At 38.2% G+C, this 72,089-nt stretch overlaps 1 protein-coding gene, 1 non-coding gene and 1 pseudogene across 2 annotated transcripts; 2 read left to right on the forward strand and 1 right to left on the reverse strand.

Annotated features, from left to right (window-relative positions):
* Positions 1-4,958: 4,958 nt before the first annotated feature.
* On the reverse strand, positions 4,959-46,508 carry LOC137951834 (protein MRG1-like). Its single transcript, XM_068798774.1, has 11 exons — positions 46,309-46,508; positions 44,651-44,704; positions 44,521-44,534; positions 34,639-34,784; positions 34,439-34,474; positions 22,022-22,062; positions 10,476-10,580; positions 9,975-10,054; positions 6,459-6,628; positions 5,681-5,765; positions 4,959-5,445 (listed from the first exon to the last, which is right to left on the reverse strand). The coding sequence occupies exons 1-11, from the start codon at positions 46,438-46,440 to the stop codon at positions 5,355-5,357; spliced, it is 954 nt and encodes a 317-aa protein (XP_068654875.1). The 5' UTR covers positions 46,441-46,508; the 3' UTR covers positions 4,959-5,354.
* Positions 20,388-20,916, forward strand: LOC137952060 (syntaxin-71-like; annotated as a pseudogene).
* Positions 46,509-53,530: 7,022 nt separating the features above from the next.
* LOC137952414 (small nucleolar RNA R71) lies at positions 53,531-53,637 on the forward strand. The gene has a single exon (XR_011112247.1). It is a non-coding gene; the product is annotated as a small nucleolar RNA R71 (small nucleolar RNA).
* The last annotated feature ends 18,452 nt before the right edge of the window (positions 53,638-72,089 follow it).

The following is a 72,089-nucleotide window of genomic DNA, read 5'->3' on the forward strand; positions in this document are numbered from 1 at the left end:
GGTCAACTAAGCCATTATTGATCTGAATGATCAGACAACCATTACTGGTCTGAATCATCAGATTAAGCCATGACAGATTTGGACGGTCAAATTAGTCTATAGATCAATGGGAGATTTTTATTCAGTGAGTAGGAAGCTATATAAATAGAGCTACAATAGAGAGAGAGAGAGAGAGAGAGAGAGACCTAGTATTAAATACTTTAATTGCACTACTAAACCTTCATTATATTCCTTACAAGGACAATTGGGAAACACTATATGACTTATAGTGGGGTAGAAGATATAACTTCAATTTTAAAGTCTGAGGATTTTTCTAAAATTAAAATTAACTTTAACAAAAGGACAAAAATAAATCCTAAAACTTATGATGCAACTTTCATAGGATACAAAGAAAATAGTAACATATATCGGTTCTAAGTAGTACAATCAATACAATTTTTTTTTTTTTGAAAATGTGTTTCTTATAAAATAAAATAAAAAGAGGAAGTTAGAAATAAGAGAAGCTTTTAGATCTCTAAGCGAGGATATCAACGTAGTGAGTCAAACTGAACTTAGGAGGAGCAAGAGACCTTGGATAAAAGAAAACCTGATTTTTACACATTCCTCATAGAGGATGATCTTTTGACTTATACCGAAGCAATGAAATCCATTGATGCATCATTAGGGGAAGAATTAGTTTAAAGTGAAATGCATTCAATCCTTTGATAGATTTAACTCCAGGGTCTTAACCAGTTGGATTTAAATAGATTTTCAAAAGGAAACGTAATCATGATGGGTCCATTGAAAATTACAAAGCTAGATTATTTGTTAAAGGTTTTAGTTAAAAAGAAGAGATTAATTTTTTTATACTTATTCTCCAGTTACAAGGATAACTACATTTCGCATGCTTATTGCACTGACTACATCATATAAACTCAAAATAAGTAGTGGCATGAAAATTTTGATAGGGTGATCCTTTCTTATGGTTTCAATATATATGATTTTGGCAAATGCGTGTATTTGAAACATACGATAAGTCTTTCATTATTATATGTCGTTATGTAGATGATATTTAATATTTGGAAATGAAAATGTCAAAATTCTAGAGGTAAAGAAATATCTTAGTGGTAACTTTGACATGAAAAATTATGATTAACAAATGTAATTTTAGAAATCAAAGTAATAAAAAATAAAAAAATGAGATTATTTTGAGTTAATCTTATTATGTGAAAATAAGAATTGAAATGGTTCGGATGTGAGAACTTTAAACCAATTAGCATGCCATATGACTCTAGCATAAAATTAAAGAATAATGGTGGGGATTGTATTTCTCAATTGAGGTAATCTCAAGTAATTGGAAGTCGAATGTATTTATCAAATTGCACCATACTAGATATTTTCTACATAGTAAGAAAATTGAGTAGGTACACGAGTAACCCCAATAAAACTCAGTGGGATGCTATTAAAAAAACTTATTAAATATTTGAAAGGTATCATTCACTATCAAATACATTATTTTAGATTTCCTATTGTACTAGAAGGGCACAATGATCCTATCTGGATCTCTAATTCTGATTACACAAAAATAACTAGTGGTTTTTGTATTTATTCTATGTATTAGTGTTGTCGCTTAGAAATCTTCCAGGTAGACCTTGATTACTAGATCCACTATGGAGGCTAAAATGGTAGCCTTAGAATTAATAGGGGAAGAGGATGAATGGCTTAGCGGTCTATTATCAAATATTCCCATGATGGATAAGCTAATTTCAACTATCTTTACTAATTATGATAATTAGATGACAAGAATGAAAGTAAAAAGCAAAAATCATAATTCAAAGTCGTCTAAGAATAGTGAGCTTAGATATAAAATTTTGAGAAAGCTCACATCCAGTGAAGTTATACCATTGAGTTATATTCAATCAGTGAACATCTTACCAAGGGCTCAAGAGGACAAGTTCAATATGCTTAGAGGGAGATAGGATTAAATCATATTTCTTGAGTCACCATCTATGGTTGGTAGGAACAGCAAATTAAAGTGAATTTATTTCACGTCGCATCTCTATGAAGTAGGAGTTCAATTGCACTATATATGGGGGTTGTGTAATACCTTAAGGATATTGAGACTATTGCAGCATTTTAATATTTTTAATTATATAAAATAAAAACATCTCTACTTCTTGCTCTTCATTTAATTATCTTAACTAAAATACCGTTTTAATGTATATATTTGATAAATAAAAAAATAGTCTCTCACTCCTTTTTATGATATATATAATCAAAATGACAAAATCCTTATTTAATTATTATTTTATTTTATTTACATTAATAATAAAATAATCCTTTTAAAGTTTTTAAAAATCCATCATAGAAAATTGACATAGATACATGAAAGCAAAGCTGGGAACGTCACCTCTAGAAATTTCTCCACATGGTACGAAATCCTCCGGCCTCCCGGCTACGTAATCCAAGAGCTCCTCCCGGCGGCTAGAAGTAGGTCACGACGGTCATGAAGTTCAGCCCCACGTACTAGAGAGAAACAACCCAAGAGAACCGCCGCCGCTGCCAGGACATGAAATTTGAACTTGAGCAACTTCTCCACAGCCTTCATGGCGACCGGCGCTCACCAAAAGTGGACATCATCGCAAACACAAAGAGAGAGGAAAAGCAGAAAAGGGGAGCTTGAGAGGGAACAGGAGAGGAAGACGTGGTGACTGAAAGAAGAGAAGAGATCGACAGAGAAATCAAGGCGAGAGGAGATTGGGGAGAACCAGCGACAAGAGGATAAGCGGGGGGAGATTCAAGAGGAGCGACGGAACGATCGATTAACCAGAGGGTTACTGGGAAAGGGGGTGATTTCAGAGAGCGAGCGTGTTGGGTAATCCGATTTCTCTTGCCTTAATGGATGTCATTCCATTAGCGTATTGCTTTCAACCCAAACCCAAAACATTAGGAAACGAATACCCCTTCCATAACGATTTGGGTTCAGACATTGCCTAATGATTTGGGTTGTAAATGATTAACAGCCCTACTGGCTTGTTTAGATTTCCCTTGGTTACATTTGAGAGCGATTGGTGGTAGAGTTATTGGTGTTTGTGCAATTTAGGATGACTGCAATTTCATGGCTATTTATTGATTTATCGCAAGGATGAATAATCTGTAGGGTGAAATCATGTTCGCGACAGCAGTTAGATATTTTGCCAAGAAACCAAAGCCGAAACTCAAACCAATAGAGCTCAAAAGTCCACTAGAACAGACTCAAACCATCACCAGAGTTATATTTGATATTGTCAAAGAACATGGTCCTCTCACCATTGCAGAAACTTGGGAACATGCAAAGGTACTGATTGCTACTTCCTCTTCTTATTTAGCTGAATGGTCTCATCTGTGCATTGGGCTCTTTTTATTTGATGAAGTGTCTTTTTGAGATAATATGTTTGGTTGTTTTTGTTCATTGTGATAAGGGATAAACATAATCCCTTCAGTTATTGGATAAGATCCCATTGATTGTATTTATCTTTTCATGTTAAGTTTATTACCCTTACTCAATTGGAAAAGTGTGGTTCAGTTCAACATCTAACACAATGAACCTCATTGTATGCTTAATGTTAGTCACAATGTTGATTCATGGTCATCTCTGAAGAAGAAAAAAAATTGTTGAGCAGTTGTGAACAGCACTTGTCCAAGCTTCGAAATGAAGAAAAAACTCATTTTGGCTGTTGATGTTTATTCATGTCTTATTAACAAGTCCTGGTTTTATGGCACATTAAGATTTAGTGTTAACTTTGTGGTGGCAAATTAGAGCTGCAAATGTGGAAACATTTTAGTCTATAAATTACTTTATGTTACTTTCTTTCTTAGTGTATGTTTCTGCTAGTCTTCATAATAATTAACAATGATTTTTGTACACAGGTTTGAGTAGTGTTTGTTGATAAACTTTGATCATTTTCCTCCAACAAACCACTTAATAATGGTCTCTTATGTTTGCTGCCTCTTGCCTGCCCTGTTTTCTTTTAATAAAATTTCGCCATTTCGAAAAAAATAAATAAAGGGAGAAAGAAAATGAGAGATTATGTGGCATCTTTCTTCAAGCACTGTGAGTAGTTCTTGTGACAACAACCTCCAATTTATCAGGTTGGACATGTTTGGTAACTAACCCAATCCAGCTTTTATGTTTTCAGGATGTTGGTGTGAGAGGATTGACAAGCAAAAGGCACATGAAAATAATCTTGAGGTGGATGCGGGAGAGGCAGAAGCTACGTTTAATGTGCAATCATGTAGGTCCTCATAAACAGTTCCTCTACACAACCTGGTTCACCAATCCAAAAGCCATGCCGCCCAATTCAAATGCAGATTCCTCTCGTCCAAAATAACCACTACATCTGTCAGTTGAAGCTGCTGACTTCCTACTTGATGCACCTTCACTTGTGACCTGCAAGTCCAGAACGATTTTCCCATTATAAGAGGTGATTAAAGCATATCTGTATCAAAAATTTTGAACGCGACAAGATAACCGTGGCAGTGCCATGACTTGAGCTTTATTACCGTGACTTCTCTAATCCTTGGTTTTGTCGGACTGAACACTTTTTCACCCTATGCTGCTAAGCAGATCCCTGTTATTGGCCAGGACATGTTATTTACAGACTGAGTTTTGATCTGTCAGTCTTATGTACTAACAATGGAGCTAGTCTCTTCCGTTACTAAAGAATGTGAACAAGATTCTTTTATATATAGAGATATCTGATTCACCTTCTGTCTGATTAAACGAAAACAGCTAATATTAATATATATATAATATGAAAAATCATTTAGTAAGAAATATACGAAATGTTATCTCAGTCGTCGTCTGATCATGATTAACAGCCATCCAAGGCTGAGATAGCCGTTTGGATAAACTGTATAACAGACCAAATACGCTTACAATGCAAAAAAAAAAAAAAAAAAAAGTAACTTGTGAAGACTGCATAAAAGAACGACACTAGTTGAGTTCAAGGGTGTTTACTGAACTGGAGAGATACAGAAAGTGAAACATAAAGGATAAAGCAACGCTTCTTTTAGCTCACCGGTTGCATATCTGCCTGATCTGTTATTTAACAGATCATCCTCTGGCTTCTATGACAGGCCTCTCAAGTTCCAGTCATGAGTTTTTTGAGAGATTTCCTCAAACACTTTCAATAAGATTTCCTCATTCTCGATGAGTAGAGGTTGATGGAACCCCATTAGTTACACTGATTTGGGCTATAAAAGACGACCACATTAATTTTGCTGGCAAGTTCATTAGACCAGCTGCTTGATTACTCATTGTACAAGCTGCAAGCCTTACTAAATGTACAACAGAGAAACTTCAAGATGAGTCGAAAGCAGCTTGCAAGTGCCCGTCAATCATTCTGATCCTCATCAGTCTCTTCCGTACTCTTGGAGCCATCATAAGTCGAAAGGAAGAAAGCACTCTGGTTTTTCTGGAGATACCTGTACAGGAATTATAGAATTTCGATCATGTTAGACACTGAAGATGTCAAAAACAGCTTGCAAGAAATTATCCATTGGAAAATTGATGCTCACCCTCTATATTCACAGGTAACATGAAATTTTATCTCAAACAATCAGAAAGTTATAAATGTTTATGGGCATATTAGAGCTGACAAGAATATATATACTGAGAAATAAGAAGCAAGATATGTAGAACACAAAATCTCTATCTTACTTGAGAAAGTCGAGTAACTTCTGTTGCAGCCGTTTTGATGCTTCCTCCTCCATGTTGACATATGCTAATAACTCAGGCAGCTTCACTGCATATAGAAAAAAAAAAAACATCACTAGGCATCTATCAATGGAAGTTACAACCATTTTTCTTCTCAAACTGTCAAGCTGTTGACATTGATTGCTATTATGTAGCTTTCAAAGCAGACAATCAGATAGAGGGTCTTTTTTTTTTTTTTTTAAATGAGATAGAGGGTCTTTTAACAAACATGACACAGGAAAATTCCACATTCACAGATTTGACTATTTTACAATCATTGGTGAAATACACTGCAATTTTCTGAACCAAATACATGGTGTGTCATAGGACAAGTTCTGCTAGCTCCTTTCCAGATGCACAAGTGACCATGTAATTTCCACATGAAACACGGATTTGCTTATTAGGTCCAAAATACATTTAAGAAAACGAATATGTACTTTCTTGGCTGGTACAGAGTACAATGGGGAATCAATTCTGAAAATAATTGAGATATTAAGCATGCAAAACTGCCATTAAGAAGCTAATTACTTTGTCACTCAAACGAAAAGTTGAAACACAGTATATGGCTTGGTTATGCTGTGACTGATGCCATATGTGATCTAGTTTCAGTTTTCTGGTGAGAATATAGTTTCTACCACTTCAAACTACCCAAAAAAATATTCATCGTCACCAGCGAAAAGCTTAAATCAATGCAGAAGAAGCAGAAAAAACAAACATAAAAAGTCAGAGATAATTGGCATACCAAACAATCGAAGTAGATGCTCAGCACCATATATAGTTGATGGAGACACATTATCTGCAACTGTTTCATTATACTGTTGACGTTCCTTTTTATATAGAAGCATTGCTGGCAATGCTTTGTCAAAGTAACCTCGAAGTCCTTTCAAAATTTCTCCAACTGATTCAGCAATCCTGAATAACCAACAGCAGAAATAATGATGTTGACACTTGTTAAAGTGTTCTCAAAGCATCTAAATAATTTTATCAAACGATATTTTATTGTTGGACTATTTTCTTTTAATGGCTCTGCTCATAGTTTATCTCAAATACTTGAACAGAAACAGTAATACTTCTAAGATATGATTGAACAAGAACAAAAAATCATCATCAAGAATGTTGTGAAAAGATGAAAAGCCATCACACCAGACAGGCCTCTAGTTATGAACCAGTCAATTGGGCTTAACTGCTAGGCCATTGTTATGACTAAACCATGAAGACATGAATATAATGATGGCAGTTTATACGTCAATGAAGAACAATATTCCAGTTGGTCTGTTGAGTTCATACAAAATATTCATTTTCATGAAGACATGAATATAATGATGGCAGTTTATACGTCAATGAAGAACAATATTCCAGTTGGTCTGTTGAGTTCATACAAAATATTCATTTTCATGTCTTTTTGATTACCTGAATAAACCCCACTATGCCGCATTAATATAGCAGCAGGAGCAGGACTGAAAGTATACGACAGCACAATTGCAAGTATAAACTTTGTCAAAGATAAGACTACATTGTAATAATCTGGTCAACAATCTACTTCGAGAGAGTAGAGTGAGGTAAAGACATCTTCAGGTGTAGTATTATAATGAGATCCACCTGCCTGTGAAATAAAACTCTAGCATCTGTTTCTTTTTTTTTTTCTTTAAAATTAAATTTACCAAAGTTCCAGAAGCAGAAAGTGTTTTTGAAAGAGCAGTGCCTCACCTCCCCCTTGCAAGAAAAGGAAGAGGAAAGAAACATGTACCCTCCCCCCTCCTATCTGCATGAATAGGAGACAAAAAGTAAGAGGGAACAGAGGGGGTGGCACTCCCTCCTCTCAACCATGTGCGTAGAAAGAATGGGCATGAGACGAGTAACGGCTCTCCTTATTTCTGCGCGCATTGAGGGGACCCCTCACCCTCCCCTTCCATTGTGCATTTAACCAACCAGTCCGGTCCAGTTCTGAGAACACTGCTACACAGTGAGATAATGGTTCTTTTTTTCTCTTTTTCAATAACGGAATGATGATTCTTGCCATTTCAACTGTTTGTAACAAACTTTAGTTGACCAGAATCAAATTCGTAGTAAGAATAAAGGAGAACCCAAAAAAAGTACAAGAAAGAGTCACCAACAAGTGAAAAGTAAAATTTGCAACTTCAAAAGGAAATGTTTTTTCTTCTTAATCATTGAATATCACCAATAGGAAACATACCTCTCTCTCAAACAAAATATAACACCGGAACAAGAAATCAATTCAACAACAAGAAACAGAGACAAACAAATGGGAAGGCTTTTAGTTTTCTTCTTAATTATAAATGGTGGAAAGGCTTTAAAGCAAACAACATAGCCAACAAGTAATGTAATTTCAAAATAAAGCTGCATGTGAAGAAAATCGTTGTAACGGGCGCATTGATGATGGAGCGAGAGCGAGAGATCTAAAGTGTAAGCGACAGCAAGAGAAGGACCGACTGAAGGCGAGGAATGCAAGGAGGAAGACAGGATAGGAAGCAAGGGTAAGAGAAAACAGCGATGGAGGTTTGAAGGTTGCTGATTGGCTGACGAGTCGGTGGATTCAGGGTGGCTTTGTTCGGCTGGTACCATCTAGCGAAGCACTGCTGAGAAGGAGGCCAGGGCCCCCCAACCCCACATTCAGCGTGGCATTCTTGAGTACAGACCAAGACGAGAAAACAGCAGCAGTTGGAAGACTGTTCAGAGTAAAACCAATAGATTTAAGAGATATAACGGATTTCATTTCACTTATGAAGATACAACTCTTACTATCACTGACATGGAAGGGCGATTTGGGAATGCATGTGTTACTATTAGTAATGGAGACAAATGTTCCTTTATCTCCATTCCTGGTTGACGTGTTCCTTTTTCATCACTCAACTCGAGCGGGTCACCTCTGGCAAGCATTCTAGCAGAGGCTCGCAAGAGCTTTAGTCTACTAATTTGGTTTACTATTTTTCCATCTTCGAGTACAAAGACACATGGGAGTATAAGATCATTTAGTGTCTGGAAGGGCACTGTTATGGCTTGTCTCTACATCCTTGAACACACACAGTCCCAATTTGGATACGCCTATTTCTGGACTGCCTGTGAAGCTTCTTACCACCAGACCCCCCTTGTCTGACTGGAAAACCTATTGCAAGACCTACTACACAATTCCCCACTCTTCCCAGTGCAAAGGCACATTATGGGATGGATTACTTGCCATGTTGAGCACAAGGCTGTCATTGCATGGAGACTCTCGGCCCCTAACAAAGTAAAATTCTTCCTCTGGAGTGCTTGCTTAGAATAAAATCCTCACAGTGGACAACCTCCATAGGCGAGGCAAACTCAATCTGAGCATCCTTTGCCCGCTCTGCAATTCTAACGATGAAAATGTCAGCCACCTCCTCCTTCATTGCCCATATGCCATCCTTCACCATAGTGGCCTACAACTTTGTCTCCCAAATGATCTCATTGGAACTTGTCGACTGCTCTTGGGAATATCTATTCCCAAATTGGGAAAGTGGCTCCTCTCGGCATACTTGGTGCATATCCATTGGTGCCTTTGGATTGAGAGGAACAATCGAAGATTCGCTTGCAAATTTGGTAGTGTGGAAGATACTGTCAATTGCATATTGCATTGTAGGGCATATTTCTGGACTCCACACAAGGAAGGAATTTGCTAACCTATTGCATGTCCCTCATTGGGTCAATTGACGTGCTTTTGCCCATGTCTGCCCCTTTCAAGCACCCAGCTATGATTGAACGGCAACCTCCTCCATTGGGCATCATCAAACATAACTTTGATGGTAGTGCCCTTGTTAATCCTAGAGTGGTAGGTTTTGATGGTGTATTCAGGATTCTAGCAGAACTCCTCTCATCACATATTCAGGGCCCTTGGGAATATCTGACTCTACCTCGGTGAAGCTATTTACCATTCTCCAAGGACTCATTATTTATCAAGATCACCTCAATGGACCTTTGCTTATTGAGGGAGATTCTAAGGTTGTTATTGACTGGTGCTCTTCCTTTGTTGCACACCCGCCTCTAGCGGGATTGGAACATTTTGTATGAAATTTCAGGTATAATTTCTTGTTTTTTTATCTCATCTTCCAACGTTAGAAAATTCCTTTGTTGACAAGCTTGCCAAGCAAGGGGCCTCCATTCAATCTCTTGTAGTAAAGGGAGGCCCACTAAGTTGTATTATCTTATTTTGCTGAAATAATAGCACATCCATTTCAAGAAGTAACGTAATTTCAAAGAATATATGCCATTAGAAACTCACGTGCTATCCTTCTTCAGCCTGTAATCAAGATACTTCTTCAATATCTCATCCACATTAGGAGAGCGTGGGAGTTTAACAAGCTGCAGGTAGAACAATAAAAATTAGTTCTACTTCCAAAGGACAGAAAAATTAAATACATAAGCAATAATCATAAAAAAAATTGCCATCAGATATGGAGGCAGATATACACACCAAGGATGACAACTGAGTCACATTCGACCTAAGAATATTTAACCATCTATTTTTATTTTATGTATATTAGAACATGTAAAATTGAAAAATGACCATCTGAAAAAGGTTAAATGATTGACTTGCATATAGTAAGTGATGCAAAGTGTTTGCAAAAATTTAACTACAGATGGTTCATAAGTGTGGGTCTCGATATACTCTTATCATTTGCACACATAAATACATATTAAGAGAAAAATGGGCCTGGTCATCAACAATCAATCTTTTAGAATGTGAAGGGAAAGATATAGAAAGATGAGGCAACTGAACTACCTTACCCAGTTGTGTAACATACTCCCAGTCATCAACAAGCTGTTTTTTGAGGGTTGAAGGAAACTGGATTTTCACAAGCTTCTCTGTAGATCCCGTATCCTTCTCCTGCCCATAAAATAACAGAATATAAATTTACTTATCAGAAACTTAACAAAAGAACTTTCCAAGGAAAAGCAACTCGAAGGAACAAATTCCCAAATTTCAAAACATAAACATAAACTAAAATGCCTAAATGTTCAATAAAGAAGAGAGTTTATATGCAAACAACGGTTACTAGCAACAGCATATCCTTACTATAAAAGGAGATATCAACTTTGTTACAATAGTCCCACATAGATTCAAAATTAGAAAAATCATGCCCAGATTACTGGGGAAAGAGACCTCCTAACTTTGACTAGTTATTTTGGAATAAACCTAGACCTAACTTTAACATCGAATTAAAGCAGCCGTAGTACAGGCGTCTAATACCAAAAATAATCCACATGCAAAAGACAGGAAGAAGGCCCACAAACAAGGGAAAGTTTTACAGATCCAATACTTATTACTAGGGAAAGGCCTTCTAACTTCTAGGATGGACTTGGACTCAATTTTAACAACTTTAAAACAATTGTGGACAAGGTTGACAAATTACACCATAACAACAAATACTAAATGAAAGTTTTAAAGGATAAAGCAGGTAATGTGTATGGCAACACTATTTAACAAAATATTTTTTTATGGATATAGTTACGATCTAAAAATAAACAAGGTCTCGAGACTAGTACATGCCCAAAGTTTCTACATGCAGCTGCTTGCCCCAACTTGCCATGTGTTTTAGCTTTTTCTTTCGCATCAATTTAGCTCAATATTGATTGTAAAACTAGGTATTCTATCAAAAACAAAAGGGGCAAGTATTGTACCCTCCACTCTCTCAAAACAATCTTTTTCGTTTTTTTTTTTTGAATAATAAATTTTATTAATGAGTGCAAAAGCTACAAACAAGGGGGCTACAGCAACAAGAAAAACACACCAAAAAAAGTGCTAAAGGGACCCAGTCAAGGGTAATATCTACCTAATAGAGAAGGTTTTTGTTAAAATAAGAACAATAATAATAATGATTATTTCCAAACTTGAATAATTTAATTTGCTCTTTTATGAATTGACACTTTTCACAAGCAAATTTACACTGTTAGAAAAGAACAATCAGTTACATGCTTTATTTGAATTATTAGTCTATATAAAGGTGTTGTAGACACCTATCACTACAGCTCTTGACAATTTTCAAGGTGACTCGGTGATTGACATCTGAAGAATTTTAATACATCCATGCATCTATGTCTTCTCATAGTTGCCTGCCTGCTAACCTTCTTGAATTAGCATTTTAAGTTCACCAAGATTTTGTTTATTTTCCCTCACCATTGCTACGACATTGCAGTGGCTAAACAAGTACTCTGTATGCGCATCTGGAGACTTAGACATTAATGAGACAGAACTGTGGGAGTTCATCACTTCAGTGAAAGTGGCAACGCACTCCCTGAGCTGCTAATGCCAAATCAGATTACTTAGCAAAAGATGGGATTCCACAATGACGTTATAGGTGGGCTCTTATTTTCCCCTTTAGGGTTAGCATGCCTCTCCCTTTCGTTGTAAAATTTACTATTACACTTTTCATTTTCTGGAGCAGGTCTTAACTCTGAGCAAAGGAGGAAGATTGCATCAGATAGGTTAACAGCTGAAGCCTATGTCAAATCTCCACATCATGCTTCAAAATCTCTAGGCAGCACATGATACTTCAAGAATGGAGGAAGAGAAAATATGCCGACAGAACCTATGATGGTCGGGACAAGGCTTTGATAATAGACGGTGATAAATAGTAACATGACTCTGCTCAGATCATTTCTCTTATTTCAATGATATCTCTATCATGACATAACAGCCACATAAATAAAGACCTACACCATGAAAGATTCCAAATGATGGAGACAACCATGCATTAAATGGTAGATTTGACATTTCTCGTAAGTAATCCCATTTCTTACTGCATTAAACTAAAAAAAAAAACTAAGATAATGATGTAAATCAAGATGGGTATAATCTTTTAAACCACTAGTTGCAAGGCTATAAGAGTATAAAATGACTTCTCAGCAAAGTGCATCTGAGCAAATCAGTGATTACCCATTCATAGAGCCACTCTTTTGCAAGAATGAAGTGGAAAGAAATGCAATTTATTTGTTGGCTGGAAGTAAATTATTCAAACCACTAGAAATAAATGAATTAAGTGTCTAAATTCATCAGAAAGCAGTAAGTAGAGCCAAACTTCTGTAAACTTACGTAAATGTAGCCAAATTTAGTCTATATAACACTAGAAGGCTGCAAACTTCTCTTTTTCACTAGATTTAGTCTGAGGTGCATCTCCAATCTCCAATTTCTGAAATCATCTCCAATCTCCTCTTTAATTGCCCCATTGCATTCCATGTCTGAGGAGCACTCTGCTACACTCCACAACGAATCAGGATTAAAAGTAGCTAATTTTTATTCTATAAATTGTCAGCTCTTTTGAACCTTTTATTTATTCAATCAAATACAACTTCTCTTTTAGCACAAGTTTTAGGCAGCTGGCCCCTTAATAAGAGGGTCAGTTATAGGTGGATGGCTCCCCGAAAGCCAGTCAAGTTATCCTTCTTCCTCCCCATCATCCCTTCCTAATCACCCTCCAACAATCCATCTCTCTCCCTCTAGCTGTCTGCTAGCCATCCTCTCGGGTTCGTAACACAATCCTTTGAAAGTTTGGCATCCAGTTTTACTTTCTTTCAATAATCTCCTTGAGAGTCATTGGTGATATTGATTAGCAAGCTTGCCAAAAAATTGTGTTAAAGTTGAATCCATGTGAATCCTAAAATAACTAACCGAAATAAGGAAGATTTTACCAACTACTAATGGCAGATTTTTCCTGATACTAACCAACATCGTATTATTACCACCAACCGTATAGTTGCCTACTGAAGTAGCAAGGAACATGTAGCAGGAAAGGAATTCAAGACCTAATAGTAAGAGCTGAAGGGTTGGTGAGTCAATTGAAAAGACAACGCGCCACATTCCTTTTCAGGCCCATAAATGCCCAACCTTCACTTGCGCAGCTCTGTCGCAATAGACTATCAGCAAGAGGATGCATCTTCCTTGGATGCTAGAACTATGATCTTCTTGAAGTGGACACCTCCCCAAGTTGGTCCATGCATTGATTAGCAAGCTGGCCAAAAAATTGTGTTAAAGTTGAATCCAAGTAAATCCTAAAATAACTAACTGAAATAAGGAAGACTTTACCAACTAATTATGGCAGATTTTTCCAGACACTAACCAACGTGGTATTATTACCACCAACCGTATAGTTACCTACTGAAGTAGCAAGGAACATGTAGCAGTAAAGGAATTCAAGACCTAATAGTAAGAGCCGAAGGGTTGGTGAGTCAATTGAAAAGGCAACTCGCCACATTGCTTTTCAGGCCCGTAAATGCCCAACCTTCACTTGCGCAGCTCAGTCGCAATAGACTATCAGCAAGAGGATGCATCTTCCTTGGATGCTAGAACTATGATCTTCTTGAAGTGGACACCTCCCAAGTTGGTCCATGCATTGATTAGCAAGCTGGCCAAAAAATTGTGTTAAAGTTGAATCCAAGTAAATCCTAAAATAACTAACCAAAATACGGAAGATTTTACCAACTAATTATGGCAGATTTTTCCAGACACTAACCAACGTGGTATTATTACCACCAACCGTATAGTTGCCGACTGAAGTAGCAAGGAACATGTAGCAGGAAAGGGATTCAAGACCTAATAGTAAAAGCCAAAGGGTTGGTGAGTCGATTGAAAAGACAACTTGCCACATTCCTTTTCAGGGCCATAAATGCCCAACCTTCACTTGCACAGCTCTGTTGCAAGAGAGTACCAGCAAGAGGATGCATCTTCCTTGGATGCTAGAACTATGATCTTCTTGAAGTGGACACCTCCCAAGTTGGTCCATGTTATGCTCAACTTTGATAGCAGTTCCAAGGCAACCTAGGTCAGTAGGTGAGGAGGTGTTGTGCTTGACACTTCAGGAAACATTGATCTGGTTTATATTGTCCCTTTGGCCAAAGGCTGAGTTAAGATCCTTACTCCCAGGGCTCATGATGTAGGTGGAAGTGGATTTGGTGGCTAACATGAATTAGACCATATACCATTAGGGTCACATCATACAGATTTTTTACGAGATTAAGGATATCAGTAGTTCCTTATCCATCTTATGGACACACGTCCTTAGAAGCACTAATCGCTTTGCAGATTCATTGGCAAGAAACAGTGACTCCCAACACCACCTTGTTATTCCAATTATTAGTCACAAGTTGTATTTTTCATTGATTTTATTCTTTTTGTTGTTTCTTGATCGACCTTCCTCCTAAATAGATTTCTTGTAATTTATTGTATCCTTCTCTCTTCAACACAATTTGTTTTTAATTATATTCAAGAAAAGGAAAAAAAAAAAGAAAATGACAGAATCTACTCTCACCAATTGTAAATACAGAATCGATGAGAAAGTAATACCATAGATTCGTTTGTAAAACCGAGGCTGGATTGGTGAAAAGTCCAGATTTTAGAAATCCTTTAGAAATCCTTGGACTTTGGTCAGATTTATAGCAGGCAGTGCTTAATGTAGATAGATTTCACCTTGACATGAAAAATACTTGACAGACTATTTGTCCACAAAACCAACCAAAAACAAGAAAAAAATGTCAGACCTCAGGAGGTCTGAAATCAAACAATCCCAACCCTGAACTTCAACCAAAAAAACACTCCATTGTCCATCCTCCACTTGAGAGAGAGATGACTATTAGTTAATAAGTTTAATTATTTAAATTTCAACATAATTTCTGATAATTAAATGTATTAAAATTTCAAACAGTAATTTAAAGTAAAATTTTATTTCAATTGTTTTAAATTAAAAAATAATTAATATATTATATTAACAATTCCAATAGTTATTTTAAATAAAAATATAACCAAATAATTATTTTTTAAAAATAATTATTTTATTTACATAAAATAACATAGTATTAAAATAATTAATTATATATAAAATATATTCACATGAAAACATTATTTCAAAATAACACTAATAATATAAAGGTAATTTAATAATAAACATATAATTTTAACTATTCTAGTTATTTTTATGGAAAAATATAACCAAATACTAGTTATTTCAATTGCATTTAAATATTTTAAATTTATTAATTTTTTTTATAAAACAACGTAATCAAGAACTTTAGCGATACTGTTTAAACACATCTATACCTGAAGTTATTTAATCCACAAAATATTTTAATAATTTAAAATTATTTATTCCTATTGCTAACTATCATGTTTTTTTTAAAATATTATCTTGAGAAGTACATTAATAATTTGTGGATTTTAATCCATGTCTTTTTTTAACGAGAAATCCATGTAATTTAATATTTTAACTATTTATGGATTCAAATTAGTTCCTTATTTCACTTAAGTTTGAAATATATTTGTAATGCTTAAACATATTAATTTTTTCCTAGTTGCAGTTCTAAAATTATTAAGTTTGATGCAGAAGATAGAAATTCAATATATTTTCCTATTTTTATTTTTCTAAACTCTATAAATACAAGTTCATTTTTATCTCAGTAACTCAAGATTTTGAAAATCCTTGGACTTACTTTAGACAATAACCCAGCCCGCCGTCTAAGGGCGGACAATAACGCTGCCAAGACTATCAATCAAGCCACAAAAAGATGATCGCGGGCGATTCTCGGTCTCCTCATCCTACCACCATCTTATGGGATGGTGTCGGCCGCCCGCCCCCCACCTGGCTGTTTTTGTTTGGCGCCTCTCGGCCCCACCCAAGGTGAAGTTTTTTCTCTGGAGTGTATGCCGCAATAAGATCCTCACTGCAGACAACCTTATTAGGCACGATAACACCACTCCCGATCCTCTCTGCCTCTTCTGCGGGATATTTTTTATCCGGGTGGCACTGCCAAACTCTCTCACTCTGGCCCTCTCGGAATTGCTGACTCGACCACTACTAAGCTCTCTGATCTCCTTCACGACTTGCATATCTTTCAGGACCGCTTCAATGGTCCCCTTATTGTGGAGGGAGATTTTAAGGTCATCATCGAATGGTGCTCCACCTCATCCTTTTGCCCATGGCGTCACTGGCAGACTTTTCTTGATATTTTGGATATTGTTTCCACCATTTCTTGTACTTAGATCAGCCAATTCGGTTGTTGATTTGTGTGTTAAGCTTACCCCCCCCCCCCCCCCCCCCCTTTTCAAATTCTTGTTGTTAGGGGAGGTCTTCCTTAATGTATCTTCTGGTTCTTTGAAATAAAATTATCAACATTTAAAAAAAAAAAAAACTTTAGACAATAACAAGTAATTTTTAAAATCCATAAAACTTTAAAATTCAACCCTTGAGTGAAAAAAAATGATACCAATAGTTGTAGCAATTGTATGTTCTATGTGAAGATCAACATAAAATATGATGTCATGCCAAGAAAAGGTGTTAGCTGCAACAAGTTCGGAAATGAATCATCCACAACAAACTAGTTCAACAAACACTAACCATGACCTTATAGAAAGCTACACATAATGCCTTCATTCACCAAAAGAAACAACTGTGAATTTCTTTACATAGTAAAGAAAATAAGTAATAATCAGAAGTCTAGAAGCAAAAAGTTAAAAGTTTTAAATTACATACAAGGGGACTCCATGGTTTAAGTCATGGAGAAAAATACATTGAAAGAAATCAGAGGAATAAAAGGTTATGGACTTGATCCAAACCCACCCCCATAAGGTATATTTATAGATATCATAACTACCAATATTACAAGTATACCTTTCACCCTAAAAAGAGTGAAGAAGAGACAGAAACCGTAAACTAATTACATCATATGGATTCAAATTAGTTCCTTATTTCACTTAAGTTTGAAATATATTTGTAATGCTTAAACATATTAATTTTTTCCTAGTTGCAGTTCTAAAATTATTAAGTTTGATGCAGAAGATAGAAATTCAATATATTTTCCTATTTTTATTTTTCTAAACTCTATAAATACAAGTTCATTTTTATCTCAGTAACTCAAGATTTTGAAAATCCTTGGACTTACTTTAGACAATAACCCAGCCCGCCGTCTAAGGGCGGACAATAACGCTGCCAAGACTATCAATCAAGCCACAAAAAGATGATCGCGGGCGATTCTCGGTCTCCTCATCCTACCACCATCTTATGGGATGGTGTCGGCCGCCCGCCCCCCACCTGGCTGTTTTTGTTTGGCGCCTCTCGGCCCCGCCCAAGGTGAAGTTTTTTCTCTGGAGTGTATGCCGCAATAAGATCCTCACTGCAGACAACCTTATTAGGCACGATAACACCACTCCCGATCCTCTCTGCCTCTTCTGCGGGATATTTTTTATCCGGGTGGCACTGCCAAACTCTCTCACTCTGGCCCTCTCGGAATTGCTGACTCGACCACTACTAAGCTCTCTGATCTCCTTCACGACTTGCATATCTTTCAGGACCGCTTCAATGGTCCCCTTATTGTGGAGGGAGATTTTAAGGTTATCATCGAATGGTGCTCCACCTCATCCTTTTGCCCATGGCGTCACTGGCAGACTTTTCTTGATATTTTAGATATTGTTTCCACCATTTCTTGTACTTAGATCAGCCAATTCGGTTGTTGATTTGTGTGTTAAGCTTACCCCCCCCCCCCCCCCCCTTTTCAAATTCTTGTTGTTAGGGGAGGTCTTCCTTAATGTATCTTCTGGTTCTTTGAAATAAAATTATCAACATTTAAAAAAAAAAAAAACTTTAGACAATAACAAGTAATTTTTAAAATCCATAAAACTTTAAAATTCAACCCTTGAGTGAAAAAAAATGATACCAATAGTTGTAGCAATTGTATGTTCTATGTGAAGATCAACATAAAATATGATGTCATGCCAAGAAAAGGTGTTAGCTGCAACAAGTTCGGAAATGAATCATCCACAACAAACTAGTTCAACAAACACTAACCATGACCTTATAGAAAGCTACACATAATGCCTTCATTCACCAAAAGAAACAACTGTGAATTTCTTTACATAGTAAAGAAAATAAGTAATAATCAGAAGTCTAGAAGCAAAAAGTTAAAAGTTTTAAATTACATACAAGGGGACTCCATGGTTTAAGTCATGGAGAAAAATACATTGAAAGAAATCAGAGGAATAAAAGGTTATGGACTTGATCCAAACCCACCCCCATAAGGTATATTTATAGATATCATAACTACCAATATTACAAGTATACCTTTCACCCTAAAAAGAGTGAAGAAGAGACAGAAACCGTAAACTAATTACATCATATATTCCAACACCCCCCCCCCCCCCCTCAAGCTAGGAGGTAATGGCAGTGATCCTAGCTTGAACCAAATAACATAAATGTAATAATAATCTCCTCCATCACGGTGTCCCAAGGATAAGTAGGAAACTGGACACAAACTCTCAAAAGGTAAAAATGGGTGATAAAACATAAGTCGAAACCAAACTCGAAGGATTTCAAACGAATATAGTGACAATAATCACTAAAGTGGGTAATGCTTGTCATTCACAAGACGGCGATAAAAGACCCACGGGTACCAATAAAAAGTCTCAATGGACTTAAAACACCCATATGGATAAAGAGACAACCAAAGCAATGCGGGTTGGCCAATAAGGGTAAGTAAGAGTCAAATAAAGGATGGTAGGAGAAGGCTGCCAAAGGGTAATGGGTAATGGGTAAAGAGAAAATATGATGCTAAGGCCACCATGTGATTTATTTTTCTAAGAAATTCAAAATATGCATCAAACAAACCAATGCCAACAACAGTCAGGAAATAATGAACCCAAGGCCAGCAACCGAGGAGTTCTTCAGAAATAATGTCTCAATCAAATAGACACAATAGCAACAACGGAAATGGGCCAATGCCCAGATAACATGCACCATATGTGTAGTAGTAGAGTAGCGGATAACCGGTAAGTAATATAATGTCTCAATCAAAAGACATAATAGCCGCAGCGGAAATGGGTCGATGCCAAAATAACATGCACCATATGTGCAATTTTATAGGAGCGGATAATTGATTAATAATAGAGGTCCTTAAGAATAATAAGGACACATGAAATAGTCTGCACCGAGTCCATCAGTAAAGAAGGAAGTTGCACCAAATCCGAGTAGAAATCAAAGATAATAATTCAGCCAGAGACCAAGAACCGAGTTGAACCGAGCCAAATAATAGACCAATATATCCAAGTCATGGCAGAAATATGTATAAGCTTTGGTCCAAACATGTATACCGAGGCAGAAAACATAAGTGGCCATGACTTAGTCGACTCACTGACTTGACCCAAACCGGGTTGACTCGGTTCGAGTTGGTCCGAGTTGACTCGGTCAGGAACAAAACCAGTAACTGCCCTCGGGTTGCTGGGTTTTCTCGCCCGGTCAGGGTTGCGTCAGGCGCAGAACGGGCGCCAAATTAAATTTTTCCTAACTTAGGAAAAATGTATGAACAATGGCTTCGTCTTCCTCTTCTTGGCGCCGAACACAGCGGCTTCGGATTCTAACAAACGGAATGCAGTGATCTATAGATAAGTGTGCAGGTCTGGAATCATCAATAAGTTCCTTAATGATAGGAGAATTTCTCGATATCATCGGCAACAACAAAATCGGCAAAATCGGAAAGCGTCTCCTTTCTCCCCCACAGCGCCGAACAGCTCGAAAGGTGATTCTTCTCCCACTTGCCGACACTGGAAAGGACTCGCCGGAAACATTCGCGGCTGCAGAACCGAGGACTGGCAATCAGGTTTCCGGTTTCTTCTACTACTTTTGGAGGTGTAGTGCTATTAGTGTTTTAACACGTCAAGATGAGTGTGATCGATATTCTCACTTGCGTCGACACGATCTGGCAGAAGTACGAGAAGTATGATGTCAACAAGCAGAGACAACTTAACATTGCAGGCGACGATGCATTTGCTCGTTTTAATGCATCGTCTCTATGCTTCTGTGGAAGCGGACATTGAAGCAGCTCTCCAGAAAGCAGAGACTGCTGCAGTGGAGAAAAATTGGGCGTCTGCCATAGCTATTAATGCTGAGATTCGACGTACGAAGGCTCGATTGTTGGAGGAGGTTCCGAAATTGCAGAGATTGGCGGTTAAAAAGGTTAAAGGGATTTTTGGAGATGAACTAGCTGCTCGTAATGATTTGGTTCTTGCTTTGCTTGAGAGGATTCAGTCCATACCAGATGGCACTGCCACTGGAACCAAGAAAACTGGTGGCTGGGGTGCTTCTGGTTCTCGCATAGGAATAAAGTTTGACTCAAATTCAGATGGAAGGTTTGATGACAAATTCTATCAACAAACGGAAGAGTCAAACAAATTCAGACGGAGTAAATAATCCAATGAACAGAAACATGACTTGGCAGTCTCATAACAGAGTCATCTTCTCCGGTTCCGAACAGAGCGGAAAACCAGAATAGAAACCGGACAACGCAGCAGAAGCTTTAATTTATGACTTTCCACAATAATATCCAGAATAACAACAGCGTGTTCCTGATTTATAGCAACGTGAAATATTGCCAGCAGAAAGCCGTGCAGATTCAGCCGATATACTGATCGATCAAGCCACCATATTCTGCCAACCAAGACCAGATATGCTTCGGAAAAAATATGCCAGCAAACAGACGAGCATTAGAAGATAATAAGCAGCAGCAAATTCCCATCTCATCAACGCAAATATTCCCTCAAATAACTCCCGAAATTAACAGAAACAGGAAACAAGAGAAGATGAAGAAACCGAGATGAAACCAGCAACTTCCCATCTGCCAAATTATCAACCGTAATACCACGGAGAAGCAAGTAAAACTAGCAGTGATATCCCGGAAAAGCAGCAACGAAATAACAACAAAGGAAACTTTCTGATCAATGATAAACTCCCGTCAGCGGAAGAACAACAATGCCAAATGATCAGAACAAAAATATTTTATTGAATTTCTGGCAGATGTTACCAGAAATACGCATTAGCAGAAATGTAGTTCCAGTAACAATGAAAAAAAAAGTAATACGAGCAAAGAAGGAAAAAATAAAAATGGTTTTTTTTTTTCTAGAACACCATAGATGTGAGTCTTGAAAATCAAAGCTCTGATACCATGTTGATTTTCAGGACTCCATGGTTTAGGTCATGGAGAAAAAGACATTGAAAGAAAATAGAGGAATAAAAGGTTATGGACTCGATCCAAACCCTCCCCCATAAGGTATATTTATAGATATCATAACTACCAATATTACAAGTATACTCTTCACCCTGATAAGAGTGAAGAAGAGACAGAAACCGAAAACTAATTATATCAGTGCCACCCTAATTACATCATATATTCCAACAAGAAACAACAGTTATTTTCTTTACATAGTAAAGAAAATAAGTAATAATCAGAGGTCTAGAAGCAAAAAGTTAAAAGTTTTAAATTACATACAAGGTCAATGTCTCATAATTTATAACATACCTCCACCCCTGATTCACTCCTTCTCTTCTTGCCTCTGCCTCCTGCAAGCCATAAATAAAAGCATGAAGCATGCCAGTAAGGTCCATCTTACTTTGAACTTGAAACCTAGCAAAACTACAAGAAAACTCAAGGAGCAGCATACACGCATTACTGATTATTCCTAACAATGAAATTCAGTAAAATACTAACTAAAGACCCAAATCTTACACAACTAGATCTCAACAATTCACTAAGTAAGCAAATTGGTATATAGCTAAAGAGAATTAAAAATTTATCAAAGTCTTTTCACTAAGAAACTCCTTTTGAAAAGATCTAAATTTTGTACACAAGAAGACACTCCAGTTATCGGCATTCCTCCCCTTCACCAAATACCCCATAGTTTCATTTGATCACTACGCTACTATAAGATGCTTCAGTAATGGTAACCTGCTAACAAAGCCATCCCTAAGCACAAATAAGTAGACTCAAACAACATTGGATAGAAGATGGCATACTTATAATTAGCTCCTCTTCATTCTCAATAAAAACTTTTTCGACATGTTCAAAGAGGAACAGATGTTTTTGCATTTGGTGAGCAGTTACATTAAAACAGAAACAAACAAAAAAAACATGTTTTTTATCTTTTGGGCATGGGACATATGTTAAGCTTAGAATATTAGCAAATACACATGCACAGCCCTAAGACACCTCAAACACCTTTGAGGGTTGAGACCTCAAAATCTATAAACGCCCAAAGTTCAAGGTAATAGGTAGCCTGTCAAACAGTTGTTATCTATAAACCACTAAAATTCAAGGTAAAAGGTAGCCTGTTGACCAGTTCTTAATTACCTAAGAACGTGAAGACTTCCTCTTCCATAGAAAAATAAATAAATAAATAAATTAAAAAATAATAATTATAATAATAAAGAGTTCAAACCCAGTAACCCAGGCCAAGTCGACTCAAAGGAGTTCAAACCCAGTAATAGTTTCATTTCTACTTGCAGTTCCTGCATTAAAAATGACAATTCCAAATTATACAGGAAATCTCCTATTGTACTAATATTTTTTATAAAAAAAATTCTATGGACAAATGGATAGAATGGGATGAAACTGATGGAAATTGATGGGATGATGGAAAATTCTAGGGATGACGGATGCATGAATGCACCAAAGTGATTCACTTTAGGCTGAAATCACATCTTCAATGGCTTTTCGGATGGAACCCAACCTCCTCATGAAGAATGCTTTATAAAGCAAGGCTGGAAAGGCTTATTGCTCAACCATATAAACCAATAACACTTCTTAACACTATTAAGATTGAGTCCGATTCCACCCCAAAATAACTAGCCACTGGTGGGGCCACCAGTATGCCCATCGGGCCCCAATGGACCCACCATTTATGGTTGAAATTATTTTTATTTTTATCTTTCCTGATTTTATTGGATTTGATCAGATAGTTATCTTATCAATTTTGAATTTAAATTTTCAATTTTAACTTTAGTTTATCTTTTCTGATTTTATTAGATTTTGGCTGCCAAGAATATCACCCTGCCATGGATGACTTTAATAATTTTATTGATAATTGTGGGCTCCAAGAGATTCCCCTTAGAGGATGTGCAATTACCTACTAATGATAAAATTCTACCAATTTTGTGAAGTTGGACAGATTTCTTGCTTCTATAGATTGGCTTCTTAGCTTCCCAAAAGTGTCGGACTCCTCACACCCAAGACCCACCTCAAACCATCTGTTGATTATATTAAACTTCTACCCCCGAAAGGTAGGGCCCTCGCCCCTTTCAATTCAATAGCTATTGGCTCCAAGTTGACAGCTTTGTCCAAAAACTTGAGGATTGCTGGGCCAATCTCTTGGTGGAGGGAAATCAAGGCTTCAAAATCTCTAGGAAATTGAAACTCTTGAAGGAGCTCATTACGTAGTGAGTGAAGGTCCATCTTGGCAAACCCTCTTCCATATCCATGAACTGGATTAAATTGCTAAAGCCCATGATCTTAGCTCTGATGAGGTCATCTCTCTAAACTCTTTTAGAACCCAACTTTAATCTCTTTCTTTTCATGAATGTTTTTGAACTATATGTAAAGGGTATTTTAGTCATTTTACCTTCCTTGTATTATCCCTCAAGAGTAGGAAAAAATTAGCTTTGCATGGAAATTATATGGTTCAATTTTCAGTTTTTTTATGTTCAATTTTCAGTTTTTTATGTCATGTAATCGGGGAGATAAAGAGTTGACTTAGGGGGTATTTCTATCCATGTATCTTATTTTACACTTAAGTGATATTTAATACAGGAGGTTGATGTGACCTCTCTACAAGTGACAGAACTGCCACATTCTCTTCCTCTCTCTCTCTCGTGCCTTTCTTTTCTCTTCTTTCTCTTTCTTCTTAACTATACATTTTTACAAGTGTATTTATTGAAAGTAGCGAGCCCTTTTTAAAAGGCTCAAGGAGGGGATTAACAACACAAAATTTTTCCATGCCAACACCTGTTCTCACTGGTGGTCTAATAAAATCGCTTCCCTCACAATAAACTGAAAAGTGAATCTAGATAAGAACACCATTGCTAACGAGTTTGTGAGGTTTTTCACAGGTCTTTATAAACAAGATGTCATTATTCAGTCATCCCCTAGATCCTTGTCTTTCCAAAGATTGTCTCAAACGGATAGTGTTAATCTAAAAGTCCTTTTCCCTTGAGGAAACCGAGAAGTGATCACTTCCCTTTCCTTGGATAAAGCCCTAGGACCCAACAGATTTAATGTGGTATTCTTAAAGACTGGGTGACACTTCCTCAAGAGTGATTCAGAGGCACATTTCTTGGAATTCTATGATAAGGGCATACCACAGGTAAAGCAATTGGAGCTTCCTTTCATTGTTCTTGTTCCAAAAACATGTCGAGCGTAAACCTCGTCAAATGTCAAGCCAACTAGTCTCCTTACAATGCATGCAAAGGTTCCAGCTGACCGACTAAGTTGTGTTCACCGTTATTAACCCCAGCCAATGCACTTTCATTAAGGGGCAGCAAATCTTGAATGTGCCTCTTGTGGCTCATGACATGGTGAATTTCTTTCATAAGCACAAACTTCAAAGAGTGCTCATAATGATTGCTCTAGAGAAAAAGTTTGATTGCATGAGCTGGAATTTCATGGATTTCATTATGTTAAGGATGGGTTTTGGGAGAAGATGAATGACATGCATACGAACTGCATTTCGTTAGCAATGTTCTCGATCCTCATAAATGAGGTGGCAAATGGATACTTCAAAGGTTCGAGGGACATTTTGAGAATGCTATTCAACTTAGTGAATGAAGCACTTTCAAGACTAATAATTGCTTCTAGGGATTTCAATTGGCTGAACAAGATCCATGACAACCCGGAACTTGATATTCCCATCCTCCCATTCGCCAATGATACGCTTAGTTTTAGTTAGTGTTAAGTTGTGGAGCCTAATCAATGTCTTACGCTGAGTCGGTACATAGGTCGACATTCGTGGTAAGCTTGTCGTGGGGGTTGGAAGGGGGGCGGGGAGCCCCCATCCCCGAGGGTGTGGGGGCTCTGCCCCCGCCAAATCCACGATATATTGATTATTGTTTCATTAAGGGTAGTTTGGGGATTTCACACTTGTAATCCGGTTGCCCTAATTTTCTCTTTATATTTGGGGGCATCATTGTTAGGGTTTTATCAACCAAAGTATTATCATCGGAGCATCACCAGTTGCGGCCGAGAGAGGTTAGAGAAAAAAGTGTGTGCAATTTCTCTTGTAAATCGTTTCATCTTCATAGTGGATTACTGCAACGGCAAAAAACAAGACGTAGTCTCACCTTGAGGCGAACCTATATAAATCTTGTTTGTTCTCGTGTTTGTTTTTTATTTCTTCCGCGTTTATTATTATTGCTCTCATTAGTTTGGAATTAGGGCGTCTAATTCCTAACATTCGAAACCTCAAAGCCATTCTTTCCATATACAAAATCATGACGGGTATTAGAATGAATCGGCCATTTATGGGATCCATGTTCCTCATGAAGAGTTTAAGATGATGTTGACCTGCTAGGCTGCCAAGTATCTCAATTACTGGCCTAGTACCTTGGTCTCCCTCTCTCTTTCAAGCAACCAGCCTTTGGGCCCCTATCCTTGAGAAGCTTGACCTCGCCTCTCCACTTGGAAAGGAAGGCACCTTCCGAAGGCTGGCTGTCTCACATTAATCAAGTCACCCAAACCAGACTTATCCTACACTATCCCTCTCTCTCCTTAAGTTTCCAAACAGCATTGTTAAAGAAAATTGAAGCAGTTAAGAGACGTTTCTTATGGAGAGGATCTGCAAATGCTTTTAAATATGACCTGACAAAGTGGGATGATGTGTGCATGCCAAGATCAAGGGTGGGTTTAGTGATAAGAAGGTAAAAAACATGAATGAGGCTATTCTTGCAAAGTGGCTATGGAGGTATTGCACAGAGAAGAATGCAATTGGGACAAATCCTATGGTGGCAACATACAGGTATGAGAGATCTGGTTGGTTTCTTTCACTCACTTCCATTCAGTGAACCTCCCCTATTGGAAAAAAATTCTGAAGTTGTTGGCAAACTTCCAAGTGGGTATTAGATTCAGAGCTAGAACTGACAATCTGGTAAGTTAGGGTGGGGGAAGCTCCTTTGGCTGAAACTTACCCTACGCTCTTTGCTTTGGCCAGAAACAAGCAGTTGAAGGTGGGCTCGGTTTGCATGGGAGCAGATTGGGAACTTGCTTTGTGTAGGAATCTTCGGAATTAAGAAGCTATGACTTGCTGAGCACTCTAAAGGGCAATACATCAGAGGTTGTGAGGAGCATCTCGTCGTTCAGAAATGAGAGAAGACTGATTTCTTTTTTTTTTTATATGGAAAAAAAATTGTTTGCTAAAAAATAAAATAAATAAAAAAGGAGAAGAATGATTTCTTATCAGTGGCATCTTGCCTCAGCAACAGATGGTACTCTTGCTCTCAACCAAATAATTCTGCTTGATTGGCTTGGCAGCTACTGGGAGCGCCCAAAGTGACCTTTCTAGCTTGAAGTGCACTTAAGAATCTTACAACAACCTACACAAGTCAACACTCTTTGTGGGTTTGTGGAGGGTTGGAGGAAACTGTCAACCACCTTTTGTTGCAGTGTTTTTTCATTTGCACCGGTGTGAAAGTTAGCTGCTGCAATTCTTTAATATGAGTACATGTTTTCCAGGTTCCTTTAGTGATTTCATCTGGCAGAATGTCCACCTTCCTCCTCCCAAATATGGTAAAACTATATGGAAGACCAATCTGGCGGACCCCCCCCCCCCCCCCTGCCCCACAAAGTCATGGAAAAACATTACACGTCTCACCCTCTCATGGGAGGATTTTGGGCAGTTTACCAGTACTTTCTGTCAAAATAATGAAATAAAGAAAATTATGAGAGAGGAAGAAAGGGGGCAGCAGCAAGAGAGCAAAGACTCTCGTGATTCGGGTTCTAGTTGACCCCTAATCCATACTTATAGCTTAAATATAGGTAAAGACTATAATACCCTAACGTACTTAAACTCACTAGAACCCTTGTAACTCCTACATTACACCTCATAATTACATGAAACTTGAGTTATATAAACTCTCGAACATACTGAATAAGATAAGACTATACTTAGGAGGTGTAGACATTGAAAAATTACCGAACTACCCTTTACAATTTTTCTAACACTCCCCCTCAAGCTGGAGCAAAAATATCCATAAGCTACAACTCATTACACAAGCTCCCAAACTCATGTTTTCCCAATGCCTTGGTAAACATATCAACAATCTAGTCACCGGATCGAATATAGGGAGTGCTCACATCCTTATTCATAACTGCATCTCTAACAAAATGACAATCCACGTCTATATGCTTGGTTCTTTTGTGAAAAATTGGATTTCCAGCAACGAAAATAGTTGTTTGATTGTCACAGTACATAGTCATGGGTCCATTCCTCTATGGATTCAACTCTTGTATAACTAATCTCACCCACATCAATTCACAAACTATATGTGTTATAGCTCTATGATCAACTTCAGCAGTAGAACAGGCCACCACATTTTGTTTCTTACTTCTCCAACTTATTAAGTTTCCACACAAGAACACACAGTAGCCAGTAGTTGACTTCCTATACAGTCTAGACCCTACATAGTATGTACACCTCTATCTTAAAGGTGATCATGAGGTTTAAAGAATAGCCTCATTCCACGAGAGCCCATTAGATATCTTAATATTCTCTAAGCAGCTTCAAGATGTATTTTCAGTAGACGATCCATGAATTGGTTGACCACACAGACTGAGAATGAGATGTGAAGATGGGTAACTGTAGCATAGATCAATCTCCAACTAACCAGCGATACACAATCTTATCCATGAGTTCATCATTGTTCTCCCTATGAAGATCATGACCAACTTCCATATGTGTATCTACTGGTTTCACTTCTAATATACCATACTCCAGTAACATATCAGTGATATATTTTCTCTGAGTGAACACGAGTCATGCCTTGCTTTGGGCTACTTTTATGCCAAGAAAGTACTTCTCCTTTCTATCTCTTCTAGACAGAATGATATCATCCACATACACTAGCAAGACAACAACACCAAATGATCTCTTCCTTGTAAATAGAGAATGGTCACAGTGAATCCATAAAACATAACCACTTGGCTGAAATTTTCATACCGTGTCCTCGGACTCTAAGTCTATAGATTGCATGTTTGAGTCGGCATGCTTTTTGAATCTCCCTCTAAGCAGCATACCTAGGAGGTTGCTCCATATACACCTCTTCATTGATATCACCATCCAAAAAAGCATTTTTTATCTCAAACTGAAACAATGGTCAATCTTGGTTAACAATAATGGAAACAAGAATGTGTACCGAAGATCAACGAGCCACAAGTGAAAAAGTCTCTGTTAAATTGGGTCGAAGGCCTTATCCTAAAATGACTAGCCACTTAGGAAACCTCTTCTATCAACTAATAAATGCACGATCTTTATACTCACTAATGTATGTGGGACTACCCTTAACACTCCCCCTCACGTGGTGGCACGTGGATAATTTGGGTAGAGGCCCTCACGTGGTGGCACGTGGATAATTTGGGTAGAGGCCCTCACGTGGTGGCATGTGGATAATTTGGGTGGATGCCCACATATGAAAACCTTGCTCTGATACCATGTTAAATTGGGTTGTAAGCCTTATCCTAAAATGACTGGCCACTTAGGAAACCTCTTCTGTCAACTAATAAATGCACGATCTTTATACTCACTAATGTATGTGGGACTATCCTTAACAGTCTCAAATACATCCATGCCATATGTTTGTGTATACCCTTTCGCTACCAGTAGGTCCTTATATCGTTCAATTGAACCACTTGCCCAGTATTTGATGGTGTATACCCAGCGTCAACCAACAAAAATAGCTTCAGAGGGTCATTCATATAACACCCATGTTCCTCTATCACATAATGCATTCATTTCAGAATTCATAGCTTCTTTCCACTGAGGGGATAACAGGGCCTCCAACACAAAAGAAGGAACAATGCACGAAGACAAGGACAAGGCAAATTTTTTGTATTGGTAAGGCAAGAGTCAAATGAGACAAATGGGTGTCCAGTAGACTTATATACACCTTTTCGAAGAGTTATAGGAAGGTCCAAGTCACTTACCTCAAGATCAACAAAAGAGGAAGATTTTGGATTCAGCGAGAGAGAGAAAGCTAGTGTCGGGCGCGTGAGAGTGTATCTTCTACGATACACCTGTAGTGGTTTTTCAACAGTACCAACTAGTGAGTGGGTAGGACTATCCTCTATAGGAGCAACAACTTCCAAATGTGGAGAAGGAGAAGTAACTCTGACATCAGTAGGAAAGAAGGAAAGATTTCAAAGAAAGTCACATCAACGGATACAAACTTGTTCCTAGTGGAAGGACAAAAACGCTTGTATCCCTTCTATGTACGAGATTATCCTACGAAAACACACTTCATAACATCGGGAGACAACTTATCAGTGGTCGAACCAAACACATGCAAAACATACACACCCAAACACTAGTGGAGTCAAGGCATATAGAGAAACTTAGGGCATGAGCAGTTAGATGGAAATTTTTCCACCAAAGACCAAAGATGGCATTCTGTTAATAAGAAAACATGCAGTCAGGACTGCATCACCCCAATACCGTTTGGGAAGATTCATACTAAGAAGCATAGTGCAAACAACTTCCAACAAGTGATGATTTTTACATTCAGCTATCACATTCTTTTGAGTGAACACACAAGAAGACTAATGAATAATTCCATGATTTTGGCAAAACATATCAAACTTGTGATCCATGTACTCTAAGCCATATGAATGTGTGAATGACACGAAAAGATGCATTACACTAAGTCTTTATTTTATTGTAAAAAATTTGAAATACAGTAAATACTTCAGATCTCTCCATAGGAAATATACTAAAGTACATCTACTGAAATCATCAATAAAGGAAAGAAAATACTTATGACCAAAGACACTTGACACGGGACATGGTCCTTATACATCTAATTAAACAATATCAAATAAACTTGTGCTTCTTGTTTTGCTCAAGGGGAACATAGTTCAGTGACGCTTGCCCAATTAACATGAGTCACACTGAAAGATAAACTAGAAGGAAAATCAAGAAATAGCCAAATCAACTATGTTGGAGATGGATATTCTAACTATAGGTGCAACTAGAGTAGGGATATTGCAGTATGTAGAGCATGTAACAGAAGTTGTAAGTGGATAAAAAGTTATTGAGCAGTTCATGGACTTAGTAATCTGACATACTGACAACAAGTTACATGGAAGTTTAGGGACAAGTAACACTCTATGGTGACATAAAAGGGGTAGGGACTAGTGTACCCATTCCCTAAACTAATTACATTGACCCATCAGCTAATGTAATAAACTTGACATCCGGAGACTCTTTAAATTAGAAAACAAGGAAGGCATACCTAACACGAGTTGTGGCTCCTGAATCCAGAACCCAAGTAGAAAAGGGACGCACATGTAGAGTAGACGTACTTGAACTGGCTAAAGTGGCAATGGGAAGTGAAGGAGGAGCTACGGATGCTATAACAGAAGGAGCAACAACCAATTGTACCATGTGCTAAGCTAGCTGCTGCATCTCATCAGGTGCACCCAGCACAATATTCAAAATGGGTCTAGTATATGGTTCTATATGTTCATGGACAAGAGATTTTTCACAGGTCAGCTTCCCAAACTTAATCCAACACTTGTCAAAGAAGTGATTCGACCGATCACAATGGACACACTTCCTATCAGGTCTGGTATCACCTCGACCTCTTCCAGTGCCTGAATTGTCTCTACCTTTGCCCATAATAAATGCACCATGTCCTCTAGCAGGTTATAAGTTGCCCACAATATTAAGGGCTGATATGTCAACATGCTTAATCTCCTTGTGTCCTTTGGATATAACTGTGTTTTCAGCTCTCATGACCTTGTTAAACGCAGTAGACAAGGACAAAATTTCATCCGAGGCCAGCAGTTGTGCTTTAATGCATCTAATTCTGGTCCCAAAGCATCCAGAAATTTAGCTACATGCAGTTGTCCCTGTTGTTTCCTCGTCTCCGTTTCATATATAGAAAATGGGTGGAAAACACGTATCTACTGTAGGACCAAGCAACTCACAATAATACTTTGCAACTGAACAATCACCCATTTGAGACTAAACAATCTAATATACAGCTCATGCACACGAGATAAATTGCTCTCATGAACGTACAATGCTTCTAGAGATACCCACATTTCCTTTAGCTATTTCACAATTCATAATTTGATTTCGTAATTTTGAATCATATTGTTGATTAGCCAGGTCATGACCTAACTATCATTTGCTTCCCAATCATCATCAATTGGGACTAGTGGATCATCCCTAATGAATTTTGACTTCCAATTGGCCTTGATGTAAATTGCAATGAACTTGACCAACTTAGATAGTTCTTTCCATTCAACCTTTCATAAGTAATCAAGATTGAATTCTTTCCCTCTGAAGTTAAATGATCCCTAGAGGGGATGATAATTTCACCAGAATCAACCATATAAGACTAATTATCAACTATAAACAAGCACAAATCAGCACAAAAGCCTGTGTAGATACTGTGGCCCCACTTCTCAGAAGAATTACGGTTTCCTCAATTGAAATACCAATCTGCCCTAAAATCCTAAACCCCTCACAGCTGAAGGTAAGTTTAGGGCTGACATCAGCCAACCCAGTGATGACGTAAGCAAGCTGAGCCCAGCAATGGTCTGCACAGCAGGTAGATGGGAGAAAATCCCAAGAAACAACCCCTTAAGGGCACTAACCAATCATTGGGCAGCTCAAAGGGCAGCAAAAACTAATAACCCCAGAGTTATGGCAGGGAAAGAGAGCAAAAAATTTGATTTTTAACAACCAGTAGCAATCTAACCTTGCTTCTCCCTTGTGAGAGGTGGTTGGCTTCAATGGAGTAGAGAGGAAAGCTTCACGTGTTTGTAACCAGGCCTTACTGCTCTAATACCATGTCAAAATAATGAAATAAAACAGATTGAGAAAGAGGAAGGGAGAAAGAAGAGAGAGGAAGAAAGGCGGCCGCAGCAGAAGGAGAGCAAAGACTCTCGTGATTCGGATTCTGGTCGACCCTTAATCCATACTTATAGCTTAAAGATGGGTACAAAGACTATAATACCCTCACTCCCTTAAACACACTTGAACCATTATAACTCCTACGTTACACCTCCTAATTATATGAAACTTGAGCTACATAAACTCTCAAACATACTGAATAAGAGAAGACTACACCTAGGAGGTCTAAACAGTGTAAAATTACCGAACTACCCTTTACAATGTTTTCTAACACTTTCATTACAAAGAAAGGTCAAAAGTGGCCGCCTTGCGGCTTTCATAGCCTCCCACCTTCAATCCATGAAGCACTTCCTCCCAGTTCAGATTAAACTTAGTTGTGGTTGCAGCAGTAAGGGAAACCTGGGCCTACCGGATTTAGGGGAGTGTATCAGGACCCTGAAGGGAAAATTTTGCTCTCCCTATACTAGCCCCACGCGCATGGCAGATTTTGTTAGCTGCAGAAATCCATGGCCTCCTCATCAGAATCTGTATTGCCCAGGATTGCGGTCTCAGCACCTTGGCTGTGGAAGGAGAATCGCAGGTTGTTATCACATGGATTAGGAACAAGGTTAACTCATCACAGAGATTCTTTGATCAGATGGAAGAGATCCTTGATGCTGTTGATTCTCCTGACATTACCTGGGCCCATACCCCTTGGAGTGTCAATGTGACAGTTGACTGCTTGGCCAATGAGGGGCTTCCTTCCCAGATCTAGCCATCAAAGACTAACATTTCTGGCTTAGGTTGAGTTTATGTATTCTAATTGTATTTTCATTCTGCTTTTGGTTATCTGTTGCTGAGTTTCTTATTTTTTAAGCTGATGTATAGAGTCATGCCTGCACCGTCAGGATGTAAGAGTGGCAGCTGCTGTACTCCCTTTCTTGCAAAGAAATTCTCTAATTGCTCTATCATCAAGAAAAAAACATTAACTGAGCAGCGTCATAGAGATCACAAGGCTGTGGTCATAGATATGACCTTTTGGTGATTCTATTCCATCTAGTTGCATTTTTCCTCAAGTTTTAGGAAAGGCAAAATGTGATATCCCCATATAATAGTCTTGCTACTTTTTAACTGTTGAATTCAGGTCATAATAGTATAATGTTTTCATTCATTTTACTATGATCAGTGTGCTTTTAACCAAAAGTCACATTAAACAAATGTGGGACATCAAGCACCAATTACACAAAATTATATTACAATTACAAAAGTGCATGAGATAACTCATGATGACTGAAACCAATCTGACCCATAGTAATCCTTGAAGCTATTTAGACACAAGATTAAAAATTTAACATAACCAACATTCCTTTGTATCTAGCCTGCTCATTTGTCCATTTCTCTTTTAATAAAACACCAATATTCAAAAAGAAAACGAAAAAGAAAAAAAAACTATGAAACTAACAGTTCATTCTCTTGGATCTTCTTAAGCTACTTTTTATATTGACCAATTCATCTTTGACAGTTAAGGTCAATTGACTAGGCTCAGCCCTTTTTACAGTGGTATTAGTACAAGATTCCTGCTCAAATGACACTAAATGCTATCTATAAAGCACCTTATTCCTCTATATAAAACCAATTTGCAATCCCTACCAAATTCCAAAAAAAAACCACCTTGTTGTAGTACTCATAATTTAAAAAACCATCCAACTGGCAACCGACATTATACATCCGTCATTTAGAAACAACGCAATTTCTGAAAAATGCAGATAATTTCAACCACAAGACCTAGGTTTCTCCCCCAGGGGGAGGAAAACTCAAAAGAAAAGAAAGATAGCACTCACCGTGATTCTTAAGGTCTTCTTTATCTGCTTTTGTATCTGTAAATGTCCAAGAAAAATCAAACTAAATTGACTTTCACTGGTTTACATAAAAAGTAAACAAACATATAGATTAATCACTTTTAAAACAGTAATAGTAATATATATAGATAGAGAAGAAGGTAAGTTCTAACAATACAAAGGATAGTTGAGAGAAATCAAACCATTAGAGCTTTTTGGCTTAATAAGTGCTGAGCGCCCTGACTTGGCAGTCTTGTCGAGACTCTGATTTTTCATTAGAGCCTGCTGCTTCTTTACATTCTCCTCCGTGTATTTTAACAACCGATCCATAGGAACCCATTCATCCCAGCTGTTAATTGCAAAAAATTTATAGAATGTAAGAAACCTTCCTGATGTTCTTTACATGCATTTAAGCCAGAAAAGAGGAAAGACTACTCCATTGCACATTATATGTGTTGAAGAGCAAATATGGAAGAGTCATAAATGACTCTTTCAATAAGAAGTCTTACAGAGCCAAAATTATTATGCAAGCAGGTCTCACAGAAGAGTTTCAGTTTAAAGGTGTTTTAGTTATGTTAGTCATGTATCTCAGATGAATTGGCCAAGTCTTGGGTCTCCCAACAGTGAGGATTGTGAGATGAGCGAAACCATGACCCCCCCCCTTTGGGACCCCTCCGAAATCCACCCCCACCCACAAACCCCCATTCTGGCCCATCTCTTCAAGTAGAGAGGAGCTCAGAGCGTTGGAGCGAACCGATCCACTGCAGCAGCAGCAGCAGAAACAGTCTGCACCGACAGCAAAGGTCCCCCCACTCGAAGACCATAGAAAACGAGTCAAGATGGCAAACGGTCGCCAGCCGAACTTCAAGAAGAAGGATCAGAATGGAGAATCAGGAGGAGATGCAATTCAAAAATGGCAAAGGATGTATCTCCATCCAAACATAAACAAATAGAAACGGATCTTTTCTCCGCATCACATCTAGTTCGGGATCAAAAAAGTCTTTCATCTCCATACCCAACAAGCGGTGGAAGCTTTCGGAATATTACTAGAAAGCGTATGTAGCAGCAAGATGGGAAGAAGCCATGGAAGATCTCTCTTCACTAGAGAGATGGAATTCCAGATGCACACACAATATCATGGAGGAAAGCTGGAATGTTCCATCACACAAAGAAGGGGAAATACAATCATGGGGATGATCTTCCTCCCCCAAAACCCCCAATCTGGTATGGGTTGGAAGAACTTCCGGAGCTTGATTTTTCAACTCTCTCAGAAAACGGAAACAATCAAACTCTCCGCTCTCCCTCAACAACAAAAATCCGATACCACACCCATTGATATCACCCTCCAGGAAAAGGCGCTCCTCAAAAAAATTCCCACTGCCACAAACCCCTCCGCACCGTCCTCGAAAAACACAGTTCCCATCCCAACCAACTGTTCCCCACAGGAAAACGCATTGCCGAATCCCCAACCACGAAAATCTCTAAATAGCCCAAGAACAAACAAAATACTTCCGCCCCTCCCAACCTCAAAATTTAATCAACACAAGAACCACATCTCTCTATTTCTTCCCGGTCAAACCCTAAAAGATGGAAAGAAGCACCTATCACGGCGGAAATCATCACAGCCCACCCAGATTTCAACACTGCAAATCAGATTGAGGACTGGATTAGAGAAAAACTCCGGAGGCCTTTGGACATCATGCACATTCAAGCCAAACTTTGGTTGTTGGTTCCCAAAACGCAAGAAGACAAAGATGCGTTGTTCTGTTTAAAAAATGAGACTGAATCCCCAATTTTGCGTATGACTCGTTGGACTACTGGCCTCACCATGGTCGGACAATGGGTTATTGCTCGAGGCATTCCACCGGAGCTCTAATGTCGACATACTCTGGACAGCCTGGCTAACATCTATGGAGAGCTCGCCTGGGCTGAAGAAAAATCTACAGAACAGCTTGTGGAAAAAAATTTCATTAAGCCAAAAATTCATGTAAGTGGTTCACATCTCATTGAACTCCATTCCAGAGAACTATCTGCTTGGGTCATTCTGGAGTTCGGGGAGATGCCCTATCTTCCCTCCAAGAACCATGACTCACAAGCTTCTGAGTTGAACCCAACTCAGCATTTTGAATCGCCGAATACTAAGTCAAATCGGTTTCGAGATTGCCCCGAGTCACGCCCAATGGAAACCAGGCCAACTCAGGGCAAAACCTTGAAAATAACCCAAGGAACCCTCCCGAAGAAAAATCTTTTTTCTCGAAAATCCAGAAATCTCGGAAATCCAAAATGTTAACTTACACGTCACCTCATCGCCCCAAAAACCCTCATTACCTTCCCTCGACATTCCCACCACTCCGCCTCGTGCAAATCCAGAAATTCTGGAAACCCAAAATGCTAATCCACATGTCACCTCACCGCCCCTCAAAATCTCATCACCGTCTCTCGATATTCCCACCCTCTCGCCCTTTCAAAATCTAGAAATCCCAGAAATCCAAAATGTCAACCAAGACGTGACCTCCCCGCCCCACAAAATCTCATCACCGTCCCTCGACATTCCCTCCCCTCCGCTAGGTCAAAATTCAGAAATCCCAAAAAACCAAAATGATAATACAAACGTCACCTCACCATCCCTCGACATTTCAACCTTTTCTCCTTTCTGTTTCAAAAATTCCTGGACCTTTCTAGAGGTTTTCAACTCTTCCCTTCCGGTCTGGTGGCAAGAACTAGAGCATCATCCCAACCCGGGCTGGGAGCTTCCCCTTACATTAAAAGCCCTGAAGGCGAAGATTCGCTTATCGTCCATCACTCATCGTGCTGCTGCTTCTCAGAAGGACTCGGTTCGTCGTCGTATCTCGGAGCACGACCTACTCGAAGAACAAAGGTCAATCTCTTCCTCTTATTTACTTCTTAGAGGTCATTTAAATTCAGACCTTTCAAATCTACTTCGTTGTGAAATTGTCCGTTGGAAACAACGGGCTAGATTTCATTAGATGGCCAAGGGGAATGGAAATACGAAGTTTTTCCATGTTATTGCCTCTGCTAGGAGGAGGTTAACATATCACTTCCCTCTGTCACGAAGACCAAGTGATCATGGATAGCCCCACCATCTCTAATATTCTTGTGAAGTTTTTCTCTGAGATGTATTCAGAAGAGCGCTTTAATCGGCCAAATTGCCTCGGCACGACTATTTGCGAGTCTCTTCGTTAGAGACGTTTGATCTAGAAAAGCCTTTCAGCACAGAAGAAATCGATTTGGCAGCCTGGGGGCTTCCAAAAGACAAAGCTCCTGGGCCGGATGGTTTTAATGGTGAGTTTTACTGCAAATTTTGGGATACCATCAAATCAGATGTATATGCGTTTGTCCAAAATTTCTACCAAGTCAACATCACCCATAAAGCTGTAGGGGCTTCTTTCATTGCTCTAATCCCAAAAAAATCCTCCTCTTACCTTCCCCCAAGACTTTAGACAATCAGTCTCACCACTAGTTACTATAAAATCATTGCCCATCTGCTTGCAAACGTCTTAGGATCCACCTCTCCAAAATCACAAGTTCTTGTCAAAGTGCTTTTATCCGTGATAGGAATATTTTGGACTCCTCCATGGCTGCCCATGAACTCCTAGACTCCTTCAAAAAATCAAATCGGCCCAGATTCGTCCTAAAAATAGACTTTGAAGAGGCTTTTGACAGAGCAAACTAGAAATTAATTGATTACCTTTTCGATAGAATGGGTTTTGGGACTCGGTGGAAATTTTGGATGAGAAGTTGTATCTCGATTGCATCATATTCTGTTCTGGTAAATGAAAAGCCTTGAGGTTACTTCAAAGCTACAAGAGGAATCAAACAAGGTGACCCTCTGTCCCCTTTCCTCTTCACTCTCATCGGGGAACATCTTGCCTCTATGGTCCGGTTTGCTAAAAGAACGGGTTGGCTTAATCCTGTCTTTGACGACCCTAACCAAGATACTCCGCTATTGCAGTACGCTAATGATATTATTCTCTTCAGAGAAGGTACTTTGAGTCAGATCTCCCACTTGAAAGCTCTACTCAACCTTTTTGAGCTGTCTTCTGGACAAAAGGTAAGCTGGGACAAATCATCTAGTTTTGGCTTCAATATTGATTCTTCGGTTCTTTGCCTCCCCTCCGGGCACATATTTGGGACCTCCTCTTTCCCCTGTTTTACCTTCAAAATCTTCTTGGCACCCAGTCATTGAGCATGTTGAAGGTAGACTTGCCTCCTGGAGGGGAAATTTTTTGTCCAAAGCTTGTAAACTTATTCTTATTAAGTCTTGTCTCCATGGTATACCGTCTTATTTTCTATCTTTGTACCGATGCCCTGCTTCTGTCGGAAATAGAATTGAGTTCTTAAAAAGAAGATTTTTATGGGGTGGGCAAAATGGGAAAAGAAAATACTGCCTAGTGAAATGGGCTGATGTTTGTAAACCTCTTGTTAAGGGTTGTCTTGGGATTCGGGACACTGCAACAACAAATTCCGCTTTGCTTATGAAGTGGATCCGGAAATTTAATATGAACTTGTCATTGATTTGGCGGAACATTGTGGCGGCCAAAGCAAAAAAGTTTTCTAGATGGTGGACAGAAGGAGGAAGGTATAACAAATTATCTCCTGTGTCTGCCTGCTTTCAAAAACGCCGTCAAGCGTTACAATGGATCCGATAGCCAGACAAAATTCTGGACAAACTGGTGGGTGGGTCCAAGTAGTTTCAATACCAGCCATGGTCAAATCTTCTCTCTAGCCAAAAACAAAGAGGCGGCTATATCTACGGTTGAGCAGAATTCTGGTGAGTGGAATTCAAACCTCTGAAGGGCGCTGACGGATGATGAAGCCCTTGAAGTTGCTGATCTCGTCAAGAGTTTATCGACTGTTTGTATTAGAAATGCTCCAAACATACTAATCTGGAATCCATGTCCCAAAGGTGTGTTTTCTACTTCAATTGCCTATAATTCTCTTCTCTCTCCCCCCTCTACTCAATCATGTCATCCATCTGCCATTGTGTGGTCTTTACTCGTGCCTCTGAGAGCAAAGTTTTTCATCTAGACAGCATGTCATAACAAAATCCTGACATCTAATTCGTTAATGCGTCGGGGAACGCATGTTCTAGATCCCCTGTGCCCGTTTTGCCAGACCTCCCCTAAAACTGCAGACCATATTTTGTTGCATTGTGATAATGATCATTATGTTTGGATTAGATGTTAAGCACCTAGCCAATACTACCCAAAAGACCGGCTAGTCAGAAGCTAAAGACATAGGTACTTAACCCAGGACCATAACATCACACCCACCGTCGCGAGGCTGACGCCCACGGCGGCCTACACTGGAGACGGCCCACTTCTGACGACAGCCCACTCTAGCGACGGCCCTAAGGTGCGGGAACACACTCAGGTCGCCCCTTCCGCTTATAGCGATGGCCCATGGTGCGGGAACACACTCTGGTCGTCCCTTCCGCTAGGTCACCCCCTCCGCCCAAGGCTACACACTCCACACGCCGCTTACAGCACACGGGAATCGAACCCACGACGTAGCCCTAGCTCTGATACCAAATGTTAAGCACCTAGCCAATACTACCCAAAAAATCGGCCTGTCAGGAGCGAAAGACATAGGTACTTAACCCAGGACCATAACACCAGACTCATCAGCAAAATTGGTCTACAATATTGTCCCTCTCAAAATCTCACATCTACTATACACCCGGTCACAAACACCCACCTCCCAAAGCTCGGAAAGTTATTAATCTCATGCTGCGTTGGTCACATCGTTTGGGCTCTATGGAATGAAAGGAATAACAGGAAGTTCACTAGAAAATCTCTTCCAAATAATATTCTAAGCAACAGAATTGTTGGGCAAGTTACCTTCTGGATTCTTATGCGAAAATAATTTAAAAATCTCAAAGGAGTAAACTTACGAGGAAATTGGCAACTTGTAGCAGCAATGTCTCACCTTCCCCGCCCTCCGCCATGAAAACTTGGTCTCCTCCTCCGGTAGGCCATTTCAAATTAAATTTTAATGGAAGCGCTTTAGGTTGTCCTGGCCCTACAGGATATGGAGGGATTATCCATGACAATAAAGGAAACCTTCTCTTTTCTTTTCCCAGGCCAATTGGTGAAACAGACTCGACAATTGCCAAGTATCTGGTTTATTTAATGGATTAAATCTTTTCTATCAACGGCTGGTAGGTCCTCCTTACGTCGAAGGCCATTCGAAAGTTGTCATCAATTGGTGTAAGAAGTCTTGCAAACCTCCTTGACGACACTGGGATCTTTTTGAGGATATATGTAATTTAATTTCTCGATTACAATGTAGTTAGAATTATATTCCTAGATCTGCTAATCACTTAGCAAATAATCAGGCTAAATTAGGTGTTTTCCTTCAACATCTTGTTGAGGAGGAAAGCTTTGTACAGTAAGGTACATATATTTATTTTTTCAGTAATACATTCACACCATTCTCTCAAAAAAAAAAAAAAAAAAAAGTTATGTGAGTCTTCTATTTATGTTGAGTTATTTAATTATGCTAGGACTTATCTTTAAGTGTAAGGGTTTGGGTATAATTGAGACAAGGGTAGTTTAATTGTAATTGGACTCTACTACTTTCCTCTATTATAAATAGGGGTTCATGTACTCTAATTACAACAAGTCAATGAAGTTTTTCTCTTTTTCATAAATTCAACATGGTATTAGAGTAGGTTTATGAGTTGACTCAGTCAACCTACAGAAATGATGTGATCATTTTTATCTATTATCTCTAGCATTTTAGGTTCGAATCTATTTTTTTTCTCTCTTTTCAGTCCCTATACTTGTTGTTTGCTTTGTGTTTTCACCTCTATACTAAGTTTTTCATATTGCATATTATATATTAACGGAAAGATATTCTAGTCTACTTTCCAACTCAAAATGAATTTTGGTAATCAGAGTTTTCTACAAAAAGAAATCGATATTTTTTATACGGAGATATTGATCTTGGAAGAGTCGATGATTATGCTAGCAAAAGGAGAAAGAGTACGTAATTCGGCCAGATTACATAGACCGAAATCTATCAGATTATTTATCTCAAAAGAAGTATATTTTATGAAGACAAGTTATACTTTCTTTGGTTTGGTCTTAAGAATGTTGGTTTTAAGAATGAGTGATTGCCCTTCTTCGACCTTACTACCCAACCGGAGAGCAGACAGCTAATGCGTTCCACTTATTGAACAAGTTCTATGGTTGGTCTGTGACCCCTGGATGCCGAAGGCGTCCTTGGGGTGATCTCGTAGTTCCTACAGGGTGGAGACAATGGGGTCGGTCCATGGGTTTTCGATGAAAGGTATTTAAGTCTAGTTTCATAAGGAGAACAATTCATGTCAATTTGATCTATATTTAAGGATATATTCGCATTGGAAGAATCAAAGATCATGTTGGTATCCTGTTGCCTTCAAAAATCCGAATTTAAGACAAATTTTTTGTGTCACTTTTTTGAGTTGTTGTCATTGATCAATAATATCAGGAAAATATCTCACTTACCCCTTTTGTAGGTTACCTTTCTCCTACCATCCCTTTGGGCCAATCTCTTATGTGTTCCTTCGACTGGTTTACCTTTTTATATATATGGTTGTTTTTAAGTCCATTGAGACTTTTTATTGGTACCCTTGGGTTTTTTATCATTGTCTTGTGAATAATAAGCATTACCCACATTAGTGATTATTGTCACTATTTTTGTTTGAAATCCTTTGACGTTGGTTTCGACTTATGTTTTATCACCCATTTTTACCTTTTAAAAGTTTGTGTCCAGTTTTGTACTTATCCTTAGGATACCGTAATGGAAGAGATTATTACTGCATCTACGTTATTTGTTTCAAGCTGACATCACTACCATTACCTCCCAGCTTGAGGGGGAGAAATATAAGAAGAAATACAAGAAAGAGGTATTTTATTCCATATGTTGTGGTAATTTTTATGTGACCAAAATATTCAAGAAAGGGGGAGCACAAAATATGTTGTATTTGTGAAGATTATTGTTCGGCAAAAGAAAATTGAAGACTAAGAATCCTTTTCATTGCAAGTTGAAGTTATAAACTTCAGCTTGAGGGGGAGTGTTGAAGAGTAAATACAAAAGAGTCTTACATGACTCTCACAATAAGAAGTCTTACAAAGCCAAAATTATTATGCAAACAGACCTCACAAAAGAGTTTCTTTTTTTTTTTTTAAATGATGTTGTTGTTGTTAAGACAAAAGCTCAAAAGAGCAATTTACAAAGGAGGGAAGCCTTCCCAAATAATGAGAGATTGTTGGGAAGTTCCAAATTTTTCCAATTTATCAGCCAAAGAGTTGGCTGATTTAGGAATGAGATTCCAATTACAATGAGTAGAAGATACAATGTCAGCAATACTATCAGTGATGGACCAGTGGTGCCAAGGGGAGGAGCTATCTTTGGAATACCAACTAATAACAGTCTTTGAGTCACCTTCCATGATTAACTTGCCATGGAGACGATCCCTGAAGATTTGGAAGCCGAACAGCAGAGCACTAACTTCAGTAGTATTAGAATCGACAATGCCCACCGAACCAGCATAAGAAAGAATAGGGTCTCCATTGTGACCTCTGAACACATTGCCTGCTCCAACCGGCCCAGGACAACCAATAGCATTACCATCAAAATTCAGATTACTGCAGTCGCAAGGGGGAGGATTCCAGGTGGCCATACTCGGAGTTCTGCAAGGGCTAAACATATGAGTGATCAAATTCCAATTTTCCCGAAGTGGAACACCCGATAGAGTGGCAAAATCATTCCTTGTATGAAGCCAGCTCGAGATGAGCCCAACGGCATGAAAAGTCGTGTTGTTCAGGGTACTAGCTTTGGAGTTGAATCTCCGATTGTTCCTCTCAAGCCAAATGCACCATTGAATATATGCAAGACAGGCCAAAAGTATTAACTTGCCCAGTCGAGGAAGGTGAATCCCTCGAACCATCTAAAAGGTGCCAGAGAGGTCCTGATGTAGCCCCACTTGGAGCCCAATCTTCTGAAAAATCTTCATCCAGACTTGCCACGGAAATCCACAGTGTAAGAGGACATGGACTATCTCATCGCACTCACAACAAAGGGGACAAGAAAGATCAGGGGCGGTGAAGCCTCTTCTATGAAGGGTGTCCAAAGTAAGAGAAGAGTTTCATTTTAAAGGTGTTTTAGTTAGGTTAGTCTTCTATTTATGTTGAGTTATTTAATTATGCTAGGACTTATCTTTAAGTGTTAAAAGTTTAGGTGTAATTGGGACAAGGGTAGCTTAATTATAATTGGACTCTACTACCTTCCTCTATTATAAATAAGGATTCATGAACTTTGATTACATCAAGTCAATGAAGTTTTTCTCTTTTCCATAAATTCAACAATATGATTGTAATGTGACAACCAAAGCCATTGCATTTATGCCCCACAATTGTGCCGCATTTATTGAGAGTTCTTTTTTTTTTGGAAAAGGGTGATAGCTTTATAGCAATTTGTTGAAAAAATATATGAGCTATAATTTACAAGCACAAGAATTGAGAAAATCACAGTGGCAGGGATCTACCAAGAGCAAGGTGCTCACAGGAGACCCCTTCTTTAGATAAAAGTCTGAGAGGCTATTGGTGAATCTTGGAACATGCTTCCAATCTATTGTCTTAGCCGAAGAGGAGTCAGATATTTCATCAAAAAAGTATCTTAGTCTCCAGGGTATCTTAAACCTGAAGTAAAGATCTACTAGATAGCGGTACAAACTACCTACTTCAACTTAAGTGGTTGTAACGGTCATCCTCAAAATTTTCAAATTCAGATTAATGCATGTGTTTCACATGACACATCTAAGAGGCAAATAGATTAACTAAGCTATAAAACAATGCAACTTTCAGCTTCTTCTTTTAATAGTGAATAATTTTCAAGGAATTTTTTGAAAAATGTAAGGTCAAATGAACCCCTTGAGGGAAAACAAAAACCAAGTTTAGCATCACTCTACTTGTTGGTATGCCTTCCCACAAATAATCCTAAACAAGAAGAGCTGATTAAGTGTCAAGTACGAAGCAAAGAATTCCTCCCCAAGAAATTAACTTGCAAGAGGTACTCACTTTTTGTTCCAACCCTGTGAAGAAGAAAAGCAAAGATCACTAACATAGGAGACAACCTAAGATGAGACACAGAAGGGGAGTTTAATACTTTTTTTTTTGATAAAAGTGATCAGGGAAGTTTAATACTTACAAGATAATGAACGAAGAATCTCCATTCCTTCTTCCTGGAGTCAACTTTCTGAATCTTTATAAAGAAGCAGTAAAATAAGTCAGAGTCAGCAAAGAGAATTTTGTAAATGGAAGTTTCAGAAAATAATCTAATACCATACAGACAAATCCAAGAAGCATGTCATATCAAGTAATAAAAACAATGGAAGTATCAGAAAATAATCTAGTATCATCCAGATGAAGCCCAGAAGCATGCTATATTAAGCAATGCCAAACAAATCCATCTTAGTTAATCAGATAGAAAACAAACTTTACAGGCTATAGTTAAAAAAGAAAATTGTCAAGCAAGTATGTGAAATGCACGAAGACAGTCAGCAGAAGCCAATGCTGCAATTAGCTAATCTTGGCAACCTAACAAGTAAAATTTGATCCATGTCATTATTCTGTCTGATGCTTGGCTACATATTTCATGACCTCGACCATCTGCCAAGTCTATCATCAAAGGGACAATTAAATGTCAGTGGCCTTCCTCTTGTATTCAGGAATAGAACCCTTCTTGCTCCTTTCAATTTTTGCATCTCCTCAGAGGACAATCACATACTCTACTTCTTTGGCTTAAAACATACATTGATCACTTCTCTGAACCCCTATTGTTGAGGGCAATTCAACAGTTGTCATCAACTAAGTTTGGAAAAAGAAATTTCCTCTTTGGCTCCTCTTTCAAATTTATGATGAGATTGAGGATATGGATTGAGCCTATGGCTCGATGGCCACACCAGGTTTTCAACTGAGTTTTTGGGTTTTAATCTCACCAGGAGAAAGGGGTCTAGTATATATATAATCAACATCCTCTTATTACAAAGGCAAACTACCATGATGATTCCTGGCTAACTGTACTGGTTTTGATCAACCTCTTATTGTGGACCCAGCTTCTAATTAATTTGCCCTTTTGGCTTTTTTTCTTTGTTGATGCAGTTCCATGTTTTCTTGGCCGAGTTCAGAAAAAAATTTGACCAGTTTAGACCATGAAATCCTCTTCCGTACTTTTACTTCTAAGAGAAATATCTTTCTCATTGTGCTCAAAGGAAAGAAAATCTGATAGGTGCCAAGATTAATGCAACTTTGGCAATTCTGATAGGTGCCAAAATCAATTCAACTTCAGCAAAAAAAAAAAAAAAAAATCACGAAAAAATTACAATATAGTTAGGGTAAAGTGAAAGTAGACACTAGAAATGGTGATATCTTCACTTTTTTACTGGAGTGAGAGTGGCAAGTGCGTAACCTCATGCCTTTTAAAAGTCAGTTCCATTTCACTCGCAAGTGTTTCTTCCTTAGTCTCGCTTCTCATCATGCCCATGTCCAAATACGACTCATACTTCACATGATCCGCTTGATCTCACTCTAAAATTGAGATGTGCAGTTTTTTCTCCACGTAGTTTGGTATCGTTAGCATATAGGGCATTTCTTAACGATCACTTGTTTACGATCTGACAAACCTGCTTCCAGTATTAGTTTAGTGAGAATCGTTTACAGAACTAGGATTGATTTCCTCACATACTACCGACTGGCATTTCCCCCAGGTTTCAGCCCCGACCAATCGAGACATCTATCCCATAATATGACATATATGAAAAAGGGAAAAAGAAGAAAATTTAGGCACATAATGTGACAGATAGAAACCTTGGCTTCGTAGATAAGAGGACCGTGGTAAGCGAGCACCCTATCGCCTTCAGAGAAGGAGCAACGATCGGGAGAAGCCGAGTTCCGGGCATTCGTATCAGCCCCATCGTCATCTTTGTTGGAATTCCCCATTTCCTCCTCTCCTTAATCGTTTTTGTCTCTCTCCGCTTTCAAACCAAGGGACTGCCGCTTTAATTCCTTCCTCGCTCACCGAAAAGTTATCCTCTTGTTTATTCCTAGGCACTTCCGGTCTTCGAAATTACCAAGACAGTAACCTAGCCTTGATCGCACGGGAAGATAGACGTCTTAGAAAATGTTTTTGGTCAGGACCGTTTGCTCCATGATGGAAAACAACCAGACAAAGAAATTCTTAATTATTTCTATTATATTTTAATTAAAAATTAACCATTTTTTCTTATATTTATGACCTTAATTGGAAGCAATAGAAAATTAATTGTAGCATCTGTATTCACCAAGATGGCTCTTAGAAAAGTTTTTAGTTAGGACCGTTTGCTCCATGTTGGAAAATAAATGTATAAAAAAAATCTTAATTATTTTTATTAGAATTTTAATTAAAAATAATCAATTTTTCATATTTATGCTCCTAATAGGAAAAAATAAAAAATTAATTATACATTTATATTTACCAAGAGAGTAACCCAGCCTTTGATTAGTTGTAAAGCAATATTCACAATTGATCAACCAAGAACCCACATGTCAAGAGCCTGATAAGATGTGTGCATGATAGTTTCTCATCATCACTCAAGATGGCACTTAGAAAATCCTTTAATTCGGGATTATTTGCACCATTATGGAAAATAAAATGATAAATTTTATTTTAATATATTCTATTAAAACTTTGATTTAAAATTAATCAATTTTTATTATGTTTATGTCTTTAATAGGAATAAGAAAAAATTAACTATGATATTTTTGTTTATACTAGAAACGAAAAATAATTTATAAAAAAAATATTATTAGACCAATGAGTCAAATCATATTGGTCTTCGTTATTTTGATGATAACAAAATGAATAGTTTGAAATAATGCTACTAAGAGTGTCATCAGTGTATGTTAGACACACACTGTCTAACACAAATTTATGTGGTCTACAACAAAAACTCAATACAACATTAAACAATCAAGTGGCAAAGTCAAGATGTAAACAAAAAGTTATTGAAGAAATATTGTTTTAAAGAAGAACTTGCATGAAGGGTAAGTTTATAAAGTTGTAACTCATAGCATTTCAGATGCAATTCTTTTAAATGACTCGATTACAAGGTCTATAAGGAAAACCCAACAAATCCGACACAAGTAGTGGTGTAAACGTCATACAAACAAAATGAAATAAGTTATTTTGTATATCGTTCTGACTATTATGTTGATATTCAATATCTATTTTGTTTAATTATTATTTTAAATTATTTTGTTTCCGTTTAGTTACTCTTTACCCTGTTACTGGCAAAGTAAATGGATAAATCAGTAAATAAAAAAAATTAAAAACATAACACTATGTTTATAATACCTAAAATAAAAGGTCATATTTACATGCATAATAAGGTCCTTCATACATAAAAATTTACTAGCACATCTACTTCATCACTCAATGCTAATATGGCTCATGCTTTCTTTGTTGAAACTCAAATTCTATTTTGGCCTCCGTAGTAAAGCACTCTTCATAGGAAAAAAAGTGCATGTTTATTTGCAAAAAACAAAAAAACATTATTGGTTAGACAAATCATTGTTGCAATACTGTTTAATACAAAAATAACTTGATGCACTTATTCAAGACACTTCTGAATAACTACCAAATATATATTTGGAATCTCCTTCCAATGAAATAGTCAAATAAATAAGTACATTTTCATCCCATACTTATCCATTAGACATCACATGTACTTGTTATCCTCGTAGTTATGGACTAGAGGACATAACATTCACCTCAATATATGCAACAAAAGATGTTACATACATAAATTTAAGTGAAAACATATCATAGTACTGCTAGAAAAATTAATTAAGAATTTGCAAAGAAAAAAGTTAAAACATAAAATGTCCACATACCCAACCAACTTGCAAAAGCCAAATCCTGCAACCTCTATGCTTCCATTTTAATAAACGTCATTTTCCATACAAATACAATAAAAGGAGTAAAAAATATATGAAATGGAAATTTTGAAACTAACAAAACCATACCTAGTAATGAAGTATTTTTCTTCTCTAGAAATTCAACAAGGTATCCGAGCGGGTTCTATGAGTTAACTCAATCAACCCACAAAGATAATGTGATCCTTTTCAGATTTATCATGTCTCGTAGTTAAAGTTCGTTTCTATCTTTTTTCTTTCTTTCTTCTCCTAATGTTTGTTGGTTTATAGGCGTTTGCATTGCCATAATGAAAATTTCATATTTTAAATTATTTTTTATGGAAATATCTTCAAGTTTACTTTCCAACGCAAAAATTGGAGTTTTTTATAGGGAAAAATCTATATTTGAATTAACAAATATCAGACTACAAGAGAGGTTCAAGTAGTAGTAAAAAACTTCACTTTTCAACCTGTTTATAAAAAAACAACACTTTATATGGAGAATTATATGTTAAAATAAATATCTTTAAGTTTATTTTCTACCATACCAAACCAATTCTCAATCCGAGTTTTATAGAGGGAGATATCAATTTTGCAAGGGTCAATGGTCATGTTGGCCAAAGAAAAAAGAGTACTCAGTTCGGTGAGATTAGAGAGTCAAAAATCTATCAGATTATTTATCTCAAAATAAATATATTTTATAAAAAATAGTTATATTTGGATGAAATTTATCAAAGTAGTTTTAGAAGAAGAAAATTTCATGTCTATTTGATCTATATTTAAGGAGATATTCGCATTGGAGTCGGGAAGGTTCAAGTTACATAAAGAAGTAAATCATGAGGTCATAAATAATTCAAGAGCGAAACTTTTTTTGGAAGATGACCCCAAGCCCACACGACCAAGAAATACCCGTACATCCAAGAGATATGGAAGATGGGTCCAAGACCCACAAACCAAGGAGAAGGCCCACATGCCCATACAGTGATGGTAGGATGGTAAATAAAGAGTCATCTCATAAATATGGCATAGACATAATTAGTTTAAGTTCTAGGGGTATTATTGTAATATTATAATTTTATCAATCTATAAATTGAGCTTCAGGGGGAGGGTTAGGACACAAGTCCATAACCTCTTTCTTCCTCTTGGTTTCTCCCAATGAGTCCCTCTTTTTTTTTTTCTCCATAAGCTAAATCCATGGAGTCCTAAAAATCAACAGCTTTTTAAATCAAATTAAGCATCAATTTAAATCTCTTTGAGTCTAGTCTTTTGAGCAACAAACTGTTTGTGATTGTGAGCTATATTTTTGGAGATATTCATATTAGACATGCCAAAGGTTAGTTGTACTAAAAATCTCTCTATTTTTCCTATTTTTTTCCTATTATCTCTCCATGCATCAGCGTGAATTGAATTTCCTTTTCTCATAGAATCCTATTTTTTAGCCAAATTTCTCTTCTAATAAATTTTTTTTGGTCAGAATTAATCACTCCATGATGTGCTCATTCAAGGTATGCAAAAATTTCTTGCTTCGATGTTGTTTTCAACTTTTGATTTTTTGCTACTTGGTCGTGTATCTTACTAATAGTCAACTCCAAAAAACTTTGGTCACCCAAAAAAAGTAATACTTGGTCAAATTTATTAATTTCTACCGTTATAGTCTCCCCTAGTTTTCAAAGAAAAAATTTGCTTTGGAAATATGAGTATTGCATAGTCGCATCTTCCGGTTGAAGTTTTTTTCCTCTAGTATTTCTTCAGTTTATCATCTTATATTTTTATAAGTTCAAAGCAATGCCTAGACCCACTACCTAAAAAGTATAAGATTGTGTCCAACATCCAATTTGAGTCAAGTCTTTTGTTCTTTACCCAAGAGGTGATTTGTGTTTGAGCTACCCTTAAAAAGTTAGTAGTCTCTTTGTTAAACCGTATAGTTGGGTAGTTTTTCCTCCTTTAAAATTGAATGGAGTGTGTTTTAGACTATGACCATTTTGACTGGTGTATGGAGTTTTGTCATATGGCTACAAGTGAGTATCTTCTCTCGCATTGTGTTTTGTCCAAGTTTGGTCTATATGTCCTTTTTATCCCAAGCTTGAGGGGGAGAAACAAAAGAAGAAGTACAAGAAAGAGGTATTTTATTCTATATGTTGTGGTAATTTTTATGTGACCAAAATATTCAAGAAAGGGGGAGCACAAAAGATGAAGTTTTTATATCTATGAAGAAAATTTTTCAGTAAAAAAAAATTGAAGACCAAGAATCCTTTTCATTGCAAGATGAAGTTATAAACTTTAGCTTGAGGGGGAGTGTTGAAGTGCAGATCTAGAAGAGTCTTACATGACACTCACATAGCCAGAATTAATATGGTGGAGTCTAAGAAGGATATCATGATTGGAGATCTCACAGATGAGTCTCAATTAAAGGTGTTTTAGTTATGTTAGTCTTCTATTTATGTTTAGCTATTTTATTGTTCTAAGACTTATCTTTAAGTGTTTAACGTCGCATGTAACTCGGATAAGGCAGTTTAATTGCAATTGAACTTTACTTGTTTCCTCTATTATAATTAGAGGCTCATGTACACAAATTACAATAAGTCAATAAAGTATTTCTCTTTTCCAAAAATTCAACAAGTCCAATTCAAAGTAGATTGAGTAGTCTGCATGGGTTGTTCAATAGCCAATGAAACCCGACCCCCACGGTTAGTAGTGATTGAGAAGTCATATGAGACTCTACCAAGGGTATTTGGTGAATTTGGACTTAGGTGTTTGTTGAATTTATGGAAAAGAGAAAAACTTCATTGACTTATTATAATTAGAATACATGAACCTCTATTTATAATAGAGGAAAGTAGTAGAGTCTGACTATAATTAAACTACCTTTGTCCAAATTACACCCAAACTCTAACACTTAAATATACGTCCTAGCATAATTAAATGACCTAATATAAATAAAAGAATAACATGACTAAAACACCTTTAAATTGAAACTCCTCTATGAGACCTCCTTCCATAATAATTGTGGCTCTGTAAGACTTCTTATTGAGTAAGACTCATAAGGCCACCTCATTGTGGGTCCCACCAGCTCGTGTGATCATGGTAGGTCCATATCTTATGGGCATGGGCCCATCTCCCAACACACTTGGATATGTGAGTCTTCCTTGATCTTGTGGGGTTGGGCCCATCTTCCAACACTACCCCTCAAGTTGGGGGTACGAGAACATCATAAACTCCCAACTTGCTGTAAATGATATATATGATCTTCTCGTATAAAATGACACTCCTCCATATCTTCCAACACTCCCCCTCACGTTGGTCCCCTCTTTCATTAGGCCCAACTGGCATAAGATAAGTGAGAGTAAAATCACTCCAAGCCATCTAACATCGCTCTATACTCCAGTCATAACCAGTGCTAGATGTAGGACACACTCCTATCATTCGCAGGTAGTGGCACTCCTGTCTTTCGCAGGTAGCGGGTCTACACGCAATGCTCAAAAGTGTAGTAAAACTCCTTCATCATCGTGTCCCTCCACAAGACAACGACTCTCAAGTGGTATGAGTAATAAATGCCAATTAAGGGGGGGGGGGGGGGGGGGGGGGGGGGGGGGGGGTAACATATATATAGTAATGAGCTCCTCCATCATGGTGTCCCAACCCGGGCACCGACTCTCACAGGTAGAAACGGGTGATAAATGTTTGTCACTCACAAGACGACGTGATACATGATAAATGCATGTCATTCACAAGACGACAATAAAAGTCATCATAAGTGGGTATTGTCTGTCATTCACAAGACGACGATAAAAGACCTATATATATATTTAAGTCTCAAAGGACTTTACCACCCAACCATGATGGACTTATACTCCCAAGTGAAGCAACACACAAGAGGTTGGCCACAAGAATTATGTGAGAGTCAAATAAATGATTGTAGGAGTATGGTTGTCAAATAATCAATAGGTAATGGGTAAAGAGGAAGATAAGATGCTGAGGCTATGACTTCTTCAATAATAATGTCACATCCAAAGAGACACAATAAATGTAGTTGAAATAGGCCTGGGCCCATATAACACGAACCAAAATAATAAAATCCTTGTAAAATGACCCATAAAATAATCCGATGCGAGTAACTGCACCAAATAATATATTGACCAAGGAATACGTTGCAAATACCTCAAAATAATAATCCAACTAGAGAAATAGAATCGAGTCGAGCCCAGTCAGATATCATCAATAATTACCACAATTATTACTGCGAGTTAGGATTCTTGATCTTTAATTTTCTTTGCTGCAAAAATTTCTTCTTAGATGCACAAAATTGATCTTTTTTGTTCCCCTTTTCTTGAATATTTTGGTCACATAAAACTTAGCACAACATATGGAATAAAATACCTCTTTCTTGTACTTTTCTACTTCTCCCCCTCAAACTGGGAGGTAATGGCAGTGTTCCCAGCTTGAACCAAATAACACAGATGTAGTAATCAAAAAAGGGGTAAGTGAGATATTTTCTTGATATAGTTGATCAATAACAACAACTCAAAAAGTGATGCAAAGAAATCAACTTAAAATCAGATTTTTCAATGCAATAGGATATCAGTATGACCTTTGATTCTTCCAATGAGAATATATCCTTAAATATAGATCAGATTGACATGAAATTTTCTCCTTATGAAACTATAATTAAATAAATTTCATCCTAAGTATAAATTATCTTCATAAAATATACTTCTATTGAGATATATGATTTGATAAATTTTGGTCTCTACCGAACTAAGTACTCTTTCCCCTTTTTCCAGCATGACCATTGACTCTTCCAAGACCAATATCTCCATATAAAAAAACTCAGACAGAGAATTGGTTGAATAGGTAAGAAAATAGACTTACATATATTTCTTTTGATATATAATTATATGTATAAAGTCTCATTCTTGATAGCATAAAATAGTTTGAAAGTTGAAGCTTTCTGTTGTAGCACGAAGCTCTTTTGCAATCTGACCCCCATTGTTGAGATTGATCACTCAAAGTTTCAAAGAAGTCCCATGCCTCACTAGCACTCTTACCCATCAAAATCCCACCACTCGTTGCATCTACCATGGATCTAACCTAGGGTGTAAGACCTTGATAAAAGTATTGCACTAAATGCCATTTCTCAAACCCATGATGCGGACACCTACGGATCAAATCCTTCCATTTCTCCCAAGCCTCATAAAAGTGTTCATCCTCGTATTGCATAAAGTTGGATGTTTCTCTCCTGAGGGTTGTAGTTCTCTGAATGGGAAAGTACTTGGACAAAAATTTTGTGACTAATGTGTCCCATGAAGTAATGCTGCCCACCTCTAAGGAATTAAGCCAAGACTTGGCCTATCCTTAAGTGAAAGTGGAAAAAGTCTTAACCGGATAGAGTCATCTGAGAAATTCTGGAACTTGAAAGTCGCACAGATATCTAAGAATTCATTGATGTGGTAATAAGGGTCCTTCTTCTACAACCCATAGAATGTAGAGAGGAGTTGGATCACACCCGGTTTCAACTCATAACTGGCAGCAGCAGTGGGTGGCAATATAATGCAAGAAGGTGATGTGAAGTTGGATGGGATAGAATAATCCCTCAAGGCTCTACGATCACCTACTGCAGGTAACTGTAATGGTTCACCCTGATTGGCCATGGTAGCTCCTAACTTGACTTATGGTGTTTTCCTACAAATATGTTCTACCTCTTCAACAAAGGGAGCTAATGGTTCACCTAGGGAGCGGCGCCCGTGCATAAAAACACAAAAAGAAACAAAACTAACTATTAAATTATGCTAACAAAATAACTACTGAAAATACGAACTAACTAGAAGAAATAAAAATAACTCCATACAAAATCATCAAGATAAAACAAAAACATAAAATTATGAAAGCAGAAAAATAAATCTAACCTATGACCATGGAGAACAAAGAAATACACTTAATACGTGCCTCCCCGACAACAACGCCAAAAACTTGATGTGAAATTTAATTACATCGGCTTTTATACCTCTCAAGCATACGAATCATTCATGAAATCTAGCAGGGAGGACTGAATTTTGTGTACTCTTCAGACAACTAGCCTAACCAAATATGATGAATTAATCTGAACTAAACACTGATTATATCCTAAATTATCTAGCAATAATCTAATTAACTACTTGCACAACAGGAAACGTCGACTCTGGATTTTACAGTGATTCGTGCCTCTCTCGAGTGCCACGTAACCACTAATCCAGATTCTCAATCCTTGCATCTAACCCCTCTCGGGCGCCTAGAGTTAAGGACAAAGATCGGATTATAATACCAGAATCCAACCTAAAATATAAACCTTCCCTAAATTTCTAATTACTCAAAAAATTCAAAAAAAAAAATTCAATAAACATAAATTCTCAAATCAAATTTAATAAACATTCAAACCGAAGTTCAAACTATAGGAAACTAATTAAATTACAAAATGATAGATTACTCCGGTTAAGATATAATCCTTCCTCTCGCTCAGCAGGAATTCTGTTCTCACGGTTGCTGCAATTTCCAGAAATTAAGGGCTTCGGGTTGCAGGAGCGAGCATCGAAAGTGGAGGAGACGCCGGCGAAGAGGAATCAAAATCGGCACCGATGGAGGTGGTGGGGCGGAAGACGGGATGGAAGCGAAATCCTCTGACCGGCTCTCTCGAGTCTCGATTGGAGTTGGAGTAGGCTCGGGAAGTGGTTGGAAATGCGTAATCGATGCTGGAGGATGGTCGGAATGCGGAATCGGCACCGGAGGAGCCCTCTCTGGTCACCTCTCGGCCTGGTGAGTAGAAAATGGCAGTGTCAAGCTCGCCACGATGGAGACTCTCTCGAGCTCTCCTCAGGTCTATTCTCGGTTGCTGAACGGCGGTGGACGACGGTGGCACACGGCAAACGACGGCTGGAGGGAGCCCTCTCGGTCTTTATTCTTTCGATCGGTGGCTGCTTTCTCACTCTCCCGAGCTCTCTTCCCCCCTCCTTTCCTCAAAACGATTTTGCGCTAAAAATATCTCTCCCTTTCACTAATGGCATTTTTGTAAATATCTCTTTCTTCACCAAAATTCTCCTGAAATTCCATAATTGAATCCATAAAAATATTTCAGGAAGAAATAAACCCTAAAAGCAAGGAAATATAATTCAGGAGATAAAAATATGCAATATAAGCATTGATTAATGCCAAATTCAATAAATGCACGTTTCATTTGTAAACGGATAAATAACCACCTATAACACAATTATAAGGGCTATTCTATTATAATTAACCTAGTTCTCATGTCAGAATCTGGCATCTATCAGTATGCATGAGTATGAAACCCACGGGGGTGGCTGAAGAGCAAATTAAGTTACGAGCCTTTCCATTTTCTTTGAAGGATTCGGCTAAGGATTGGCTCTATTATCTACCCTCTGGGAGTATTACCACAGGGGGCGAGATAAAGAGATTATTTTTGAAGAAATATTTCCCAGCTTGAAGAGCGGCCGACATTCGGAAAGAAATTTGTGGTGTAAGGCAGCATAACAGAGAGTCCCTACACGAATGTTGGGAACATTTCAAGAAATTATGTGTAAGCTGCCCCCATCATCAGATTAGCGTGCAACTTCTTATCCAGTATTTCTATGATGGCCTTCTACCCGCTGATAGGAGCATGATTGATGCAGCTAGTGGAGGAGCTTTGGTGGATAAAACTCCCAAGGCCGCGAGAAACTTGAGTGCAAATATGCTGGCCAATTCTCAACAATTTGGCACTAAGCTTGACTTTCCATCTAAGAATGTTAATGAGGTAAATATTTCCTCCCTTGAATAAAAAATTGTGACTATAACTTCTCTTGTTCGTCAAATGGTTGTAGGTAATACACAAACAACGAAGGCTTGTGGGATTTTTGCAGTAGTAGGGCATCCAACCGATATGTGTCGAACTTTTCAAGAGCCCACTAAGCAAGTGAATGTGGCGGGTGGTTTATTTGGACAACCACAAAGGAAGTATGATCCCTATTCAAACATGTATAACATCGGATGGAGGGATCATCCCAACCTTAGCTATAGGAATCCACAATTTAATCAGTCCGCAACTCAAAATAACCCAAGTTACTAGCAATATTGGCAGCCATATCCCCTTAGCCAACAACCTGGCCAAACTTCCAATTTTGGTATGTCTTTAGAAGATATTGTTTAATCTCTTGCCACTAATAATTTGAAATTTCAACAGGAGACAAGGGCCAATATTCAAAGTTTGGACAATCAGATGGGTCAGATGGCAACCGCAATTAGTCGGCTAGAGGCACAAAGTCCAGGGAAATTACCCTCTCAAACGGTAGTAAATCCAAGAGAAAATGCAAGTGCAATGTTTTTGAGAAGTGGTAAAGAGGTTGAGATTCTGATAAAGGCAACCCCTACATCGTCGGAGCAAGAAAAGGAGAAAAACGTTGTTGCAGACAGGAACGTTCCCAATGATGATAAAATACCTAAGTGTAAGTTTCCACCTCTTTCTGATTATATACATGTTCCTCCTTTTCCTCAAGCTTTGGCAGATTCTAGAAAATATAAGCTAAATAAATATTTATATGAAACTTTCCATAGATGTGAGGTAAATATTCCATTTTTAGATGCTATTAAACTAGTGCATCATTATGCTAAATTCATGTAAGAACTGTGCACAATTAAAAGGAAATATAAACTTAAAGGATGTGAGAAGGTAAGAGTATGGGAGAATGTTTCTACAATTATTCAAAGAAAAATCCATGTGAAGTGCAAAGATCTAGGTATGTTTACTATCCCTTGTACGTTAGGTAACACCAGATTTGAGAAGGCCACGATAGATTTAGGAACTTCAACTAATGTCATGCCATATTCTATATATGCTTCTTTGGAACTTGGACCTTTGAATAAAACTGGTGTTGTGATTCAATTGGTTGATAGATCTAATGCCTATCCTAAGGGTGTAGTTGAGGATGTTCTTGTGTAAGTTAATGATTCGATTTTCCCTGCTGATTTTTATGTGTTTGATATGGAAAATGGTGACCAAATGACTCCTATTTTGTTAGGAAGACCATTCTTACAGACATCTAAGACTAAGATAGATTTTCATAGTGGCACACTTACCATGGAATTTGATGGTGAAATTGTTAAGTTTAACATTTATGATGCCATGAAATATCCTGGTGATGATAATCCTGTTTATTCTATTGATGTGATTGATTCTTTCACACATGAAGTTTTTGAACTTGATGGAAAAGATGAACTAGAAGTTGCCATTAGTAAGCATCTTGAGAAAGAGAATGAGGAGTTAGCCTTGACTTCTTATTTTCAAGAAACTGTTGCAGCATTGAATGATATTCCATATTTACAACAGTCAGGTAACGTTCTTTATACTGCGTTACCAGTTTCTAATGAGAGGCCTTTACCCTCTATTTTGTAGACTCCCACTCCATATTTGAAGCCTCTCCATAATCACCTCAAGTACGTGTTGCTTGGAGATGGAGGAACGTTACCAGTGATCATCTTCAATTAACTTAGTGCACTTCACGGAGAAAAACATGTACAAGATGAACTTCATTTGCAGGAAATGTTCGCTGATGAGCAATTGCTCGCCGCGAGTGTGACATTACCTTGGTATGTGAATATTGTAAATTATTTGGTTATTAATATGTTACCTTCTGGTTTGTCTAGGGCTCAAAGAGATAAGGTCAAAAGTGATGCCAAAATACTATGTGTGGGATTGTTAAGGACTCCATAACATCACAAGTTATCAACAAGCATAGGAATTAAATTATGTCAATTTCCTTTTAATGTAATTCCATTTGGTTTGGTTTGGTTTAGTTGTAATATGGCATGAATTAATTGACCTATGGGTCTAATTTGTATTTCCGTCCTCTACCCTATTTATGGGGACGTCAAGGTGAAGGAAAGTAAGTATTGAGAAAATTAGAATTAAGCAGGTCGGATTTTCCCTCAGAGGTCTAGGTCAGATTATCCCTCTGAGGTCCAGGTCGAGCTTCCTTCAAAGCTCAATCATTCCATTCTGAATTCCACCATTCCACGTTCCAGAAACAAGAATCCTCTTCCAGCATCAAGATTCAATATGGAGGGAAGAAAGGAAAGAAGGGTGACTCGATCCACGGCCCGGGAAGATCCTAACATCTTGGTATCAGAGAAGTCCACCCTTGGGGATTCCTCTTCCCCTAAGGATTTGCGACAATTAGTTGAGGACAATCGTCAGAGGACAAATGTTCAGGCTCAATCCCTGGAAGAAGTGCGTCAGACCACATATGACCTACGTGAGGCAATCAAATCCATGGATGCAATAATCCAAGCCATCCTCCGGCGACAAGACAACATTGGTCTTCGAGCGCCGCATCTCCACGGGCTGACCACCATCACTACCAGCCACCACCACCTCCTCCACCACCACTGTGCCATAACAATCCCCATCTGGGGCCTGCTGTATAGGGACCAAATACGGTTCTCAGGTATTTCAAACTCGATTTTCCTACATATGATGGGTCTAAAGACCCCTTGATTTGGTTAACCAAGTGTCACCAATTCTTTTATCATAAAAAAACACCGATGGATGAGAAGGTTTATTTGGCCACATACCACATGCTCGATGAATCGCTCCTATGGTACCACCACTTCCGAAATGACCAATTGGTTCAGGATTGGGCAACCTTTAGACAATCATGCATGATGAGGTTTGGTCCGCCAGCGAGTAGCAATCCATTGGGAGAATTAATCAAATACAAACAGAATGGATCACTAGAGGTATACCAAAAGACTTTCTAGGAACGTTTGGCCCGCGCTAGTGAGTTTGTGAGTCACTCCTAGTATGTTCACATCTTTACTGCTGGTTTGACAGAAGCTCTGCGACTGGAAGTTGAATTACATGGTCCTACAAAATTGGACCACGCTATGAATTTAGCCAGGTCAATTGGGCATAAGCAGTGAATTTTGAAGGATTCACTGGTCAGAAAACCAGTTTGGCCAGGATGGCACAATGCCTCTGCGCCAACACCATATTCTAGGCCTCCACATTCTGGAGCCAGTGCAACACTGCGACTAGAAAGTTCTAACTCTATGCCACCAGCCCCTTACTTCAAAAAATTGAATAGACAGGAGATGGAACAGAGAAAAGCCAAGGGCCTTTGTTTTAACTGTGATGACCTGTATGTCCAGGGTCACATATGCAAAAGATTATTCAGTGTGTGTCTGTGGGAGGATTGTGAGGACATACTACCAGAGGAAGAGATTGTGGAGACAGACCAAGAGGGTCCAGAGATTTCACTTCATGCCATGACTGGCCTGCACAGTTCTAACACCATGCAAGTTAAAGCCCAGTTACATCATCTACAATTACTTGTTTTAGTTGACTTTGGCATCACACATAATTTCATCGGTCAGCCAGCGGCCAAAAAACTTGGGTTAGTCATCCAACAGCAGACATGCCTCTCTGTCTCAGTAACCAATGGGGCTAAAATTACCAGTGCGGGCATATCTCCAGCTACCCACTTTGATATTGAGGGACACGCCTTTATTGCAGATTTCCATGTGTTTTCACTGTCAGGATTTGATTTGGTACTTGGGGTTAAATGACTCCTAATGTTGGGGCCTATTTTATGGGATTTTCAGGCTCTGACCATGACGTTCACAGAGGACCAACGTCAGATCACATTGGATGGCACCCAGGCACCAGTGCCCTGCACACTTCAGGCTGTTCAGGTCCATAGCACCGACAACTGTAAGTTATCTCAATTACTTACAAACTTTGAGGATATAGTTCATGAATCTATTGCTCTTCTGCATATTTGGCACTCTAATCACCGCATCCAATTGAAAACGGGCATTGAACCTGTAGTGGTGCGGCCTTACCATTACCCCCATCTATCGAAGGATGAAATTGAAAGGCAATGCCAAAATATGCTCGCCCAGGGAATTATTCAACCAAGCAGCTCTCCTTTCTCCTCCCTGGTATTACTGGTCCACAAGCATGATAAGTCGTGGAGGTTTTGTGTAGATTACAGGCAACTCAACGCTCACACCATTAAAAACAAATTTCCCATCCCAATGGTGGATGAGTTGCTAGATGAGTTACACGGTGCTACTATATTTACCAAGCTGGATTTGATGTTTGGCTATCATCAGATCCGCGTTCATCCATCAGATGTGGAGAAAACAGCGTTCCGCATGCACCACGGTCATTTCGAGTTCCTCGTGATGCCATTTGGTCTCTCCAATGCGCCTTTTACATTCCAGGCCCTCATGAATGAGGTAATTTCCTCTCTTGAGGAAATATGTTTTGGTATTTTTTGATGATATTTTGGTGTATAGCAACGATTGGGAAGAGCATCTTTAGCACCTTCACCAGGTATTTACTCTTCTCCGCTCACATCATTTGGTTTTAAATCAGTCCAAATGTTCTATGGGTACCTCATAAGTGGCATACTTGGGCCACGTTATTTCAGCTGTAGGGGTGAAGGTTGACCAGAGTAAGATTCAGGCTGTCACTGATTGGCCTCCTCCCACCTCCATTACAGTGTTAAGGGGATTTTTGGACCTCGCTGGGTATTACAGGAAATTTATCCACAGCTATGGCCAGATTACAACACCGCTCAACAACCTACTCAAGAAAAATGCCTTTACCTAGTCCGAGACAGCGGCTCATTCCGTTCAGCAGTTGAAAGAGACATTATCATCTGCACCGGTTTTGCAGCTATCGGACTTTGATGAGTCCTTTGTGGTGGAATGTGATGCTTTGGGGGGCGGTATTGGTGCAGTATTACACCAAGGACACCCGATTGCTTATTTTAGCCACCAGCTTGGCCGACATCACCACAAGTTAACAACTTATGAGAGGGAACTGATCAGTTTAGCTAAAGCAATATAGCATTGGCAGCATTATCTCTGGGGGTGCCCATTTTTGATTCGCACCGATCATTGCAGCCTCAAGTATCTTCTTGAGCAGTGCCTCACTACCTCACCTCAACAATACTGGTTAAGTAAACTGATGAGGTTTGACTTTACCGTGGAGTATAAACCTAGGAGTTTGAATGTGGGGACTGATAATTTATCTCGCCGGGACATTTCAGAGCCGCAATTACATGCCTTATCAGTTAACCCAGAGCTCTCTTGTTGGATTTTATTCAGGAGGAAACACAACAGTATCCGGAACTTTATTGCATTATATCATGAGATTCAGTAGGGGAGATCGGTGAAACATTGGACGGTTCAGGATCGTCTTGTCCTCTTCAAAAACTGGATTTTTCTACACCACACGTCACCACTTATTGACAACATTCTAGCCTCGTACCATGACAGTACACTTGAGGGCCGAAAAAAACCATATTTCCGGATCAGTTGGGATTTTTATTGGAGAGGTATGAAGCGCAATATAGAAGATTATGTGGCAGCTTGTCAGAATTGTCAATAGAATAAAGCCAAATCATTAAGTCCAGCAGGTTTGCTCCAACCACTTCAGCTGCCGTCACAAGTCTGGTCAGATATTTCCATAGACTTCATAGATGGCCTTCCCTCGTCGTCCGAAAAATTCGTTATATTTTTAGTGGTTGATCATTTCTCAAAGTATGGCCATTTCTTCCCTCTGGCACATCTGTACACTGCAATATGGATAATATTGTCTAGTTACATGGGATGCCTACCTCTATTACCAGTGACAGAGATGCCATCTTTACCAGTACATTTTGGAAAGAACTATTCAAGCTGCAAGGCACAACGTTAGCGTTCTCTTCTGCCTACCATCTGCAGACTGATGGTTAGGCTGAGGTCGTCAACCAGACGATTGAGATGTATCTTCGTTGTTTCGTGGGGGACTCACCTAAACAGTGGGTTAAATGACTCGCTTGGGCTGAATTCTATTACAACACCTCCTACCACAGCGCACTTAGAACTATTCCATTCAAGGAAGTATATGGCAGAGACCCACCTCAACTTTTATCGTATGAACTAGGTGCCTCCAAGGTAGCCACTTTGGATCAAGCGTTAGCAGAAAGAGACTCCATGCTCACTGAGGTGCGCACTCATCTCCAGGAGGCCCAGAATACTATGAAATTATATTATGACAAGAAGCATTGAGAAGTCTTCTTTTCTCCAAGATATTATGTATGGCTGCGTCTCCAACATTACAGGCAGATGTCACTGACAACCTCCAAATGCCACAAGCTCTCTCCAAAGTATTATGATCCCTTTCAGGTGATGGACCACATTGGCACAGTCGCCTACCGCTTGTAGCTTCCACCAGAGGCAAGGATTCACAATGTGTTTCACGTCTCCCAATTGAAGGCCGACTCTCCCTTGTTGCACACACCTCTGCCCCCACTACATGAGGGACGTGTCCTTTCTACTCCAACACAGGTGTTACAGGCTCGTCGCATTCAGGGTGATTGGGAGATACTAGTGCAATGGGCTAATGCTAACCCCAATGACACTACATGGGAGCCCTTAGCAGCTTTCAGAGCCCTCTACCCTTATTTCGAGCTTGAGGACAAACTCTTTCTCCAGGAAGGGGGGGGGGGGGGGGGGGGTGATGTTATGGACTCCATAGCATCATGAGTTATCAACAGGCATATGAATTAAATTATGTCAATTTCCTTTTAATGTAATTCCATTTGGTTTGGTTTGGTTTAGATGTAATATGGCATGAACCAATCGACCCATGGGTCTAATTTGTATTTCCGTCCTCAACCCTATTTATGGGGACGTCAAGGTGAAGGAAAGTAAGTATTGAGAAAATTAGAATTAAACAGGTCGGATTTTCCCTCAGAGGTCTAGGTCAGATTTTCCCTCTGAGGTCCAGGTTGAGCTTCCTTCAAAGCTCAAACATTCCATTCTGAATTCCACCATTCCATGTTCCAGAAACAAGAATCCTCTTCCAGCGTCAAGATTCAATATGGAGGGAAGAGAGGAAAGAAGGGTGACTCGCTCCATGGCCTGGGAAGATCCTAACAGGGATGACCCATAATTACGGAAGCATTGAGTCGAGCCAATGACAATAAACAAAGGCGTTGTTTAGGAGGCAACCCAAGGGGAGTTTGTTCCTTTTTCGCTTTATTTTCACATTTATGTTTTGGTTATTTGTGCCTTCTCTTTACATTTTGCCTTACATTGGGGGCAATGTAAGTTCTAAGTGTGGGGGATTTAGGTTGTGTTTCAATTCTTTTTTTTTTTTAAATTCTTTGTTTTTTGTGGTTTTTAATGCTTTTTTGGTTGTGTATGCAATGAGCAAGATTAAATTTGTCTTTTGAAAGATTCATAACATGATTGAATAAGGGATCTCCAAACTGAGAAAGAATAAGTTTAGTTATTTTCTTTGAGGATGGTAGTGACTAAATTTGGTAGACAAAAGTTGGTGAGATTTTGAGCCTTTAGATTGACACATTCATATCACTCTCACTATTTTCTTTCATGAGAGATATTCTTCCATGAATTTGTTTCTCCAGAACTTGCCTTTATTCCCTTTTGTTGAACCCCTTTGAGACTTATTAGTTCTTTTTTTTTGTGAACCCATGTTACGAGCTTTAAACCTGAAAAAAGAAAACCTTACCCAAGCCGTAGAGGTAGTGGAGCATTATTCATCATTATGGTTCGTGTGGGTGTGCAAGAAATAAGTGTGGGGGTGTCTGGATTTGTGGTATGGCTATGATTGGTGAAATGGAACATGTTTTCATCCTCAATTCAAGAGTTCCATGGTTAGTAAAAAAAAGGTGAAGAGAAAAAGAAAAGACGAAAAGAAGTGATGAAGGGAATGACTTTTAAAGTTACAAACAGTCTGTGTTCATAATTCTTCCTAAAATTCCAAGAAAGTGGTCTATTTATACGAGATAGATACAAATTGAAGACAATGCTGAGTGGGGTGATTGGTTTTACATGTCTTATATATTCGAGCTTGAGTTGATTCATTTTTGCTCCACTAGTTTTGATGGCTTTTGAGCTACCTTCCCAAATATTTCCCACCTTGATCCTAAACCCTGTTAAAACCCTCGAAAAGTTCTTATGATTTGTGTTATGCATGTGTGATCTAAGTGGTGGAGAATGAGAAGATATGAAAGCCTATGGTAGATCATTTTCATCGGAATGAATTTGAGAGAAACACATACCCTTTAAACACATGAGAGTCGAGTGGCTATTTTTGTGAGGGTCTACTTATTTAGTTTACTCCATATTTAAATGAAAATGCTTAATAAGTTATTGTAAGTTGTTTAAGAATGTTTGTTCATGATATGTTATGAGTTTTGAAGAGCTTGGTTGTTTTTTGTTGATGGCGTTACAACCTTGGTATTTTTGGGAAAGTGAATTTGAGTTTTGCCCGAGGACGAGCAAAAGCTAAGTGTGGGGGAATTTGATGAGAATACAAAATGTCATATTTTTATTCCTTAATTCTTAGGATTTTATAATTATTTTGTGCCTAATTATACTCATTATTATTATATTTTGATTTAGGATGCAAATGGAAGTGTTAAGTGCAAAATGAAGTTAGTTTGGCAATTTTGGACAGTTTCGACATTGATGGGTAATCTAGGAATAACTCTCTTATCCGAGTTGTTTTGGAGATTATTAAAGATTCTATGGAATTCCAAGAAAAATTTCTATAACTTTTATGTTTTGAATTTGGAGTAATACGGGCTGCATCCGGGTCGAAACCAGGCTTGAAGTCGCGACACGTGCACTATGACCTAGACCGGATACACGAAAAGAAAAACCCTAAATCGGGAGAAAGAAGGGGAATAAAGGAGAAGGAGTTTGGCACCCCTGACCTCATTTTATCTTTTCTAGCTTTGCCTCTCTCTTTTCTCTAGTTTTTTTCTTCAGATTTTTCATGGCCCTGCGTGACTAAACTTTTTGACTTGGTCAAAGGAAATTGATACTTCGGTATCAATACAACTGTGAAAGCTGATTTATTTTCATCGTTCAATTTATGTTTTGAGTATGTGATGTTCTTCTGAATTTTTTGTTCATGATTGTCTCGTTTAATCCCTAGAGGCCTACTAGTTTATTACTCATTGCAATGTACTGCTAGCTTAGATGTCAAATCCGTAATTGTTTGATCTCTCTAACCTATGAAGCAATCGAGATTTGATGATTTGCTGCGTCAAGAATTATAGATATTGAGAAGAATGCTGGACTAAAGTAAATGCAGCCCCTTGTGTTTGTGTTGTTTAGCTTCATCAATCTCTCTAATTCTTAAGGTTGCTGCTAGATTAAACCTTTAGCGCTTGTCTTGGGTTTTTTAGTAGTTAGGGTTAATTGGATCGCTTGTTTTCTAATTAACTACGAATGGAGAGATAGGAAGATAGTTCTAACGGTGAATATTCAAGTGTGAATTGACATATGCTTGCATTGATGATCAGTTGTGGAATTCTGATGGTGGATGTTGACTTAGACCAAGGTTTTTTCTTTTGATTGATTTCAATTCTTTTAATTTGAATTGTTTCATTATACTCAACAAATCACTCTTCGTGGGATCGATCCTTACTCGCACTACTACATATATTTTTAGGAGAATAGGTTTTATTTTTGCCTGCGACAGCACACCTGTACTCTTCCTGGCATCAATGTCTCTAGCCATGTTAGCATAAACATAACCTTGTAATCCCAATTCTGACTTTTTGAAACATAAGGCTGAGTCTGCAGTGCCTCTCAAATACTTGAGCATCCATTTCACTGCTTCCCAATGTTGTTTACCCGAATTACTCATATATCTGCTCACAACTCCCACTACATGAGCTATATCTGGACTAGTGCACACCATGGTATACATGAGGCTGCCAATAAAAGAAGCAATTTGATCTGTAGAAGGTGACTGCTCCTTAGATAACCTAAAGTCACTAGCCAAAGGAGTACTTACTGGTTTGCATCACTCATGTTGAATCTACTCAACACCTTCTTCACATATTCTTCTTGTGACAGTTTCAAGACACTAATGTCCCTAGTAATCCTCATCCCAAGGATTTGTTTTGCAGCACCCAAATCCTTCATTGCTAACTTCTTGGACAACTCCCTTTTCAACTTATCTATTTCCTATTTGCAAACACCTGCAACCAACATGCCATCAACATATAATAGTAGAATAATGTAGCAGTCATCAAAGTTCTTCACATAACAACAATGATCCGCCTGACACCTCAAGAAACCATTACTACTCATAAAGGTCTCAAATTTCCCATACAATTGTCTTGGAGTTGGTTTATGACCATACAAACTCTTTTAAATTTTGCATTCCATTTTCTCCTTTTTTTGTGATTTGAAACTTTCTGGAAACATCATGTAAATTTCTTCCTCCAAATCACCATGAAGAAAGGTTGTCTGTACATCCAACTACTCTAAGTGCATGTCTTCATTTGCTACTAGTCTAAGCATAGTTCTAATAGTAGTCAATTTTACTATTGGAGAGAAAATCTCAGTGTAGTCAATGCCTTCTTTATGTTGAAAGCATTTTACTACCAATCTTGCATTGTATTGCTTGCTACCATCATGTTCGTCTTTTATTCGGTACACCCAATTATTTTGTTAGGCCTGCTTCCTTTTTGGTAGCTCGATCAACTGTCATCTCTAATTGGATAACCGTGAATCCATCTCATCCTTCATGGCTGTTAGTAATTAAACGCCCTAATTCCAAACTAACGAGAGTAATAATAATAATCGTGAAAGAAGGGAAAAACAAGAACAAAATAAAGACAACAAAATTTCTACAAGTTCACTTCAAGGTGAGACTACGTCCTGTCTTCCGCGGCTGCAGTAATCCAATATGAAGATTGTTGAATTTAGGACCCCTTTTCCATAATTCCAAGCAAAAGAAAGAAGAAAGAAAAAGAAGAAAAGGGAAGAAGAGCTCTTAGGTAGAGAGACGAAAAAATAAAAGAGCAAAGAGAGGTTGCACCAAGCAAAGAGAGAGAGAGGGAGAAAGTAACTCAAGAATGAGATGTGTAACTTGATGAATACCGAATTACAACTCCTCTATTTATAGTACAGGAGGAGGCAGAGTCCTCATACAATATTGGAAGATAAGCTCAAGCCCACACGACCAAGGAAGGTCCACATATGTAACAATATTATAAGATGGGCCACACGACCAAGAAAGGCCCACAAGATGGTCCCAAACCCATATGAAGTAGGACCCACAACGATTACCATGAGCTGGCATCCTTATCACATCAGTTGGAAGATCAACAAGGGCTCACAATAGTATCTTATCATATGGTCACGTAAAAGAAGATTTTTAGTTTGAGTTATGTTTGTCTTTTATCTATATCTTTAAGTGTTAGAGTTTGGGTGTAATTGGGACAAGGGTAGTTTTATTGCAATTGGACTCTACTACCTTCCTCTATTATAAATAGAGGTTCATGTACTCTTATTAAAATAAGTTATTGAAGTCAATGAAATATTTCTCTTTTCCATAAATTCAACATGGTATCAGAGCAGGTTCTGTGAGTTGACTTGGTCAACTCACGGAGGTAATGTGATCATTTTCTCTATACCCTAAACCCTTGGTCTAGGTTCATAGTTATTTTGTTTCTGTCCCTACACCCATAGTTTTATTTGCATTTTTTTACCTCTATATAGAGTATTTAATATTGAAAATTATATGTTGACAAAAATATATTTGAGTCTACTTTCCAAAGAAAAAATGATTTGTTCCAATCGGAGTTATCTACAGAGAGATATCGATATTGAATGAGTGAAGGTCAGATTGCAAAAAGGTTCGAGCAACAACAACAGTCTTCAAATTCTGAGGTATTTTTTGTTATCAAGAACTAGACTTTATATGGAGAAATATATATAAAAATAAATATATGTAAGTCTATTCTTTTACCTATTCAACCAATTTTTTACCTGAGTTATCTACAAATAGAAATCGATATTTGAAGAAGCAAAGGTGAAATAGAAAAAGAAGTTCGAGCGGCAGCAGAAAGCTTCAAATTTTGAGGTATTTTATGTTATCAAGAATGAGACTTTATATGGAGAATTGTATATCAAAAGAAAGATACGTATTCAACCAATCTTCGGTATGGTTTTTTTATCAGGAGATTGATCTTTGAATAGTCAATGGTCATTCTGGAAAAATAGGAGAAAACGTATTTAGTTCGGCTAGATGACAGAAACCGAAATATATCAGATTATTTATCTTCTGAAAATTATATTTTATGAAGTTAAGTTATACTTGGATGAAAGGTTTTAAGTCTACTTTCAGAAAGAAAAAATTCATGTCAATTTGATCTATATTGAAAGATATATTCAAATTGGAAAAATCAAAAGTCATGCTGGTATTCTGTTGTATTGAAAAATCCGAATTGATGCCAATTGTTTGCGTCACTTTTTGTATATCAAAAAAATATCACTTCTCCCTAGTTTGAGGGGTTATTTATACATTTTTGTTATTTGGGCTTATTGATACATCTATGATATTTGGTTCAAGCTGTGATCACTGCCATTACCTCCCAGTTTGAGGGGGAGAAGTAGAAGAAGTAAAAGAAAGGGTATTTTATTCCTTATATTGTGGATAAGTTTATGTGACCAAAATATTCAAGAAAGGGGGAGCACAAAAGATGAAGCTTGTGCATCAAAGAAGAAATTTTTATATCGGATTATTTCATGGGTTTTTTTACAAAGTTTATTATTTGGTTCGTGTTATATATGTTGGAAGATGGTTGTGTTATATACAGCTGCTGCTATTATGTCTCTTTGGGGACATTATTATTGAAGAAGAGGTGGCTTCATACCAACATTTATTTGACCCCGTAAAAAAATATCACGATTGGGAAACCATGACGGAGGAACTTATTATTACATCTATGTTATCTCCGCCCTCTGTAATGGCTTTCATGTCTCTGACCACTTGAGAGTCGTTGTCCTGTGGAGGGACACAGTGGTGGACACTTAAGACCAATTCCGATAGACACTCTTATGATAGAAGACGAAGTGTGCCCTACATTCAGCATTAGGACTGGAGTATAGAGCAATGACTTACCGGCTAGGAGTGATTTTTACTCTCACTTATATTATGCCGTAGGGCCTCATGGAAGGACGCAACAACGTGAGGGGGAGTATTGGAAGATGAAGGCATATTGGAAGATGTGCCATTTTATACAAAAATATTCTATACATCATTTGTTGCAAGCTAGGAGTTCATGTTGTTCTCTCTCCCCCAGCTTGAGGGCCCACACGACCAAAGAAGGCCCACATATCTAAGATTATTATAAGATGGGGGCCCAAACCCATACGAAGTAGGACCGACAATGATTACCTTGAGCTATCATCTTTATCACATCAGTTGGAAGATCAAGAAGGACTCACAAAAGTATCTTATCATATGGTCACGTAGAAGAAGAAGTTTGAGTTATGTTTGTCTTTTATCTATATTGAGTTATTTTATTATGTTAGGGCTTATCTTGAAGTGTTAGAGTTTGGGTGTAATTGGGACAAAGGTAGTTTTATTCTAATTGGACTCTACTACCTTCCTCTATTATAAATAGAGGTTCATGTACTCTTATTACAACAAGTTATTGAAGTCAATGAAAGTATTTCTCTTTGCCATAAATTCAACAAATCCTAATTACATTCCAACTCTAACTTTCTAAGATAAGTCTATCCAAACCAATCTACTAGAAGACTAATATGAGTTGAACTAGGACTCTTCCTTCATTCACGTGAATATAAGGGAGAAGGCCAGCTCGTGGTCTTATCCTTGTGGGTCCCTCATGATCATCCAACTCATCTTGATAAGGTTGAAATCTCGTGAGATATTCATGGGTCCCGCTTGATCTTCAAGGCTTCTAACTCAATTCAGTTTGTGCTTCTAAATTCCTTAACTCGTGCTTGCTTGGGTGAGGACTCTTCTTGGTTTCCCACGTCCTCATGGTGGGTCCCACAAGCTTGAGCACCATGGTGGGTCCCACATTGTAACACTCCCCCTCAAGCTGGGGGTGAGAAGACATCATAAATGCCCAACTTGCTGCTTATGGTAAACATAATCTTGTGAGTGACCGGCTTAGTGAGAATATCTGCAACTTGGCTTTGTGATGATATATGCTTAAGAGATAATTAACCAGCTTGAAACTTTTCTCGTATAAAATGGCAATCCACTTCAATATACCTTGTCCTTTCATGGAAGATTGAATTCGATGTAATGTGTATTGCTGCTTGATTGTCATAGTATAGATCTATTGGTGCTTCTTTGTATAATCCCAATTCAGTGAGAAGAGATCTTATCCATATGAGTTCACTAACAGTGCGCGCCATGGCTCTGTATTCTGCTTCTGCATTCGATCGAGCTACTACATTTTGCTTTTTGCTTTTTCTTGTAACCAAATTCCCTCCAACCATCATACAAAATCCTAAAGTAGATTTTCTGTTATCCAGGGATCCGACCCAGTCTGCATCTAAGAATCATTCGATGTTGAAGTGACCATTGTTTTCATAGAGAAGCCCCCTTCCTCGAGCTCCTTTTAGATATCATAGTATTCTTTCAAGTGCTTGCCAATGACTAAGTTGTGGCTTGTGCATGTATTGACTTACCAAACTTACTGCGTATGAAATATTTGGCCTTGTTACACACAGGTAAATAAGTCGTCGCACTAGTCTTTGATATTTTCCAATATCTACATCTTCTCCAGTGCTTCCACATAATTTTGTATTTGCATCCATAGGAGTGTCTGCTGGTTTGCTTCCCATCATTCCTGTCTCTTCTAGTAGATCAAAGGCATACTTCCTTCGGGATAGCACAATCCCATGTTTGGATTGTAATACTTCAATACCCAAAAAATATTTGAGTAGTCCAAGATCCTTTGTCTTGAATTCAACACATATTTTCTCCTTTGTTTTATGAATTCCCTCAGAATCACTCCCAATTAAAATAATATCATCCACATATACAACCAAAATCACCTTACCTCTCGGTGTATTTTCAATAAATACTGAGTGATCTATAGAGCATTTGTGAAAGCCGGCCCGTATGATGGCTTGACTAAATTTCTCAAACCATGCCCGAGGGAACTGCTTTTGACCATATAAAGATTTTTTAAGGCGGTATACGGACTCCCCCTCAACCACATACCCAGGTGGTTGTTATATGTAAATTTCTTCTTTAATATCACCATTAAGAAATGCATTTTTCACATCAAGTTGATATATCGGCCATGATGAATTGGCCGCTAGAGATAATAATATACGTATAGAGTTCATTTTTGCCACTGGAGAGAAGGTTTCTTCATAATCAATTCCATAGCACTGAGTATAACCTTTGGCAATCAGTCGAGCCTTCAGTTGTACAATTGACCCATCCGGATTATGTTTGATAGTATAAACCCACTTGCAACCGACGAGATTTTTTCCTATGGGATGAGGAACCAGTGACCATGTATGATTGTCATTAAGAGCCTTCATTTTTTCATCCATTGCTGTCTTCCACCCTGGATGTTGTAGAGCCTCTTCATATGACTGTGGAACAGATATGGAGGAAATAGAGGAGAGAAACGAACAACATAAAGGTGAGACACGATGATGAGACACAAAATTTGAAATGGGATGAGATGTAGAAGGTCAAGTGCATCATCGAGGTTCTTTCCTTATAGCAATAGGTCGAGTATCATATTGAGGACCAAAAATAACTGGTGATGCAAGACTTACCTCTGGTGGATCTGTTAACTCGGTAGGTGTGGTGTCGGCTACTTGCTCTGGGGGTTGAATAATCTCTG

This window comes from Aristolochia californica, unplaced genomic scaffold, assembly GCF_029961685.1.
Source record: "Aristolochia californica isolate CCGP_79_NKW_82.1479 unplaced genomic scaffold, dmAriCali1.0.hap1 SCAF_15, whole genome shotgun sequence".
NCBI classification, from domain to species: domain Eukaryota; kingdom Viridiplantae; phylum Streptophyta; class Magnoliopsida; order Piperales; family Aristolochiaceae; genus Aristolochia; species Aristolochia californica.

Excerpts from the sequence above, each read along its gene's own strand:
- LOC137951834 (XM_068798774.1), bottom strand. The coding sequence starts at position 46,440 with ATGGGGAATTCCAACAAAGATGACGATGGGGCTGATACGAATGCCCGG. Across the intron at positions 22,063-34,438 it reads AGAAGACCTTAAGAATCACG|GAGGCAGAGGCAAGAAGAGA; the intron begins GTGAGTGCTATC and ends TATGGCTTGCAG. Across the intron at positions 5,766-6,458 it reads GCATCTACTTCGATTGTTTG|TGAAGCTGCCTGAGTTATTA; the intron begins GTATGCCAATTA and ends TTCTATATGCAG.